The 72,089-nt window shown below is 40.6% G+C and overlaps 1 long non-coding RNA gene and 2 pseudogenes across 1 annotated transcript in view; all 3 read right to left on the bottom strand.

The window, feature by feature from the left end:
• The window catches only part of LOC129059275 (uncharacterized), a 4,451-nt gene extending 3,269 nt beyond the window's left edge, over positions 1–1,182 (bottom strand). The window contains exons 1-2 of the long non-coding RNA XR_008525069.1: positions 989–1,182; positions 1–131 (exon numbers count right to left, since the gene is read on the bottom strand). The exon at positions 1–131 is cut by the window's left edge and continues 31 nt beyond it. This is a non-coding gene — a long non-coding RNA (uncharacterized LOC129059275). The remainder of the gene's footprint in view (positions 132–988) is intronic.
• A 40,418-nt stretch (positions 1,183–41,600) lies between these two features.
• On the bottom strand, positions 41,601–42,217 carry LOC100440193 (large ribosomal subunit protein uL13-like; annotated as a pseudogene).
• A 3,571-nt stretch (positions 42,218–45,788) lies between these two features.
• On the bottom strand, positions 45,789–53,650 carry LOC129059665 (transcription factor NF-E4-like; annotated as a pseudogene).
• Between the last annotated feature and the right edge of the window lie 18,439 nt (positions 53,651–72,089).

The raw sequence follows: 72,089 nt of genomic DNA, 5'->3' as shown, positions 1-72,089 counted from the left end.
CTTCTTGTACATATCATGCCAGAACAGTCCATCAGGAAAACGAAAGCAAAGGAGTTCATCTGCTGGTTCCTTCCCACTTCCTGGCCCTCGCTGATCAAAATCCATCCTTTCCAAGTTGAGTTATCTGCCTTCTATGGGCAAATTTCACTCTTGTTATCTGAGTCTGGAAGTTGTAGAGAAGCCAGAGCCACCTATAAGTTCAGTTTGGATCACATCTGTTCTGGGCTCTGACACAGCAGGTTTGCTGAAGGTAGTGCAAAAGCCCAGTTCTTACCCCAGAGGATCCTGAGACAACCTGCAGCATTTATACATGAGGTCAAGACAGCAACTGCTGGGATACTCCACTGAGCAAGCAGTTGAAGCCCTGGGGCAGGGAGAACCCAGCAAATCTGGGCAAGGTCATAAACTAGACCTGGTACAGGAGAACCTCAATTTCATCTGGAGGTGTGAAGAGTTCCTGGTAATTAAAAAAAGCTGAAAATCAAGAAAACATGGGCTTTTTCTCTTGCTGATAGGTTGATAATTATTATCCGCTTCTTTTCTTGGGTCAGTCTTATAAACCAGGAGGTTCTAATGTCATACTTAGAAATATCTAAGGGGAAAATCCAAAACACTAGCAAACAAAAATAACCTTAGCCTGCAATTCAGGAAAGATTGATTAGGAATCTTATCTAGTACAAAAAAAAAAGGAGTAGAATCATTCATTTGAGAAAACAAATGATGCTGTGCCTTTTTTTTTTTTGGTACTAGACAAGATTCTTAATGTCCAGGGCTTATCTCCATTTGAGAAAAGATATTTGCCATTTTTAAATCCCTCCAGTGATTTTGCCTTTCTCTCTGTTTGGAAAGGCCACATCTTCCACAACACTGTCCCCCAAACAATGCTGGATGGAATAGATCTGGAGAAGCACTCAATTCCCTGGACAGTATTTGACCACATTTATATTGCTGTTGGATGAGTCTCACTGCAGTACTGGCCAGAACTGACCTTTCACAGTTAATCCTTTTGAACAACCCATGGCTCAAGGTGTTAGGATGTCAGCCAACATGAAAGAAATATGATCCTAGAACACAGTGTATTGTTAATTTTTTTTCTCTCTTTAGGTAGGTTTTTCAGAGGAGCCTAGGGATGAGAAAGTTGAATAGGAGAGGAGGAGACAAAGAGAAGGTGAATAAAAGGCATTTTCCATAATTGCTCATTCTGAGGTTGCCATAGTGATCAGCCAACATGACGGCTGCCAATGGCCTGGTCCTGACTAACCAACCCAACAATATTAGAACAGTCCCTGCAGGTGGAGAACAAATGACAAGATGATGTGTTTTGTCTGTCCGGGTAAGGAGCTTGCATGTAAATTCAATAGAGCTACTCACTTTCAGAAACTCTTGCTTGTTCTTTTCTTTAGTAAACAAAACTTTTCCCAGCTGAGGCCTGCCACAGAACACAATCATGCTGAAAAATGTTTCCATACCTGGAGGCGAGGGGCACTTGGAAACCTCATTTACTTGGCATGTGCCTTTCAAAAGTTGACCAGGTTTCCTAATTTTAAGACTGTCTGTTAACTTTAATTGTAATTCACTGTGGAGCTGGCTATAATTAATATCTAAAAGGGGCAAAATTCAATAACTAGAAGGTCAAAATACAATTACATAAGAAATGCGCAAGTTTGATCAGTTTGGAATCGGCCGAAAATTTTTATCCTATTCTTTCATGGCCCTAGATTAGGATATTTCTTAAAGTTTAAAGCAGTATATTTTTTGAGAAGCAATAGGGAGGAAAATGAAATTAATTTCAGATATTTTCTGAAGTGATATGACAAGGTACAGCATGATTTGTTTAAGTCTATAATAAAAACTTGGACAATATATTGTCCTTTTTGTAATTTTCCCCTCAGAATTACACTGCCTTTTTAGTTCCTCTGTGCCCATTCATTTTGAAATATTAAGAACACAGAAGCAGTAAAAATGTACACAGTTTGAAGAAAAAGACTGAAACATCTCACCACAGTTTATCCAGTCACTCCTGACAAAAACTTAAGTCCTAGAAACATCCTGGGTCAAAGACCTAGAGTTTTTCTATAAACCACTAAACCCTTGGAATCACTTCATTCAATTCATTTCTTTTTAATCCTTGGTGCCTGGCCAGTGATGGGCAATCTGAAAGAGAAGAGAAGGTATCCAATTCTGTCATGGACCTCGAGTCAAGCAATACACAGGAGACCGTTGGTGACCCTTCGACAGCACATTGTTCCGCTCTTCCACCTCTACAAAGCAATTCACACTTTCCCAGGACTCACTTTATTACAACCCTCTGACACAGTTGGCTTAAGCATTATTTTCCCCATTTTACAGACAAGAAAACCGAAATTTCAAGGGAATACTTGACTTGCCTAAGGTATACAAGAAGTAAGTGGTATGCTGGGACTTAAATATGTATAAGATAATACATTTCAGAGTGGGACTCCAGCAATAACAGACGCGGATGCTGTTATGAGTCACAGAGGAGGACACAACCACTTAGACAGAGCTGCACACATAAAAACTGGGGAGGTTAATGGCAGCTGTTTATGAATCCTCCTGAGTGAGCTGTCCCCTTTCCTGAAGCTGGAGCTGCTCAGCTGGTGCTCCAAAGTTCTGGCACATCCACTGCCAAAGTGATTCATGAAAATAAGAACAGAAAATTCAAGTACAGTGTGTGTATGTGTAAGTGTGTGTGTGTAAGCATATGTACATATGCATATATACATATACATACACACACATATTCAATGTCTATACATTTTTTCCCTTTCAACCATCTACTTTGTGCCAGATATTATGCTAGGTGCCGGGAGTGCAGTGCTGAGCATTGATACAATAAATAATAAAAGAAATATATATATTAAATTCAGGATAACATACAACTTTTTGTCTCTGACAAAAAAGTTTCAAATTGTAATTTTAAAAAATCAAAATGGACAGTCATATACCACTGACGAGAATATAAAATTGTATAAACTTCTTGAAAAGCATTTTGGTAATCAAAATGCACTGAATGCAAAATGTATATACCTTTAGAGCTAGCAGTTCAACTTTTAGGAATCTATCCTAAAGACATAAGGATGTGCTCAAGGTTTAACTACTAGGAAGTTTATTATAGCATTACTTATGAGAAGACAACTGTGAACCTGAATGTCCAACAATAATAAGAATATGTCTATATATTGGCTTGGTGTGGTGGCTCACACCTGTAATCCCAGCACTTTGGGAGGCCAAGGTGGGTGGATCACGAGGTCAGGAGATCGAGACCATCCTGGCTAACACGGTGAAACCCCGTCTCTACTAAAATTACAAAAAAAGTTAGCTGGGCATGGTGGTGGGCACCTGTAGTCCCAGCTACTCAGGAGGCTGAGGCAGGAGAATGACATGAACCCAGGAGGCAGAGCTTGCAGTAAGCCGAGATCATGCCACTGCACTCCAGCCTGGGTGACAGAGCGAGAGTCTGTCTCAAAAAAAAAAAAAAAAAAAAGGAATATGCCTATATATTATATATATATATGAATAATGAAAATGAGAGTTATTACATCATACATGCTATGTGTTGGCATGTTCTAAGTACTTTACCTGTATTAATGCACTTAATACTTACAGCAATTCTATGCAATAAGGACTATTATTAACTTTACTTTATGCTTGAGTAAACTGCAGCATAGAGAAGTGAAATGATTTGCCCAGAGATACACAGTAAAGAAAAAGACCAAGATCTGATCCAAACAGCCTGCCTCCAAAAGACCACTTCTCCGTCAATATGCTTACTTCTGATGTGTTCCTAACATGGAATTCTATTCAGCCATGAAATATAATGTCAGAAAAGGATCCAGAAGAGCATATTTTAAAGTATTTATTATCATTCTCTTGGCGTGTGAAATTGTGAGTATTCTTCATTTCTCACTTATATTTTCTATCAATTGTTTGACATGTATACAATATTTTTGAAATTATAAATAACATTACATAAAGCAGAAAAGGGGCCAATAAAAGATTTTGTATTGAAAGAACAACAACAACAGTTGGACTGTCGTCTCTGGCTTTCACAGTGACACACCACCTTTGGGTATCCACAAAGCAAGAGTAAGAGGAGCTTCCTCTTACAAAGCTTCAAGCCTCATGTAAAATACCCCAAATGCATATATACTTTTGCCAATGCAGACCACACATTTTGTTACAATGCGCACAATAGCATATGAGTGTCCCAAGTAAAACTGAGAGGATGAATGAAAACACTTAATAGTACCCTATGGAGACAGAGAGAGAGAAGTGTAATTAAAACTTCGGAGATTCACCGGAAGTCCTTATTTTATTATAATGGATACTAAAGCGGTTTGCTATAGGCCATTGTAACTGAGGTTCCAGCCACAGCACACTGAGAACACTACTGTGACGCTTTGCTTGTTCCTGTATTTACTGCTTCATTCAACATTGGGAGTGGTAGCAAATATTAATCTACTTCAAGATGTCCATGTCATATGGGAATATGGGAATAATAGACAATCTCAAGGACACACAGGTGAGAGCTCCTGGCCACAAATACACTCAGTCCTTTCAAGACTAGAACCCTTTTAATATGGCTTATTCACCCAATTATCACTTAACTTTGATGTCAGAAAGCAACCTCATGGATTCTAGCAGGTAGAGGCTCCCAAGACTCTGTCCTTTTTGCCTTTAAAACAGCATATCTAGAATGAGCAAAGCACCAGGGAAATAGAAAAGCAGGCTGCCCCCTCGCAAGAGAAATGTGCAAGTGTGAAAAAAAGCTGTATGTACGTGGAGCACAAATGTAAACAACTGGGATTGCCTAAAGAGCTCACAACATTGGAACCAGTGTTGTCCATTTTGAGTTTTATTTCATGGTCCATGTTATTTTACAATTTAGATGTTGTGAAAAATAAAGTTCAGAGATGATAAGTTGGTTTTTTGTCAAAATAATGGGTACATGCTAATGTATTTAACATATCGGTAAGGTGTAAAAAAGTAGGCAAAGTTTCATTTTTACTACTGTCTCCCCCAACCACTCTCCAGTGAAAAAACAAAACAAAACAAAGCAAAAAACTCAAAGGGGAAAACTGGGTGCATCCTGAAGGAATTGGAGCAGAGCTGGTTTGGGCTAAGTGCTACCTTCTGAACCGAATCCCTGGTGAGACCAGGTCTCATTACACAGAGATGTGCCAGACAGTTCAAAGTGTGGGCCTGACACTCACTGTGTTGCCAATGAAGAGTGCCAGTGCTCTATTGATCTCGAAATTAAAAATGGCCAAGCATGACCCTTCCTTAAACTTCTGTGTTTGTTCTATGCCCAAACTTCTACTTGGAGGATCACAACAATGGTCACTGTGTCAATGCAGAGTTTGACGATTGGCAGGGCAATCAGTGCTCACTGAAGAATCACTCACTGAGTCTTCCAGCTTGTGTTTTGTCTGCACTGGAGCCACCTCCATGAGCAGGTTCTTCTGTTCATAAGTAGATATATGCTGCAGTTTCATTTGGTTCAGTGGAACAGCAAACATGGGAATTTGGTCAATGTTGTGAAACATTCTGATACACAGGCTGTTTTATTATTTTTTGAAGATTCAAAATGTTCAACCAAATCTTGAGAAAACCATTACTGTCCTGAAGTTTATTAAACAAGTGGTGACACCCCTGAATTAACCAACTTAGAGGTTCACGACATCTTTGGATGTTAGGCATACTTAGGCCTTCCTGAATTCTTTGGGTGTTAGACATACTTAGGCCTTCCTGAAACCTTTGGGTGTTAGACATACTTAGGCCCATTTTCCTGGAACATGTGACCTAGACTGTGTCCAATAAGTCCATCAATGTAAGGAGCAAATGGGTGTCCCAAATCAACTTCAGCAAGGAAGGTGAACTTAAGGGACTACCAGAAAGCAACTGGGGCCCCACTTAGTGAAAAAGAGGCAATTAAAGTGACCTTTAAATAAGATGATCCCAAAGCTGGCATGCATATCTTAATACTTCATGGGAGTTACACTCTATCGAAGTGCAAATCAGCCTAGGTAATCACACTGGCAGTATTTCATCTTGTTTTCTATCCATACATGTAACATACTTACCAGTGAAGTGTGAAAGGCTGTAGACCAAGTACAGCATTCTCGTGCTTGATAAAATTGTAACAATTGGTGCTTTGACTATCATAGTACTTTCCCTATAACAGAGATTATAATGAAAGGTAGAGGAACATGAGAGTTACGAGCAGTGACACTCCTTTCCCAGGATGTAGGGTACCTGAATACTTTCAACTGAAGGCATTCACTTAAATGCTATTTTTAAACTACAGGAAAATGAAATGTTTGAGAATAATCTCACTTGGCTGAGGCAGGTGGATCACCTGAGGTCAGGAGTTCGAGACCAGCCTGGCCAATGTGGTGAAACCCTGTCTCTACTGAAAACACAAAAATTAGCTGGGTATGATAGTGGGTTCCTGTAATCCCAGCTACTGGGGAGGCTGAGGCACGAGAATCACTTGAACTCAGGAGGCAGAGGTTGCAGTGAGTCAAGATCACTCCGTTGCACTCCAGTCTGGGTGACAAGAATGAAACTCTGTCTCTCTGTCTCTCTCTCTCTCTCTCTCTCTCTATATATATATGAATTTGGCACCTGTTTGTTTGTAACTGACGTGATCTGATCCACACACTCAGGTACAATTAAGTGCACAAATAGTCATTTGCCCTTTGAGCAGGAAGCCAGTTTCTCCTATTTCTTAATTATTATTATTATTATTATTATTATACTTTAGGTTTTATGGTACATGTGCGCAACGTGCAGGTAAGTTACATATATATACATGTGCCATGCTGGTGCGCTGCACCCACTAATTCGTCATCTAGCATTAGGTATATCTCCCAATGCTATCCCTCCCCCCTCCCCCCACCCCACAACAGTCCTCGAAGTGTGATGTTCCCCTTCCTGTGTCCATGTGTTCTCATTGTTCAATTCCCACCTAGGAGTGAGAATATGCGGTGTTTGGTTTTTTGTTCTTGCGATAGTTTACTGAGAATGATGATTTCCAATTTCATCCATGTCCCTACAAAGGACATGAACTCATCATTTTTTGTGGCTGCATAGTATTCCATGGTGTATATGTGCCACATTTTCTTAATCCAGTCTATCATTGTTGGACATTTGGGTTGGTTCCAAGTCTTTGCTATTGTGAATAATGCTGCAATAAACATCCGTGTGCATGTGTCTTTATAGCAGCATGATTTATAGTCCTTTGGGTATATACCCAGTAATGGGATGGATGGGTCAAATGGAATTTCTAGTTCTAGATCTCTGAGGAATCACCACACTGACTTCCACAAGGGTTGAACTAGTTTACCGTCCCACCAACAGTGTAAAAGTGTTCCTATTTCTCCACATCCTCTCCAGCACCTGTTGTTTCCTGACATTTTAATGATCGCCATTCTAACTGGTTTGAGATGGTATCTCATTGTGGTTTTGATTTGCATTTCTCTGATGGCCAGTGATGGTGAGCATTTTTTCATATGCTTTTTGGCTGCATAAATGTCTTCTTTTGAGAAGTGTCTGTTCATGTCCTTCGCCCACTTTTTGATGGGGTTGTTTGTTTTTTTCTTGTAAATTTGTTGGAGTTCATTGCAGATTCTGGATATTAGCCCTTTGTCAGATGAGTAGGTTGTGAAAATTTTCTCCCATTTTGTAGGTTGCCTGTACACTCTGATGGTAGTTTCTTTTGCTGTGCAGAAGCTCTTTAGTTTAATTAGATCCCATTTGTCAATTTTGGCTTTTGTTGCCATTGCTTTTGGTGTTTTAGACATGAAGTCCTTGCCCATGCCTATGTCCGGAATGGTAATGCCTAGGTTTTCTTCTAGGGTTTTTATGGTTTTAGGTCTAACATTTAAGTCTTTAATCCATCTTGAATTGATTTTTTGTATAAGGTGTAAGGAAGGGATCCAGTTTCAGCTTTCTACATATGGCTAGCAAGTTTTCCCAGCACCATTTATTAAATAGGGAATCCTTTCCCCATTGCTTGTTTTTCTCAGGTTTGTCAAAGATCAGATAGTTGTAGATATGTGGCATTATTTCTGATGGCTCTGTTCTGTTCCATTGATCTATATCTCTGTTTTGGTACCAGTACCATGCTGTTTTGGTTACTGTAGCCTTGTAGTATAGTTTGAAGTCAGGTAGTGTGATTCCTCCAGCTTTGTTCTTTTGTCTTAGGATTGACTTGGCGATGCGGGCTCTTTTTTGGTTCCATATGAACTTTAAAGTAGTTTTTTCCAATTCTGTGAAGAAAGTCATTGGTAGCTTGATGGGGATGACATTGAATCTGTAAATTACCTTGGGAAGGATGGCCATTTTCACGATATTGATTCTTCCTACCCATGAGCATGGAATGTTCTTCCATTTGTTTGTATCCTCTTTTATTTCCTTGAGCAGTGGTTTGTAGTTCTCCTTGAAGAGGTCCTTCACATCCCTTGTAAGTTGGATTCCTAGGTATTTTATTCTCTTTGAAGCAATTGTGAATGGGAGTTCACTCATGATTTGGCTCTCTGTTTGTCTGTTATTGATGTATAAGAATGCTTGTGATTTTTGTACATTGATTTTGTATCCTGAGACTTTGCTGAAGTTGCTTATCAGCTTAAGGAGATTTTGGGCTGAGATGATGGGGTTTTCTAGATATACAATCATGTCATCTGCAAACAGGGACAATTTGACTTCCTCTTTTCCTAATTGAATACCCTTTATTTCCTTCTGCCTAATTGCCCTGGCCAGAACTTCCAACACTATGTTGAATAGGAGTGGTGAGAGAGGGCATCCCTGTCTTGTGCCAGTTTTCAAAGGGAATGCTTCCAGTTTTTATCCATTCAGTATGATATTGGCTGTGGGTTTGTCATAGATAGCTCTTATTATTTTGAGATATGTCCCATCAATACCTAATTTATTGAGAGTTTTTAGCATGAAGGGTTGTTGAATTTTGTCAAAGGCCTTTTCTGCGTCTATTGAGATAATCATGTGGTTTTTGTCTTTGGTTCTGTTTATATGCTGGATTATGTTTATTGTTTTTCGTATGTTGAACCAACCTTGCATCTCAGGGATGAAACCTACTTGATCATGGTGGATAAGCTTTTTGATGTGTTGCTGGATTCAGTTTGCCAGTATTTATTGCAGATTTTTGCATCAATGTTCATCAAAGATATTGGACTAAAATTCTCTTTTTTTGTTGTGTCTCTGCCGGGCTTTGGTATCAGGATGATGCTGGCCTCATAAAATGAGTTAGGGAGGATTCCTTCTTTTTCTATTGATTGGAAAAGTTTCAGAAGGAATGGTACCAGCTCCTCCTTGTACCTCTGGTAGAATTCGGCTGTGAATCCATCTGGTCCTAGAGTTTTTTTGGTTGGTAAGCTATTGATTATTGCCACAATTTCAGCTCCTGTTATTGGTCTATTCAGAGATTCAACTTCTTCCTGGTTTAGTCTTGGGAGGGTGTATGTGTTGAGGAATTTATCCATTTCTTCTAGATTTTCTATTTTTTTTGCGTAGAGGTGTTTCTAATATTCTCTGATGGTAGTTTGTATTTCTGTGGGATTGGTGGTGATATCCCCTTTATCATTTTTTATTGCATCTATTTGATTCTTCTCTCTTTTTTTCTTTATTAATCTTGCTAGCGGTCTATCAATTTTGTTGATCCTTTCAAAAAACCAGCTCCTGGATTCATTAATTTTTTGAAGGGTTTTTTGTGTCTCTATTTCCTTCAGTTCTTCTCTCATCTTAGTTATTTCTTGCCTTCTGCTAGCGTTTGAATGTGTTTGCTCTTGCTTTTCTAGTTCTTTTAATTGTGATGTTAGGGTGTCAATTTTGGATCTTTCCTGCTTTCCCTTGTGGGCATTTAGTGCTATAAATTTCCCTCTACACACTGCTTTGAATGCATCCCAGAGATTCTGGTATGTTGTGTCTTGGTTCTCGTTGGTTTCAAAGAACATCTTTATTTCTGCCTTCATTTCATTATGTACCCAGTAGTCATTCAGGAGCAGGTTGTTCAGTTTCCATGTAGTTGAGCGGTTTTGAGTGAGATTCTTAATCCTGAGTTCTAGCTTGATTGCACTGTGGTCTGAGAGATAGTTTGTTATAATTTCTGTTCTTTTACATTTATTGAGGAGAGCTTTACTTCCAAGTATGTGGTCAATTTTGGAATAGGTGTGGTGTGGTGCTGAGAAAAATGTATATTCTGTTGATTTGGGGTGGAGACTTCTGTAGATGTCTATTAGGTCCACTTGGTGCAGAGCTGAGTTCAATTCCTGGGTAGCCTTGTTGACTTTCTGTCTCGTTGATCTGTCTAATGTTGACAGTGGGGTGTTAAATTTGCCCATTATTATTGGGTGGGAGTCTAAGTCTCTTTGTAGGTCACTCAGGACTTGCTTTGTGAATCTGGGTGCTCCTGTATTGGGTGCATATATATTTAGGATAGTTAGCTCTTCTTGTTGAGTTGATCCCTTTACCATTATGTAATGGCCTTCTTTGTCTCTTTTGATCTTTGTTGGTTGAAAGTCTGTTTTATCCGAGACTAGGATTGCAATCCCTGCCTTTTTTTGTTTTCCATTTGCTTGGTAGATCTTCCTCCATCCTTTTATTTAGAGCCTATGTGTGTCTTTGCACATGAGATGGGTTTCCTGAATATAGCACACTGATGGGTCTTGAGTCTTTATCTAATTTGCCAGTCTGTGTCTTTTAATTGGAGCATTTAGTCCATTTACATTTAAAGTTAATATTGTTATGTGTGAATTTGATCCTGTCATTATGATGTTAGCTGGTTATTTTGCTCATTAGTTGATGCAGTCTCTTCCTAGTCTCGATGGTCTTTACATTTTGGCATGATTTTGCAGAGGTTGGTACCAGTTGTGCCTTTCCATGTTTAGTGCTTCCTTCAGGAGCTCTTTTAGGGCAGGCCTGGTGGTGACAAAATCTCTCAGCATTTGCTTGTCTGTAAAGGATTTTATTTCTCCTTCACTTATGAAGCTTAGTTTGCCTGGATATGAAATTCTGGGTTGAAAATCCTTTTCTTTAAGAATGTTGAATATTGGCCCCCACTCTCTTCTGGCTTTAGGGTTTCTGCCAAGAGATCCGCTGTTAGTCTGATGGGCTTCGCTTTGATGGTAACCCAACCTTTCTCTCTGGCTGCCTTAACATTTTTTCCTTCATTTCAACTTTAGTGAATCTGACAATTATGTGTCTTGGAGTTGCTCTTCTCGAGGAGTATCTTTGTGGCGTTCTCTGTATTTCCTGAATCTGAATGTTGGCCTGCCTTGCTAGATTGGGGAAGTTCTCCTGGATAATATCCTGCAGAGTGTTTTCCAACTTGGTTCCATTCTCCCAGTCACTTTCGGGTACACCAATGAGACGTAGATTTGGTCTTTTCACATAGTCCCACATTTCTTGGAGGCTTTGCTCATTTCTTTTTATTCTTTTTTCTCTAAACTTCCCTTCTCACTTCATTTCATTCATTTCATCTTCTAGGGCTGACACCCTTTCTTCCATTTGATCACGTCGGCTCCTGAGGCTTCTGCATTCTTCATGTAGTCCTCGAGCCTTGGTTTTCAGCTCCGTCAGCTCCTTTAAGCACTTCTCTGTATTGGTTATTCTAGTTATACATTCTTCTAAATTTTTTTCAAAGTTTTCAACTTCTTTGCCTTTGGTTTGAATATCCTCCTGTAGCTCAGAGTAATTTGATCATCTGAAGCCTTCTTCTCTCAGCTCGTCAAAGTCATTCTCTGTCCATCTTTGTTCCATTGCTGGTGAGGAACTGCATTCCTTTGGAGGAGGAGAGGTACTCTGCTTTTTAGAGTTTCCAGTTTTTCTGCTCTGTTTTTTCCCCATCTTTGTGGTTTTATCTACTTTAGGTCTTTGATGATGGTGATGTACAGATGGGTTTTTGGTGTGGATGTCCTTTCTGTTAGTTTTCCTTCTAACAGACAGGATCTTCAGCTGCAGGTCTGTTGGAGTACCTGGCCGGCCCTGTGAGGTGTCAGTCTGCCCCTGCTGGGGGGTGCCTGCCAGTTAGGCTGCTCGGGGGTCACGGGTCAGAGATCCACTTCAGGAGGCAGTCTGCCCGTTCTCAGATCTCCAGCTGCATGCTGGGAGAACTACTGCTCTCCTCAAAGCTGTCAGACAGGGACATTTAAGTCTGCAGAGGTTACTGCTGTCTTTTTGTTTGTCTGTGCCCTGCCCCCAGAGATGGAGCCTACAGAGTCAGGCAGGCCTCCTTGAGCTGTGGTGGGCTCCACCCAGTTCAAGCTTCCAGGCTGCTTTGTTTACCTAAGCGAGCCTGGGCAATGGTGGGCACCCCTCCCCCAGCCTTGCTGCCGACTTGCTGTTTGATCTCAGACTGCTGTGCTAGTAATCAGTGAGACTCCGTGGGCATAGGACCCTCTGAGCCAGGTGTGGGCTATACTCTCTTGGGGCAGCGTTTCCTAAGCCCGTCGGAAAAGCACAGTATTCGGGTGGGAGTGGCCCGATTTTCCAGGTGCCGTCTGTCACCTCTGGAAAGGGAACTCCCTGATGCCTTGCACTTCCCAAGTGAGGTAATGCCTTGCCCCTGCTTCAGCTGGCACACGGTGCACTCACCCACTGACCTGCGCCCACTGTCTGGCACTCCCTGGTGAGATGAACACGGTACCTCAGATGGAAATGCAGAAATCACCCATCTTCTGCGTCGCTCACGCTGGAAGCTGTAGACCAGAGCTGTTCCTATTCGGCCATCTTGGCTCCTCCTCCAGTTTCTCCTATTTCTAAATGCCAGTAGAATAACTGCTATTGGTCATCGCCTCCACGTGCTGTCATTGTGAAGGACTGTTTCTTCATTGATTGCCAGAAGGCTGTCCTTTTGTGGTGATGTCACAAGGAGGAAGTGCTGTGGAGGCCAGTGTCTCTAGAAGTGTCCCAGACTAGCAGGGACATCACTGCAAGAGGACAAGATTTTTCCTATGATCTGCTGAATTATTAATGCCACTCCTTTCCTATTTAAAGGTGCCATAGTTTGGGGGAAGGAATTACATAGTTACCTTAGGTTTAAGGTCACTGTACTACTAATTCACATTGAAGCTGTTCCCCCCACCCCCAATCATACTCACTTAAGTAGAGTAGTTTTTCCAGAAAGGTGAAATTAGCTTTTACTAGTGAATCCTCAGACATATGGTTTAGCCTGAATCACAAGCTAGATGCCTCCCTTCCTCAGGACAATATTATTTTGGAGACCTCATTGTTGTTCTAATTCTTACTAATTCTTATGTTCTTAATCAACTCCAATGGGTCTCCCTAACTTAAAGAATCACATTTGGAGACTAATCCTGGAAACCTCTGGATGCATTGTTGAAATGGATCTACCATTTTCCCCATGATTAACTTCTCATACTAGCTCTCTCACAAGACACAGCAGTTTTGATAAAGTCCCCAACATTCTGTAATAGCTAATTCCAGGGCAATGGGCATCTTCTTGCTTTATATAGCAGTAACCAAGAGGGTCATCCACTCATGTGATCCTCACAAGACAACAAAATAGCAATTTTTCTCATTTAAGACAATACATTTCTCAACAATAAAAAGACAAATAACCCAGTTAAAAATTGGCAAAAGATTTGAATAAACATTTCTCCAAAGAAGACGTACAAATGACCAATGAACACACAAGAAGATGCTCTACATTATTTGTTGTTAGGGAAATTCAAATCAAAACCACCATGAGCTACCTCTCACACCCTAATGTTAAGATAGCTATAGTCAGACTGGGCATGGTGACTCATACCTGTAATCCCAGCACTTTGAGAGGCTGAGGTAGGAGGTCTTGAGTCCAAGAGTACCAGACCAGTCAGGGCAACATAGTGAGACCTTGTCTCTACAAAAAATCAAAAAATTAGCCCGGGATGGTGGTGTGGTCCCAGCTACCCAGGAGGCTGAGGGAGGAGAATTGCTTAAGCCCAGGGGGGCCAAGGCCGTGGTGAGCTGTGATCACACCACTGCACTTCAGCCTGGGTGACAGAATGAGACCTTGTCAAAAAAAAAAAAAAAAGAGAGCTATAATGAAAAAGACAGACAGTACAAGTGTTGATGAAGACGTTAAGAAATTGGAATCTCCATACATTGCTAGTGTTGTAAAATGGTGCAACCAGTTTGAAAAACAGTCTGGCAGTTTCTCAAAAAGTTGAACATAGAGTTACCATATTTAGGGGTGGAGTTGGCAGGACTTCCCAGGCCATTTCAGGGACTTTTGCAAAAGACCCCATGACTCGGAGTTTTGAGTTTTTAACCAATCGAGTTAAGGATTCAAAATTAACCACTCCAAGGGAGGATTGAAAAAAGAACCACTCTCAATGAAAAAAAGAAAGAAAGGGGAGGGAGTAACACAGGGATATAAGCTCTAGCCACCCAAGCCAGCAACAGCAACCCTTCCAGGTCCCATTCCACCATGTGGAAGCTTTGTTCAATAAACTGCGCTGCTGCTCACTCTCCTGGTCTGTGGACTCTTTTTGAGCTGTAACACTCACCATGAAGGCTCGCAGCTTCATTCTTCAAAGTTAGCAAGACCATGAACCCATCAGCAGAAAAAACTCCTGACTCATTGTGAGGGCTCGCCCAGGATTTCCAAAGTGGTGAGTAACGTTGGACCTCTTTTGCTTGCTACTCTGCTCTATTTTTCTTTAGAATCAGGAGCAAACACTAGACACCTATTGGTCATTTAAAAGCGACAAGCATGGCTGCCAGACTAAAGACACGGGTGTAAGTCTTTCTGAGAAAGGGGTCTGTAACAACCCCCAACCCTTCTGAGTTGGGAGCGTTGGTTTGCGCGGAACCAGTTCCCACTTTCTCTGCATTTTCTGGGTTGAACTGAGGGCTGGCCAAGGGTGGAAAACAGTAGACCTGAGCTCCTGGTACTGCTCGGTCAAGATCATGGTGCTGTGTGAAACCTTTGTTAAGCAGCTGCCCAAACTTGCTTCACCCACCCTTCTAGACCCATGCCTCCTGGGTCCAAACATCTGTAGGGAAGACTTTCTTGAGACCATGTCTTCCAAGATTTTCTCTACCCCTCCAAGATTTTCTCTACCCCCAGGATGAAAACCCTCTGGATTAGAAATCTAAAACAATTAGGATGGCAACCTTCAGATCCATGTTCCTGGTGTCTCATGGCTTATTCTTATGTAGATGGGCAACAATACAAATATACAGGATCTGTTCCCCATATTCAGTGCCCGAGACAACACTTAGGACAATAGAGTGTGTGTCAGTGGTTACTGGAAGGCTTAGGACATTTATCCTTCTGTTGTCCCCACCTCACTGGGAACCATTTCACCTATCATCTCTCTTGTTTGGGATCAGCAATCCTAACTATGGAGCTCTTCCACTCAGGGTACCACTCGCACTTATGGGAGTTAAGTAATATAATAGACCATTGACTGGGAAATCAAAAGTCATATTCTTATGATGGAAAGTGGGGACAAAAGGCTAGCACATGAGATGCTATTTCAGCCTTGGCCCAACACCCCATTGCTCCCCACCTTCAAATTGCTATGTCTATGTACAATCTTTAAGGAGTTTATCTTATTGGGGCAGTTTCAAGCTCAGAAATATGCTAACTAGAGCCTCATTAACCACCTAAGAATACACCCAAGACTTAGAACCCATTCACAGGAACAAAAACTGTTTCAGGCACACTGGTAAGAGGCCAATAAACCCAGCAGCCTGGCATCCTTCTTTGTGGCTAAGAAGGGAGAGAAAAGAGTGCTGTTGAAACAGCTAAGTCAGCAAGCACAATTAAATCTGATAAGCAGGGTTCCATGGGTGATTGTGCACCCTGGAAAAAGGACACTAAAACAGTAGGGGATGCCCTAGTACCAGTGTACACTGGGAATGTCTAGGGGTGCAGGCATCCCTATGCTGTCCTTTTAGATGGGAGACATTCCCTCCAAAGCAAAGTCACCCCTAAGGTGAGTAATTGGGACCAATTTGATCCCCAGATATTGAAGAAGTGGCTCATGTTTTTCTGCAGCACTGCCTGGCCACAATATCCTCTTCCAGGAGAACTGACCACCTGAGGGAAGTATAAACTGTAATACCATCCTGAAACTAGAGATCATTTTTGTAAATGAGAAGGCAAGTAGAGCAAGGTGCCATATGTTCAGATCTTCTTCTCCTTAAGAGATAACCCACGATTGTGTAAGACATATAATCTGCACCCCATGGGGAGTCCTCAAAGTCTACTCCCATACCCAGGCCAACCCATGGCTCCTTCTCCTACTAATGCTGAACCCTCTCTGGCCTCTATGGCCTAAAAGGGAAAAAATAAAAGAGCCTCCAAAGAGCCAAGAGACCCCATTGGCCCCTGGCTATGTCCTCTTCAGGCGGTAGGAGGGGAATTTGGCCCAACCTGAGTACATGTTCCCTTTTCCCTCCCTGATGTAAAGAAAATTAAGGCAGACTTAGGAAAGTTCTCAGATGACCCCGATAGATACACAGATGTCCCACAGAGTCTGGGACAATCTTTTGACCTTTCTTGGAGGGATGTCATGTTATTGTTTGATCAGACCCTAAACTCTAATGAGAACAATGCTGCTTTAACAGCAGCCTGAGAGTTTGGGGATACCTGGTACCTCAGTCAAGTAAGTGATAGAATGACATCAGAAGAGACAGAGTGGTTTCCTATGGGCCAGCAAGCAGTCCCTAGTGTGGATTCCCACTGGGACCCTGACTTGGATCATGGGGACTGGAGCTGCAAGTATTTACTGACCTGTATCCTAGAAAGGTTAAAAGGAACTAGGAAAAAGCCCATGAACTATTCAATGATGTCTACTGTAACCCAAGGGAAGCAAGAAAACCCTACTGCCTTCCTCAAAAGGCTGAGGGAGGTTTTGAGAAAGTATACTCCCCTGTCACCAGATTACCTTGAAGGCCAGTTAATTTTAAAGGACAAATTTATTACTCAGTCAGCTGCAGACATTAGGAAAAAGCTCCAAAAGTTAGCCTTGGGCCCTGAGCACAATTTAGAGGCATTATTAAACCTGGCAACCTTGGTGTTCTATAGTAGGGACCAAGAGGAACAAGCCAAAAAGGAAAAGCAGGATAAGAGAAAGGCCACAGCCTTAGTAATGGCCCTCAGCCAAACAAACCTTGGCGGTTCAGAGAGGAGAAAAATTGGAGCAGGCCAATCACCCAGCAGGGCTTGTTATCAGTGTGGTTTACAACATCACTTTAAAAAAGATTGTCCAGAGGGTGGAGCCAAGATGGCTGAATAGGAACAGCTCCAGTCTACAGCTCCCAGCATGAGCAACACAGAAGATGGGTGATTTCTGCATTCCCAACTGAGGAACTGAGTTCATCTCACTGGGGAGTGCCAGACAGTGGGTGCAGGACAGTGGGTGCAGTGCATTGTGTGTGAGCCAAAGCAGGGCAAGGCATCACCTCACCTGGGAAGTGCAAGGTGTCAGGGAATTCCCTTTCCTAGTCAAAGAAAGGGGTGACAGATGGCACCTGGAAAATCGGGTCACTCCCACCCTAGTACTGTGCTTTTCCAACAGGCTTATCAAATGGCACTCCAGGAGATTATATCCCACATCTGGCTTGGAGGTTCCTATGCCCACAGAGCCTTGCTCATTGCTAGCACAGCAGTCTGAGATCAAACTGCAAGGTGGCAGCGAGGCTGGGGGAGGGGTGCCTGCCATTGCTCAGGCTTGAGTAAGTAAACAAAGCGGCCAGGAAGTTCGAACTGGGTGGAGCCCACCACAGCTCAAGGAGGCCTTCCTGCCTCTGTAGGCTCCACCTCTGGGGGCGGGGCACAGACAAACAAAAGACAGCAATAACCTCTGCAGACTTAAATGTCCCTGTCTGACAGCTTTGAAGAGAGTAGTGGTTCTTCCAGCATGCAGCTTGAGATCTGAGAACGGGCAGACTGCCTCCTCAAGTGGGTTCCTGACCCCTGAGTAGCCTAACTGGGAGGCACCCCCCAATAGGGGCAGACTGACACCTCACATGGCAGGGTACTCCTCTGAGACAAAACTTCCAGAGGAACGATCAGGCAGCAGCATTTGCAGTTCACCAATATCTGCTGGTCTGCAGCCACCGCTGCTGATACCAAGGCAAACAGGGTCTGGAGTGGACTTCCAGTAAACTCCAACAGACCTGCAGCTGAGGGTCCTGACTGTTAGAAGCAAAACTAACAAACAGAAAGGACAGCCACACCAAAAACCCATCTGTACGTCACCATCATCAAAGATCAAAGGTAGATAAAACCACAAAGATGGGGAAAAAACAGAGCAGAAAAACTGGAAACTCTAAAAATCAGAGGACCTCTCCTCCTCAAAAGGAACACAGCTCCTCACCAGCAATGGAACAAAGCTGGATGGAGAATGACTTTGACAAGTGGAGAGAGGAAGGCTTCAGAAGATCAAACTACTCTGAGCTAAAGGAGGAAGTTTGAACCAATGGCAAAGAAGTTGAAAACTTTGAAAAAAAGTTAGACGAATGGATAACTAGAATAACCAATGCAGAGAAGTCCTTAAAGGACCTGATGGAGCTGAAAACCATGGCACAAGAACTACGTGACAAATGCAAAAGCCTCAGTAACTGATGTGATCAACTGGAACAAAGGGTATCAGCGAAGGAAGATGAAATGAATGAAATGAAGTGTGAAGAGAAGTTTAGAGAAAAAAGAATAAAAAGAAATGAACAAAGCCTCCAAGAAATATGGTACTATGTGAAAAGACCAAATCTACATCTAATTGGTGTACCTGAAAGTGATGGGGAGAATGGAATCAAGGTGGAAAACACTCTGCAGGATATTATCCAAGAGAACTTCCACAATCTAGCAACGCAGGCCAACATTCAAATTCAGGGAATACAGAGAATGCCACAAGGATACTCCTCAAGAAGAGCAACTCCAAGACACATAATTGTCAGATTCACCAAAGTTGAAATAAAGGAAAAAATGATAAGGGCAACCAGAGAGAAAGGTCGGGTTACCCACAAAGGGAAGCCCATCAGACTAACAGCTGATCTCTTGGCAGAAACTCTACAAGCCAGAAGAGAGTGGGGGCCAATATTCAACATTCTTAAAGAAAAGAATTTTCAACCCAGAATTTCATATCCAGCCAAACTAAGCTTCATAAGTGAAGGAGAAATAAAATCCTTTACAGACAAGCAAATGCTGAGAGATTTTGTCACCACCAGGCCTGCCCTAACAGAGCTCCCAAAGGAAGCACTAAACATGGAAAGGAACAACTGACACCAACCACTGCAAAAACATGACAAATTGTAAACACCATCAAGGCTAGGATGAAACTAGCTTAACTAACAAGCAAAATAACCAGCTAACATCATAATGACAGGATCAAATTCACACATAACAATATTAACCTTAAATGTAAATGGGCTAAATCCTCCAATTAAAAGGCACAGACTGGCAAACTGGATAAAGAGTCAAGACCCATCAGTGTGCTGTATTCAGGAAACCCATCTCATGTGCAGAGACACACATAGGCTCTAAATAAAAGGATGGAGGAAGATCTACCAAGCAAATGGAAAACAAAAAAAGGCAGGGATTGCAATCCTAGTCTCGGATAAAACAGACTTTCAACCAACAAAGATCAAAAGAGACAAAGAAGGCCATTACATAATGGTAAAGGGATCAATTCAACGAGAAGAGCTAACTATCCTAAATATATATGCACCCAATACAGGAGCACCCAGATTCATAAAGCAAGTCCTGAGTGACCTACAAAGAGACTTAGACTCCCACCCAATAATAATGGGCAAATTTAACATCCCACTGTCAACATTAGACAGATCAACAAGACAGAAAGTTAAAAAGGATATCCAGGAATTGAACTCAGCTCTGCACCAAGCAGACCTAATAGACATCTACAGAAGTCTCCATCCCAAATCAACAGAATATACATTTTTTTCAGCACCACACCACACCTATTCCAAAATTGACCACATACTTGGAAGTAAAGCACTCCTCAGCAAATGTAAAAGAACAGAAATTATAACAAACTGTCTCTCAGATCACAGTGCAATCAAACTAGAACTCAGGATTAAGAAACTCACTCAAAACCACTCAACTACATGGAAACTGAACAACCTGCTCCTGAATGACTACTGGGTACATAACGAAATGAAGGCAGAAATAAAGATGTTCTTTGAAACCAATGAGAACCAAGACACAACATATCAGAATCTCTGGGACACATTCAAAGCAATGTCTAGAGGGAAATTTATAGCACTAAATGCCCACAAGAGAAAGCAGGAAAGGTCTAAAATTGACATCCTAACATCACAATTAAAAGAACTAGAGAAGCAAGAGCAAATACATTCAAAAGCTAGCAGAAGGCAAGAAATAACTAAGATGAGAGAAGAACTGAAGGAAATAGAGACACAAAAAACCCTTCAAAAAATCAATGAATCCAGGAGCTGGTTTTTTGAAAAGATCAACAAAATTGACAGACTGCTAGCAAGAATAATAAAGAAGAAAAAAGAGAAGAATCAAGTAGATACAATAACAAATGACAAAGGGGTTATCACCACCAATCCCACAGAAATACAAACTACCGTGAGAGAATACTAAACACCTCTACGCAAATAAAGTAGAAAATCTAGAAAAAATAGATAAATTCCTCAATACATACACTCTTCCAAGACTAAACCAGGAAGAAGTTGAATCTCTGAATAGAACAATAACAGGCTCTGAAATTGAGGCAATAATTAATAGCTTACTAACCAAAAAAAGTCCAGGATGAGATGGATTCACAGCCGAATTCTACCAGAGGTACAAGGAGGAGCTGGAACCATTCCTTCTGAAACTATTCCAATCAATAGAAAAAGAAGGAATCCTCCCTAACTCATTTTATGAGGCCAGCATCATCCTGATACCAAAGCCTGGCAGAGACACAACAAAAAAAGATAATTTTAGTCCAATATCTTTGATGAACATTGATGCAAAAATCTGCATTAAATACTGGCAAACTGAATCCAGCAACACATCAAAAAGCTTATCCACCATGATCAAGTGGGTTTCATCCCTGAGATGCAAGGTTGGTTCAACATACGAAAATCAATAAACATAATCCAGCATATAAACAGAACCAAAGACAAAAACCACATGATTATCTCAATAGATGCAGAAAAGGCCTTTGACAAAATTCAACAACCCTTCATGCTAAAAACTCTCAATAAATTAGATATTGATGGGACATATCTCAAAAATAATAAGAGCTATCTATGACAAACTCACAGCCAATATCATACTGAATGGATAAAAACTGGAAGCATTCCCTTTGAAAACTGGCACAAGACAGGGATGCCCTCTCTCACCACTCCTATTCAACATAGTGTTGGAAGTTCTGGCCAGGGCAATCAGGCAGGAGAAGGAGATAAAGGGTATTCAATTAGGAAAAGAGGAAGTCAAATTGTCCCTGTTTGCAGATGACATGATTGTGTTTCTAGAAAACCCCATCATCTCAGCCCAAAATCTCCTTAAGCTGATAAGCAACTTCAAATCAATTGCAAAAATGACAAGCATTCTTATACACTAATAACAGACAAACAGAGAGCCAAATCATGAGTGAACTCCCATTCACAATTGCTTCAAAGAGAATAAAATACTTAGGAATCCAACTTACAAGGGATGTGAAGGACCTCTTCAAGGAGAACTACAAACCACTGCTCAAGGAAATAAAAGAGGATATAAAGAAATGGAAGAACATTCCATGCTCGTGGGTAGGAAGAATCAATATTGTGAAAATGGCCATACTGCCCAAGGTAATTTATAGATTTAATGCCATCCCCATCAAGCTACCAATGACTTTCTTCACAGAATTGGAAAAAACTACTTTAAAGTTCATATGGAACCAAAAAAGAGCCTCCATCACCAAGTCAATCCTAAGCCAAAAGAACAAAGCTGGAGGCATCACGCTACCTGACTTCAAACTATACTACAAGGCTATGTAACCAAAACGCATGGTACTGGTACCAAAACAGAGATATATACCAATGGAACAGAACAGAGCCCTCAGAAGTAATGCTGCATATCTACAAGTATCTGATCTTTGACAAACCTGAGAAAAACAAGCAATGGGGAAAGGATTCCCTATTTAATAAATGGTGCTGGGAAAACTTGCTAGCCATATGTAGAAAGCTGAAACTGGATCCCTTCCTTACATCTTATACAAAAATTAATTCAAGATGGATTAAAGACTTAAACGTTAGACCTAAAACCATACAAACCCTAGAAGAAAACCTAGGCATTACCATTCCGGACATAGGCATGGTCAAGGACTTCATGTCTAAAACACCAAAAGCAATGGCAACAAAAGCCAAAATTGACAAATGGGTTCTAATTAAACAAAAGAGCTTCTGCACAGCAAAAGAAACCACCATCAGAGTTAACGGCAACCTACAGAATGGGAGAAAATTTTTGCAACCTCCTCATCTAACAAAGGGCTAATATCCAGAACCTATGATGAACCCCAACAAATTTACAAGAAAAAAACAAACAACCCCATCAAAAAGCAGGCAAAGGATATGAACAGACACCTCTCAAAAGAAGACATTTATGCAGCCAAAAAACACATGAAAACATTCTCATCATCACCGGCCATCAGAGAAATGCAAATCAAAACCACAATGGGATACCATCTCACACTAGTTAGAATGGCAATCATTAAAAAGTCAGGAAACAACAGGTGCTGGAGAGGATGTGGAGAAATAGGAACACTTTTACACTGTTGGTGGGACTGTAAACTAGTTCAACCATTGTGGAAGTTGGTGTGGTGATTCCTCAGGGATCTAGAAGTAGAAATACCATTTGACCCAACCATCCCATTACTGGGTATATACCCAAAGGATTATAAATCATGCTGCTACAAAGACACATGCACACGTATGTTTATTGCAGCACTATTCACAATAGCAAAGACTTGGAACCAACCCAAATGTCCAACAATGATAGACTGGATTAAGAAAATGTGGCACATATACACCATGGAATACTATGCAGCCATAAAAAATGATGAGTTCATGTCCTTTGTAGGGACATGGATGAAGCTGGGAACTATCATTCTCAGTAAACTATCACAAGAACAAAAAACCAAACACTGCATGTTCTCACTCATAGATGGGAACTGAACAATGAGAACACATGGACACAGGAAGGGGAACATCACACACTGGGGTCTGTTGTGGGGTGGGGGGAGGTGGGAGGGATAGCATTAGGTGATATACCTAATGCTAAATGATGAGTTAATGGGTGCAGCACACCAACATGGCACATGTATACATATGTAACAAACGTGCACATTGTACATATGTACCCTAAAACTTAAAGTATAATAATAATAAAATAAATAAATAAAAAAGACTGTCCAATGAGAAATAAGACACCCCCTCACCCATGTCCAGTATGTCAAGGTGATCACTGGAAGGCACACTGCCCCAGAGGATGAAGGTTCTCTGGGCCAGAAGCTCCTAACCAGATGATCCAGCAACAGGACTGAAGGTGCCTGGGGTGAGCACCATCTCATGTCATCACCCTCACAGAGACCTGGGTAAGTCTGACCATTGAGGGCCAGGAAATTGACTTTCTCCTGGACACTGGCATGGCCTTCTCGGTTCTACTCTCCTGCCCTGGATGGTTGTTCTCAAGGTCTGTTACCGTCCAAGGGATCCTGAGACAACCTGTAACCAGGTATTTCTCTCACCCCTGTTAGCTGTAACTTGGAAACCTTACTTTTCTTGCATGTCTTTCTCATCATGGTCGAGAATTCCACACCCTTACTGGGGAGGGACACATTAGTCAAAGCCGGAGCTATCATCTGTATGAATACAGGGAACAAAACACCTATCTGTTGTCCCCTACTTGAGGAAGAAATCAACCCTGAGGTTTGGGCATTAGAAGGACAATTCGATGAGCAAAGAATGCCTGTCCAGTCCAAATCAAACTAAAAGACCCCGTCCCTTTCCCTTACCAAAGACAATACCCCCTAAGACCCAAAGCTCAAAAGGGATTACAAGGTATTGTTAAACATTTAAAAGCCCAAGGCCTAGTAAGATGTTGTAACAGCCCCTGTAACATCTCAATCCTAGGGATACAAAAACGAAATGGTCAATGGAGATTAGTGCAGGACCTCGGGCTCATTAATGAGGCCGTAATTCCTTTATACCCAGCTGTACCCAACCCTTATACATTACTCTCTCAAATACCAGAAGAAGCAGAGTGGTTTACAGTCATGGATCTTAAAGATGACTTTCTGTATCCCTCTACACCCTGACTCTCAATTCCTATTTGCCTTTGAGGATCCCTGAGATCAAACATCTCAGCTCACCTGAACAGTCTTGCCCAAAGGATTTAGGGATAGGCCTCACCTGTTTCGCCAAGCATTGGCCCAAGATTTAAGTCACTTCTTGCACCCAAGTATCCTAATTCTTCAATATGTGGATGACTTACTTCTAGCTACCTGTTCAGAGACCCTGTGCCATCAGGCTACCCAAGACCTTTTAAACTTTCTAGCTGATCGAGTTTACAAAGTATCTAAATCAAAGGCCCAACTTTGTTTACAGCAGGTCAAATACTTGGGGCTGGTTTGGGCTAAAGGAACCAGGGCTCTCAGCAAAGAATGTATCCAGCCTATACTGGCTTATCTTTGCCCTAAGACATTAAAACAATTGTGAGCCTTTCTTGGAATAATCAGCTTTTGCCGACTATGTATCCCCAGATGTGGTGAAATGGCCAGACCACTTTACACTCTAATTAAGGAAACCCAAAAAGCTAACACCCATTGATAGAATGGGGACTAGAGGCAGAGGCAGCCTTCTGAACCCTGAAACAGGCCCTAACACAAGCCCCAGTTTTGAGTCTACCTATGGGACAAAATTTCTTTTTATATGTCACAGAAAGAATGGGACTAGCCATTGGGGTCCTTACCCAGACTCGAGGGACTACCATACAGCCAGTAGCATATTTGAGTAAAGAAATTGATGTGGTCACAAAGGGTTGGCCTCATCATCTACAGGTGGTAGCTGTGGTGGCCATTTTAGTATCAGAGGCCATCAAAATAATACAAGGGAGAGACCTCACTGTATGGACTACTCACGATGTAAACAGCAAACTAACTGCTAAAGGAGGTTTGTGGCTGTCAGACAATTGCCTGCTTAGGTACCAGGCCTTATTACTTGAGGGGCCAGTGCTTCAGATGCATACTTGTGCAGCTTTTAACCCAGATACTTTTCTCCCAGAAAATGAAGGACCAATAGAACATGATGGTCAACAGGTCATAGCCCAAACTTATGCTGCCCAGGAGGATCTTCTAGAGGTCCCCTTAACGAACCCTGACCTCAACCTATATACCGATGGAAGTTCATTTGTAGAAAAGGGATTATGAAGGGTAGGATATGCCATAGTGAGTGATAAAGCAGTAATTGAAAGTGAGCCCCTTCCCCCAGTGACCAGCGCCCAGTTAGCAGAACTAGTGGAACTTACCTGAGCTTTAGAGCTAGGAAAGGGAAAAAGAATAAATGTGTATATGGACAGCAAATATGCTTATCTAGTTCTACATGCCCATGCTGCCATATGAAAAGAAAGGGAGTTCCTAACCTCTGGAGGAACACACATTAAATACCATAAAGAAATTATGAAATTATTACAGGCAGTGCAAAAACCCAAGGAAGTGGCAGTCTTACACTGCCAAGGCCATCAAAAAGGAAGCAGAAGGAAATTGCCAGGAAGAAGCTGAGGCCAAAGTCACCACAAGATGGGACATCCCATTAGAAACACCTATGGAGGGACTCTTGGTATGGGATAATCTCCTTCAGGAGATCAGGCCCCAGTATCCCCTGCAGAAACAGAATGGGGACTTTCATGAAGATATAATTTTCTCCCCTTGGGATGGCTAGCTACTGAGAAGGGAAAGGTGCTCATACCAACAGCTAATCAATGGAAAATACTTAAAACCCTTCATCAAACATTCCATGTGGGTATTGAGAATACCCATCAAAAGGCCAAATCTCTGTTCACTGGATGAGACCTCCTTAAAACTATCTGGCAGATAGTCAAGACCTGCAAAGTGTGCCAAAGGAATAACCCCTTGGTCCATCACGAAGCCCCTTAGGGAGAACAAAGGACAGGGCACTACCCTGGAGAGGACTGGCCTTTAGATTTCACTCATATGCCTAAGTCATGGGGAGTTCAATACTTATTAGTCTGTGTTGATACCTTCACAAATTGGGTTGAAGCCTTCCCCTGTAAGATAGAAAAGGCCCAGGAGGTAATCAAAGCCCTGGTTCATGAAATAATTCCTAGGTCTGCACTTCCCCTTAGTTTACCAAGTGATAATGGCCCAGCTTTCAGAGCCAGAGTGACTTGGGGAATTTCCAAGGTGTTAGGGTTACAATATCACCTTCATTGCACCTGGAGACCACAATCCTCAGGGAAAGTTGAGAAGATGAATGAAACACTCAAAAGGCACTTAAGGAAATTAACACAAGAAATTCACCTCCCATGGCCTACCATCTTATCCATAGCATTATTGAGGGTCCGAAATTCTCCCCACAAGATAGGACTCAGTCCTCATGAAATACTATATGGACAGCCTTTTCTCACAAACAGCCTCTTTCTTGATCAAGAAACTACCAATTTAGTCAAGGACATAACTTCTTTGGCTAGGTACCAACAAATCCTTAAGACATTACCTGAGGGATGCCACTGAGAAAAGGGAAAAGAATTGTTCCATCCTGGGGATCTAGTATTAGTCAAGTTCCTCCCCTCTACCTCCCCATCCCTAGATCCATCATGGCAAGGACCGTATTCAGTTATCTTCCCCACTCCAACTGCAGTCAAGGTGGTTGGAGTAGAGTCTTGGTTCCATCACCCCCAAATCAAACCTTGGATGGCCACCTGAAAAACCTGTGGAATCATCAGCTCAGGAATCTAAGAGTCAGCCAGACAAACCTTCTTAAACCTGCAAGCCATTGGAAGACCTATCTTCTTTTGGAAGGAAAAACCACAGGAAAGTAATTAGTGCTCATAAGTTCTACCTCAGTTCTTGTTTTAAAAACAGAATGTACTCTGATGTCCTAACTTTCCTCGCCTTTGCCTAAGTCTTAACCTTTTCCCACTCAACCTTTTCCCCTAAACTTGAGGGAATTATAAACATGTCCTCCCAGTTTTTATTTGAAGCACATCCCAGCCACAGTAACTCATCCTGATGGGTTTGCATGAACCCTAATTCCCCCTTGTGTACAGCAGTTCCAGCCACCCCTCAACATATGGGTGGAAACCTTGGTAGCCTTATACATAGCTAACACTTCTAAAGGCCCAGGATTTTTTCATCCTAGTGATAGGTCCAATTTCCCTGACAGGGCTCAAGCAGTCTTAAAAGCAGCCACTGCCATTCTCTGACAATTCACTATATCAGCCATCCCAATCACAGGTTCTGTGGGTACAGTAACCTCCTTCTCTTCACCTCCACGCCTTTGTATCTTCTGTCAAGTGTTCCCAGGATCACAGGATGTGGGACACGTGGTTAGCTGCAACTATATGCTTGCCTTGGATATAGAGTCCAAATATTCTAATTCCTACAGTACCACTACTGGCACCCCCACGTTTGGTGGAAATAAACAAGAGCTCCTTGGAGATCCCATTTCAGTCACCTATCCCTTATGATTTACAAACCCAAGCCAAATAATTCCCCCAGCAGAGGCCAAAACAACAAGCAATTACTGCTGGGGCGGGCTTCCCTTTGCCCAGGATATTCCCCTCTGGGGACTTTGTCCCTCTCTCACAGGTGAAGGGTTAAAATCCCATTGCTCTCTCTTCCTGTCCCCAGAGCACAAGTTTTTCTTAACGCAGCTAGCCCTTGGTTTGCCTTAGAGGAATCCCATAATACGTCTTTGTCAAATTCTATTCAGCTCCAACTGCTAGGAGTGGCCATTTATCTCAAACCCTCAAATCATGAGAATGAGAAACTAATGCAGACTGACCTCAGCCCTTATCAGATTTTCAGCTACGGGGTGTATAGAATCCTGGCAAGGAGTTTTCTTTGTGTGTGGAAATCCTTCTATGTTTGCTTCCCCACCAACTGGACTGGAACTTGTACTTTAGCCTACATAGTACCTCCTGTGACTTACTCCTTTTCAGAAGAGGCAGTAGCTGTGCCCATTCATGCTAAGCTTCAGCCAAGAGCAATCTCACTACTTCCTCTATTGCCTGGTTTAGGATTTACGACCACCCTACGAACTGGAACCGCTGGACTCACAGTGTCCTTAACACTCTAAAGAACTAAGAGAAAGCCTAGATGAAATCTCTGTCCAACTTACTCAAATCCAGGACCAAATAGACTCATTAGCAGCTGTGGTTCTCCAGAACCAGCGAGCGCTAGATCTCCTCCCTGCTGAAAGGGGAGGAACATTCCTTTTTCTGAATGAAGAGTGTTGTTTTTATGTCCATAAATCAGGCATAGTCAGAGACGGAATTAAACGACTTCAGGATAGAGGCAGCAGACTACATGGTGGGACAACTGAAGCTACCTCATGGTCCTCACAGTGTGTTCTCCCTTGGCTTCTTCCATTTTTAGGTCCCCTCCTTATGATTATTCTAGGAGTAACCTTTGGCCCATGTCTTTTCAATTCCCTCATCTGTTTCATTTCTTCATGAATAGAATCAATGAAACTACAAATGGTACTGCAGATGGAACCTCAGATGAGTTCAACCAGCACCTATTATCAAGGACCCCTAGACCAGCCTGCCAGCCCATACCCAGATGTTGACACCCAAACCACCTCTCATGAGGAAACCTCAGCTGCAGGGCCCCTTCTATGCCCCTATTCAGCAGGAAGCAGTTTGAGCAGTCATTGTCCCACACCCAACAGCAGTTGGGCTCTCCTGTTGAGAGGGGAGACTGAGGGGTAGAGTTGGTGGGACTTCCTGGGCTGGTTGAAAGACTTTTGCAAAAGACCCCTGTGACTCAGCGTTTTGAGTTCTTAACCATTCAAGTGAAGGATTCAAAATTAACCACTCTGAGGAAGGATTGAAAAAAGAACCACTCTCAATGGACAAAAAGAAAGAAAGGGGAGGGGGTAACACAGGGATATAAGCCCTAGGCATCCAAGCCAGCAACAGCAACCCTTCTGGGTCCCCTTCCACCACGTGGAAGCTTTCCCTTCACTTTGTTCAGTAAACTGCACTGCTCCTCACTCTCCTAGTCCGTGGACTCTTTTTGGACTGTTAACACTCACCACAAAAGTCTGCAGCTTCATTCTTCGAAGTTAGCGAGACCACGAACGCATCAGCAGGAAAAACTCCTGACAGAATATGACCCAGCAATTCCATACCTAAGTATATAGCCAAGGGAAATGAATTCATATATCTTCATGAAAACATGTACACAAATGTTCTTAGGTTATTCATAATAGCCACAAAGCAGAAACAATCCAAATGTCCATCAACAAGTGAGTGGATAAATAAAATGTTGTATGTCCATACAACAGAATATTATTCAGCCATAAAAAAGAATGAAATACACTTTGCCTTCAAACAACACGTTTGAACTGTGAAGGTCCACCTGTACACAAATTTTCTTCCACCTCTGCCACTCCTGAGATAACGAGACCAATCCCCCCTCTTCCCCCTGCTCCTCAGAAAATGTGAAGACAGTAAGGATGAAGAACTTTATGATGACCAATTTCCACTTAATGAATAGTAAATACATTTTCTCTTCCTTTTGATTTTTCTTAATAATATCTTCCTTCTTCTAGCTTATTTTATTGTAAGATAAATATACTTTACCAATTGTATTGTGTAATACATTTAACATGCAATATATGTATTTCTATTGTGTATGTTATCAGAAAGGCAGTTGGTCAACAGAAAGCTATTAGTAGTTAAGTTTGGGGAAACCAAAAGTTATACGGGAATTTTTGACAGTGCCAAAGGTCAGTGCCCCTAACTCCTATATTGTTCAAGGGTCAACTGCACTGATTAATGTCACAATCAGATAAGCCTTGAAAACATTTTGCTAAGTGAAAGAAGACAGACACAAAAGGACAAATATATAATTCCATTTATATGAAATGTTCAGAATACACAAATCTGTAGAGACAGAAAGTAGATTAGATGTTTCCAGGGGCTGGGAGCAAAGGAAAAGAGGAGTGACTGCTAATAATCATAGTTTTTTTTTGTTTGTTTTTCAGGGTAGTGGGAGCAGGTGATGAAAATGTTCTGAAATTAGTTAGTGGTGATGGCTATGCAGCTTTGCAAATATACTAAAAACCACTGAATTGTAACAGGATCACTGTAACAGGATGAATCTTATGGTTACATGAATAATATCTCAATTTAAAAATAGATTATGCTGTTTCAAGACATTGAATAGTTTGGTTTTAGCTCGACTAATGAGTTATTGTTAGTGATGTTTCAGAAGTGATGTTACTTCTAGAAAAAGAATATGAGAGAAATATTCTGCATAAGGTAAATTCTTTGGTTTACTGAATGCCCCTTCAATCTGCCCTCTCCACACCATATGGATTTTGCATTATATGTCACTACATTAGAAATGTAACTACTTCCTTTCCGATTGGTCTATCCAAGGGATCCACAAGTAATCCCACTACAACATGAAGACATTTTACTTTAAAAAAAAAAAAAAGCTTACCAAACAGGTAAATCTTTAGGGAGTTTACATTAAATAGTGAAATTCTTGTGATTTAAAATATGATAACATTCACAAAGATTGATTTGCATATACCTTAAGAAACATGTGACCGAAAGGTCACCAGTATATTATAATCAGTATTCTGAAAGGATTTGCAAACTACAGCTCCAGGGCAACATCCGGCCTGCAAAGGCACTTGGTGTGGATTTCAGGATATTTTGTAAGCCAAAAAACTTTATAAAAATTCTGAGTTGATGTCTTCTTTAACAAAATTGAAAGACCTGGCAATACTACCTCTATTTTATTCCAAGAAAACAGTGGGCTGGAGGTAAAAAGTGGCTGCTCCTTTTGGATGGGGCAGTCAGTTTCTACTTTGCCACAGTCCCTGACATTCCCTGTTGATCACACACTTAGCCCATGTCATATGTTTACACCAACTTCCTGATTGTTTAGGCATTTGGGGTTATGACTTCTGAAATTTTGAGGGTATCAGAACTTTTGGTGTTTTTTTATTCCACCTACCCATTTTTCTTTTCTTCTTTCCCTCACTTCCTTCTTTCCTCTGTCTTTTTTTTTTTGTTTCCTTCCTTCTTTCCTGTCTTTCTTCCCCTTCTTTCTGTTTCTCTCTCTTTCTCTTGGTGCATACAAACTTGTGTTTGTCACCTAATTAGCTCAGATTCACAGAACAGTTGGATTTAGGCTCATTAACACATTTATTCTTTTTTTTTTTTTTAATCAGTATAGCCTGACTTGGAGAATGTGGCCATATAAAAACTCTCCAGCACAGCTTTTCATGCAGATCACAGAGATTACTTTCTTTCTCTATTATGTTAAAATACTTAAAAGACTTTTATTATACTGGTAGTTATAAAGGCATCTCCATTTCCTGTCCCACTTTAACTAAATTAATCACAGTAATGACTTTCCCTGTCACATTATTCAAGCAGAAGCACAAAGTAGAGACACTGAGAGCTTGAGTGGCCAACAAGTTTGGGAATGTTGGATAATTTTCATAGGGAAGGATGAGCTGCCCCTTACTAAGACATACATTTTTTCATGTTGTCTGCTTCAGTGAGACAAAGGAAAACACACATAAATGTGAATCTAATATGAGTACATGTTCAGTTCTCCTGGAAGGAGATTCTGGGACTGAGTTTAGTTTGTAGGATATTTACCTAGGACTATGTTGGAATCAACACTTATCCAAAGGACAAGTCAAGCTGTGATGCAGGCCTGAGGAAATTTAAAGCCAGAAAGGTCCTTGAGAGATGTTCCTCATCAGGCCAAGATAGCCACGACTTTATGCTCTTGTATCAAGAAGTTATTAGCTGTCAGCTTCTCCAGGAATGACATGACCTTGGTTGAGGAGACTTTTTGCAAATGAGACAGTCCCTGAAGGGAATGATAGCCCTAGTTGTTTTCTGACAAACCCCAGTAGCGGAGGCAATGGTTCCTTCAATGAAGAGGCATCCAGGTGGTACATTTTAGTCACCACCACAAATGACATAGACCATAGATGTCAGTTTCAAGCAATCAATTGATGAATCCATTTGTAGGTGGTTTATAAATGTATTAGTTCATTCTCATGTTGCTATAAAGAACTGCCCAAGACTAGGTAGTTTATTTTTATTTTTTTTTATTTTTATTATACTTGAAGTTTTAGGGTACATGTGCACAATGTGCAGGTTAGTTACATATGTATACATGTTCCATGCTGGTGTGCTGCACCCATTAACTCATCATTTAGCATTAGGTATATCTCCTAAAGCTATCCCTCCCCGCCCCTCACCCCACAACAGTCCCCAGAGTGTGATGTTCCCCTTCCTGTGTCCATGTGTTCTCATTATTCAATTCCCATCTATGAGTGAGAACATGCGGTGTTTGGTTTTCTGTCCTTGCGATAGTTTACTAAGAATGATGATTTCCAATTTCATCCATGTCCCTACAAAGGACATGAACTCATCATTTTTTATGGCTGCATAGTATTCCATGGTGTCTATGTGCCACATTTTCTTAATCCAGTCTATCATTGGTGGACATTTGGGTTGGTTCCAAGTCTTTGCTATTGTGAAAAGTACCACAATAAACATACGTGTGCATGTGTCTTTATAGCAGCATGATTTATAGTCCTTTGGGTATATACCCAGTAATGGGATGGGTGGGTCAAATGGTATTTCTAGTTCTAGATCCCTGAGGAATCACCACACTGACTTCCACAATGGTTGAACTAGTTTACAGTTCCACCAACAGTGTAAAAGTGTTCCTATTTCTCCACATCCTCTCCAGCACCTGTTGTTTCCTGACTTTTTAATGATTGCCATTCTAACTGGTGTGAGATGGTATCTCATTGTGGTTTTGATTTGCATTTCTCTGATGGCCGGTGATGATGAGCATTTTTTCATGTGTCTTTTGGCAACATAAATGTCTTTTGAGAAGTGTCTGTTCATATCCTTTGCCTACTTTTTGATGGGGTTGTTTGTTTTTTTCTTGTAAATTTGTTTGAGTTCATTGTAGATTCTGGATATTAGCCCTTTGTCAGATGAGTAGGTTGTGAAAATTTTCTCCCATTTTGTAGGTTGCCTGTTCACTCTGATGGTAGTTTCTTTTGCTGTGCAGAAGCTCTTGAGTTTAATTAGATCCCATTTGTCAATTTTGGCTTTTGTTGCCATTGCTTTTGGTGTTTTAGACATGAAGTCCTTGCCCATGCCTATGTCCTGAATGGTAATGCCTAGGTTTTCTAAGACTGGGTAGTTTATAAAAGAAAGAGGTTTAATTGACTTATAGTTCCACATTGCTGGGGAGGCCTCATAAAACTTACAATCATGAAGGCATGTCTTCACAGGGCAGCAGGAGAGAGAATGAGTGCAAGCAGGGGAAATGCTGGATGCTTATAAAACCACCAGATCTCATGAGATTCACTCATTATCACAAAAATACCATGGGGAAACTGCCCCTATGATCCAGTTACCTCCACCTGGTCCTGCCCTTGACATGTGGAGATTATCACGGTGACATTTGGGTGTGAACACAGAGCCAAACCATATCAGTGAATATAGTCGGTATTTAGGTGGAATGGACTTCATTTTATTTTCAATCACTTGATGACTGAATTTTAAGTCTCTTTCTTTGTCTCTTGCTCTTAAGCTGGGAGTAAAATGTGCAAACCAGTACAAACTGGAATGCCAACAACATACATGTCAACTCTTTTGTAAAATCATAATTAGCCAGTCTAGGAATCCTATCACCTAAATACCAATACTCATATTAAGGCTGGTGAGAAAAGCAAAATAAAGCCAATAAAAGCTACTCTGGAGGCTGGGTGCAGTGGCACATGCCTGTAATCCCAGCACTTTGGGAGGCTGAGGTGGGCAGACTTGAGGTCAAGAGTTTGAAACTCGTCTGGCCAACATGGTAGAACCCCATCTCTACTAAAAATAGAAGAATTAGTTGGACCGGGCACAGTGGCTCATGCCTGTAATCCCAACACTTTGGGAGGCTGAGGTGGGTGGATCACTTGAGCCCAGGAGTTCAACACCAGCCTGAGCAACATGGCAAAATCCAGTCTCTACCAAAAATCCAAAAATTAGCCTGGTGTGGTGGCCTGTGCCTGTAATCCTAGCTACTCAGGAGGCTCAGGCAGGAGGATCACTTGAACTTGGAAGACAGAGGTTGCAGTGAGCTGAGATCACGCCACTGCACTCCAGCCTGGATGACAGAGAGAGACCCTGTCTCAAAAAAAAAAAAAAAAATTAGTTGGGCGCAGCTGCAGGTGCCTATAATCCCAGCTACTTGTGAGGCTGAGGCAGGAGAATTGCTTAAACCTGGGAGGCAGAGGTTGTAGTGAGCCAAGATCGCACCACTGCACTCCAGCCAGGGTGACAGAGCCAGACTCCATCTCAACAAACAAACAAACAAACAAAAAGCTACACTGAAAACATTCCTGATCCCCCTCTCAGGAAGCACAAGCTATTCAGGATCTGTCACAAGGGTGATATATCTGCTTTAGGTCTTCAGGAACTGAGCATTTGTGAGTTTGAGTGATAGGATAGGCAACAGCTCCCTTGGATCTGTACTCACTGAAGCACAAAGACTCCATGAGCTGGCTGGGTGATGACTACTTATTTCTTTGATCTCTTTTATCTCTTTCTCCCTCTTCTCATTCTCTGAGATCCTCCCAACAACATGTCCCAGTATTGCTGTTGCATTTGGATAACTCAAACAATAATTCATAAATTCTGATTTATATAATCTCCAGTATATATTTTTTAATTTCCTTAGGGAATCCCAAACAAAATAATGTTTTTCCTTTCTGTGCTTCATTTGAAATAATCTACATAGAAACGTCTTCAATAGTAATCCTTATGTTTCAAAAACTAAGACATTGTTTTGACTTCAAAATAATCTAAATCTTTGCTTCATAATTACACTAGTATCTTTGCAAATGTAGAATCTTTTATTAAGGCTTTTCCTTATTTTATTAACCCTAAATATGTATTCATGAATAAAAATTATGTTACACTTTGAAGTACTATTAAGCTTTCTAAAATTTTATTTCAAGCATATTTTGAACATTAGTATGCTCAAAATATATGTAGTCACTTAAAATAGCCCCCAACACAGATTTATAATCAAATTCAAGACTAACCGAAGCAAAATAAGAACTTGGAATACAAACTTAAATCAGATTATCTTTCTGCAGCAAGTTTGTTCGGAATTATTTTCTTCACTTTACTTTGAGGACTAAGCTCTGATTTTTCTTTGTTTTTTTGTCTTGCTCAAATTCTTATCTAAGGGGTCTGGGGAGTCATGCCCTACAAACCATAAATTCTCATCAGATGGGCTTTATTTGACCCTGTATATCATGACTTACCTTCCAACCTATCTCTGGCATAACAAGAAAGAAAATCAAAATGTTTTACCCCATAATATATTTCCTTACCATACCTTGAATTTGCCCCGCAAAGCCTCTTGTGGGAAAAATCCACATTCTCTAGAGAATCCCATTTCCTCTTTGTTTTCCTTCCTTCCTTTCCAGATCCAGGAGATAATCAACTTAGAGTCAGGTACCCTTTTAAGTCGGATAAGAAATATTTTACAACCTTCTCTCTCTGAAGTCTGCTGTCTGAGAGCTTCCTCGGCACAATAAAACTTATTCCCCACAATCCTTGATCTTAACCTGAATGCTTCCTTTCTATTGATTTCAGGTCTTCAGACAAACTCAACCAATTGTCAACCAGAACATGTTTAAATTTACCTATAGTCTGGAAGCCCCTGCTTTGAGTTGTCCCACCTTTCTGAACCAAACCAATGTATTTCTTAATTGTATTTGATTGATGTCTCATGCCTCCCTAAAATATATAAAACCAAGTTCTACCCCAATCACCTTGGGCACATGTTCTCAGGACCTCCTGAGAGCTGTGTCATAGGCCATGGTCACTCATATTTGGTTCAGAAAATCTCTTAAAATGTCTTACAGAGTTTGACCTTTACATCAACAATAACTTGGTGCCCAAACACTTGGGGCCTCAGAGAAGACCCAGGACTCCAAAAGAGTTGCCCAAACTCAGAGCTAAGGTACCAGCAGGGCCCATTAAAGCCTGTCCAACTTCGAACTTCTCCTCTGGTGGAACTGGTAAGTCCTCTTGAGCCCTGGACCCACCTGGCTGATAGTCTTTGATTTATTCTGAGCTGGTTTTCTCCTAGGAAATTGTTGTTTAAGGCTCATAGTTGAGTTTGGAGATGCATTCTAAAGGGAATTCTCTATTGCTTTTTATCCTAAAATTTATATTGATTTGTTTTTTCTGTGTGCATTTTCATGAGGAATGGAACTGTTGTTTTCATAGATAAATGAGAGACTAAGTTTTTCAGCTCCAAAGAGAAAGGGCATTTGCTCCTCCTGGCTGAAAGGTGCCCCTGAGTGACCAGGGACCTCCTGGGAGGGTCTGGGGGGTTGACCTCCCACGATGTGCAGCAGCCCTGCAGGGAAATCCCCAACAAGACTTAATTTTAAAATGGCTCATCCAGGAAACGCATATAAGGGCTGATCACCCAGCGTTTTGAGCCCTCTCATAGGTCATAGACCTCTGGAGAGACAAACTGAGACATGTAAGAGGGTGGAAACGACTCAGTGGTGACACACTGTGGAGTCCTGTCCACAAGGAGCATGCATCCATCCACCACACAATAACCCTAGGCTACAGCTCAGTTCCTCCTTTTAAGAAAAAAAAAAAAAAGTGGGAAATGATTTAATAAGTAGAAAATAAGGAGAATAACCCACTTTCGGACACTTCGTAGGTTTTATGGCATCTCTACTTGATGAAGTTTATGTAAAATGGAACTAATACAGTCTTTGTGGACATTTACATTAGGGAAAAAAGAGTCCTAGGGTAGACCTGCAAACAATAGAGTACCTAAGTTCTGTTTACTCTTCTGCCTGCTGTAAGTCTCCTGTAACTTTTCTACTGAGATAAAAACCACTGTTCGGATTTAACAGTGTTTTTGCAAGTTGGCAAAGTTGTATTTATGTCATGGCTAAAGTACTGAAGTAATAGCTATGGGAATTTTGTATTTGTGTGTGTATATATTTAAAGGCCGTTATAATAGACTTGTGTAATTTTATGTTCAATTGGCAACTGAATCCGTTTTAATTTCCCTCTAGCACACCAGACTAATTTTGCTATCTGATGTTCACCTGAGTTGCCTTTAATATGCAAATTTAAGGCCATTTAGCTGACAACTGCTTAGGGTTAGATTTTTAAAAATAGGAAAAAAAAGTCTTTATGAACCTATAGGATGTGCTTCTATCGGCATGCCTGATACGTCTACATATTTATGTGTGTGTACACAATATTTTCACTAGTAAAAATATATGAAGAGCTCTAATTAACTGGCTATAAAAAATGCTTAAATCAGATGCTAAAAAAAGAGACTAGTCAAATGCTTTTTCAAGTTCACATGACTTAAGTAAAATCTTTACTAAATAAGTCAGCTTTAAAATTATTGGTAAAATAATATCAGCAATATCTTTAGAATTGTAAGCATTTTGTTTGCATATATTAAGCAAGTAGTTTCATGTTTGTTCCTGCAGAATACTGTATGATTTGCCATAAGGGTTATAAACTATGAAACCCAGCCCAAGACAGAATGATCTTTGCTTGTATATGCTTATGAAATATTGTTGGCTTAAATGAAAAGAGCTAAATATTGAGTTATTGGTATAAATACACTTAAAAGTGGCCATAAGTTTTATTACTTAAGTAAATACATGAAATTCACAGCTATAAAAATGGTTAATAGAAAAATAACTTTGAATATTGGCTATTACAGTTTTTTTGTAAATAATCTAGGTAAACTATTAAATTCATCAGGTAAATGTAATGGAATAAATGCTTGTAAACTAACTTGTCATAATTTAGGATCTAATGTTATTAATTGATATTAAGTATCTGGGCAATTTCCAATTTAAGAATTACAGGAAAACTTTTTTTTAAATGTTCTTATTAAAGGTAAAATACCTTTGTCTAATTCAAAGCTTATTTAAGGGTTATGTATGAAATAAGGCAAAGGAATCAGGAAATAAGAGCTGTAAAGAAAGATATAAAGAGGCATGTTTAGTTAAAAAAAGAGGTGAGAAAGGAAAGTAATTTTATATAAGAAAGAATCTTGTGTGGTGAATTTTTGCCCTAAAATACAATAACTGGATTGTTCAAGAAAGAGATATTTAGGGTAAAACAAAAAGTCTAACTTCTGTGAATGGTCTATGTAAGTCATAATAAGGTTAGTAAAATGAATTTTTAAGGGGTGGTATAATTCAGTTGGCTATAATTAAAAGGAAATCATAATAATCTTTATAGAGATGTGTCTTTAATATTTAAAAAACACACAAATACAAAACTAAATAATTGATTAAAATGAGGTTTTATTACAAATATTGACTTATTTTTAATGCAAGATATTTTTAAATTTTTAAATTCTATAATCTGTTTTTTTAACATTCTTCAGATTGATATCTTAAAAGTGCCAAGCTTTATCTTTTGAAAAGACCTTGAATGATGGCCCTCTCCTCCACCTTTTGTTGGCTCCTGTAACTTTTACTAATTATCTGCAGTAAGGGAGAAAAATTGTTTCTAAAAACAGGCAAATAATGTATCCTTTGAACATGTATTTTATTCTGCATGCCTGTTATCTCTCTATCTTTATATGTGTCATGTAGAGGTGATATTTCACTACAAAACTGCATGAAAAAGTTCTAATCACTTAACTTACAAAAATGTAAATGCTTACCAGATTAGTAAAAGCTAGCTCAGATGCCTTTTTATTTACATAACTTTGGTAATCTTTGGTAAAAATTAATTTGGTAAATTTAACCTCAAAATTGTCCAGTAGTTTAAAAACCTGAAGTCATGTTTAAATACTCGTTTTTTTTTCCCACAGAAATTTGGGTTACGAAAAAGTTAAAATAGTAAAAGCATGAAATCTGCCTTTGTTAGGATTTTATAAACACAAGGATGTCAATTCTCAAAAAATGTGTTACTTTTTGGTTAAGAAACTATTTAAGAGTTGCTTTATAAATGAAGCAAAATTATACAGCTAAAATGAAGAAAATTATACAGATAAAATGAAATAAATGTAAAAAAACAAAAGCCAGGGCATCAAAAGTTAACTCTGAGCCCTGTGGTTACCAAGAAAATAGTTGATATGGGAGAATAGTAAAACCAAGTAACCATTAAAAACCAGAGGGTGTAATGCAAAGGAATTGTTACAGTTTATAGATTGGTGTCGTTCAGTTTCTTTAAAAATGTTGGATTGTAAAAATAACCAGTTTAAGGACAAAATTCTTTATTTTAAATGCTAGAGAATTTAGGAGCTTGCTTGGATTAATGCAGGACCCACAGCTCATTACTGAACGATTACTGAGTATATGTGATCCAAATGCACAGGGTATTATTCCTGAGAAAGCAATCAGCCTAGTGGACCAGATAATGCCATTATAAGGTCTGTTTGCCTTGAGAGGGGGACTGCCCAACTTTCCCTATAAAATACCACGTGAAATACCCCAGATGAAGCAGTTAATATGTTTCATATGCAAGCCATGTGGGACTAGCTTTATGATAACTGAGATATCCTCCCACCAAATATGTTCATTACCCAGGTCATGGTAAATTTGGGGGTTAAGAGTGCCCCTTTTCCATGGGTGCCCCTCCCACAGAATCATAGGTCTGTTTAAGAAGCCTTATCAAGTCTGCTGTCCCTCATAAGTCTTACAGATGCATCTCCCTGATGGGAACCAAAACCCTTTTCGCCAGAAAAGGTAAAATTGTCTAGGGCAAAAAAAGGCTTCCTGGGACCAGAACATAAAAACATAAAGGTTAATAGAATTATAAAATGTAATGTTTAAACACGCTTTATGTAAGGTAGTTGTAACCCCATTTACCTAAATGTCTTATTAAATTGGGTGCTATATCTAACTGGGGGATGTTTTCCCCTTTCTAGTACTATAAAACTGAAGATATGTCAATCTGCTCATGTAAATCCTCCACTGCATAGCCTTTTGTGTAATGCATTTATCGGGGCTGATAGCAAAAACTATGAGTACTTTTAAATAACACCGACTGAGCTAGAGAAGTTCTACTTGAGGAGGCATTTACTGCCTTGCTATGAAATATTAACTGAAGCTACCCCTATACTAATGGAAAAAATGTTTCCCAAAGAGTTCCATGATAAAATAAAAAATGGTTTACATACATCTTGCTACCTAATAAGCAGAGAGCCTTTTTCCTAGGACTAATTGTGAGAAGCTGCTAAACTCTATTTGTCTATCTGTTTGGTTTGTAAATAACATTTCCAATGTAAACAAACATCTTGTCTTAAAAGCTGCTGCCCTGGTTAAAGGAGGGTCAGGAAAATCTTTTTCTTTTAAGTTGTTTGGGTGAAGTATGTTTTTGCAAGCAAATTTACCTTTCTGAGTTCTCCAAAATTTAGATTGTAATTTTATAACAGTACAGTTGTCTGCATGAGTTCAATAATAGTTAAAAAATAATTGTTGTAAGGGAAGAGCATGACACTTAATACTAGATTTCAGCCCTAACATTTTAAGTGCAGATTAAATCATTATTTCTTGGCTACAATTATCCTCTAGAAGGTACCAGATTATAATTTTTCTTTATATTTTTAGTTGGTGCTCTAATGGAATAGGTTTCTTTTTCTGTTCTAACATATGAATTACTCTTATAAGTGTCAAACTATAAATGTTATTTATCTTCCTTGTTTTACTTCCAAGGAAACCAAAATCATGGTATTCTGAAGACCAGAGATATGAATCTCCCCCATTTGGCATCCTCTGGCCCTGGATCTGTTTCACTGCTAATGCTCTGCAGCCAAAACTATACAAGCTGCCTCCCTCTAGGCCCAGGTACTATCGTGGAAGAGGTGGGTGCATAAAATTGTAAAGGCCATTTTGAGGGATAAAATTAGGTCAAGATCAAACCCTCCAAATCCAAAAGGTGGTGAAAAATGCCTAAACAGCTGGTAAAACAAGTTTAGTTGCCTTCTAAATTATTATGTGTCACTTTTGCATCCACCCCAACCGTAAACATTTTCTGCTTACTATAAAATTAAAGGAAAATATTTCCTAACAGGATAAAATACCTTGTAACAAAGCCTCCTGGGTATAATACTCCCAATTATGAGTTGTGGAGATAAATCTATCTATCTATATTTTTATTTTTTCAGAACAATGTTTATGTTGTGTATAGCTAATTGCTATAAGTCTGTGACAGAAATGAAGCTTACAATAGCTCAACACATAAAAGTTAAAAATAAGTCAGTCTTGCAGCTTTGCCTTTTGGTTGTATTGTTGGCTTTATTTATTGAGTTATTTATTTTTTGAGGGATAAACAGTCTTTATTGGGTTCAGAGCAGGAGTCCGTAGGTCTTGAGGACCTCTGTGTATTTGTCAATGTTCTTTTCCACGTTCTTTTCAGCCTGTTTCCGTAGCCTCATGAGCTGTTTCTTTTTCCCATTAGTGGATCTTGGCCTTCTCCTTCCTCTTCTCCTCCAGGGTGGCTGTGACTGTCTGGCACTTCCAGCCAACCTCATGAGCGAGGTGCCCCAGGTAGATAAACTTTCTTGTAAGCTTCAGACGCATGACCTTGAGGGCAGCAGGAACCACCATCGGCTTTTTCTTGTCATAGGGCGGTGGGATGCCGTCAAACACCTTGAGGCAGTCCAGGGAGGCCAGGCCTCCTTGGTCTTGTGAGGCAGCATGCCTCGCAGTCCGCTGGAAGATGCGGCTGGAGGCCAGGAAGTGGTGGGGGCCAGGAAGTGGTAAGTGCTTCGGGAAGGGTTGCTGTTCATCCCTTTGTGGAGGAAGGCCAGGTACTTCAACTTGTTTCTGTAGACATTGCCAGAAATGTTAATGCCCCTGCAGTGTATGACCCACACCTTCTAGCCTGCTTAGCCACCATGGCAGTCAGGAAGCCCAGGAGATGGCTTCGACCATCGAGCTCCAGGACCTGCCCCTCCACCATATTTGGCAGCCACCAGGGAAAGGAGTTCCCTGTTTTTAGATGAAACAGGGAAGGGTGTGGGGCCCCCTCACCCCTGAGGTACCTCTGCCAGATTTCCCTGGAACCCTGTTTGAAAACCACAGATCAAGTTCAATCCTCATTGTCCATATGAGTAAATGGAAGCCAAAAGAATTGAAAGGACCAAGACAACCTTGTGCAGAGGGAGCAGCAGGATTAGGACTTCACTCGCCTAATTCTTGGGGTTCTGCTCTTTCCTGCTTCCTACTCTGCTATGAAGAACAGAGCCAGGGTGTGAAGTTACAGGGGCTGTGCAGGGTCTGGCCCAGGGCTGTAGGGGACCACTTTCCACAAGAAGCCAGTAGCCAGATATGGTGGCTCACACCTGTAATCCCAGCATTTTGGGAGGCCAAAGAAGGTGGAAGGCTTGAGCCCAGGAGTTCCAGACCTGCCTGAACAATGTGGAAAAACCCTGTCCCTACAAAAAATACAAAAACAATTAGCCAAGTGTGGTGGCACACACCTGCAGTCCCAGCCACTTGGGAGGCTGAGGTAGGAGGCTGTAATGGGCCGTGATTGCACCACTGCAATTGGGCAGCATATGAATGAAGTATACTTGCCAATCTTGCCTGGGTACCTGGCCCCAGGCTTGGTGGGTAGGAAAAGTCAGTGGCTGGAGGGAGCCCGTGGGTGACACTGAGTGGCAGATAGAGCAGGACTGGGTAATTTCTTTAACATGGCTGGAAAGGTGAGGACAAGTGAGAATAGGGTGGAGAAGTTGCAAGAGAGGTTTGTAGCCAACATGGAAAGAGTTGTGGAGGCTTTGGAGGTGAGGAAGGCTTTGAGAGTGAGGAAGAATGAAGTGCCTTCCTTGACACCATGGTCCTTGCTTTTGAAGGTTTTGGGCTCAGAAGTCCTCCTTTTCTTCTGAGGAATAGAGAGGAAAGAACAAGGACAGGGACAGAAACTGGCCTTGCATGGGTTGTAGGGCTACTTGTTTGGCTACCTGATCTGCTAGTGCATTTCCAGCCAATATAGTATTGTCTGGGGTTTGGTGGCCCCTGCAATGAATGATGGCAACTTTCTGTGGGTGCCTGGCAACTTCAAGGAGTTTATGACAGGAGTGTTTTTTGCAGTTAGAAAACCCCGTTCTTTCCAGATGGACAAGTGTGAGTGTACTATGTGGAACACATAATGAGAATTTCAATATATGCTGATCTGTTGTTTGGCTGCTAGAGTGAGAGCTCAAGTGAGAGCGATGAGTTCAGCTTTTTGGGAGGTGGTGCCTAGGAGGAGCAGCTTGGCTTCAATAGTGCTGGGGGTGACACTGTAGCATAGCCAGCATGTCGGCATTCTTTATGTAGGAAGGAGCTGCCATCTACAAACCAAGTAAAGGAGGCACCTGGAAGGGATTGGTCTGTTAGGTTTGGAAAAGGTATAAGAAAGGTTTGAACAGTGTTCACACAGAAGCATATAGGGTCTTGGGCAGTTGTAGCTTCAGGTAAGATTATGGCCAGGTTAGATGGGAGCTGATTAGCATGGTGATGTGGGGAGTTTCTATGAATAGAGCATACAGTTGGAGGAGCTGTGGGGCAGAGATGAGACTTAGTACACTGTGGTGAGCTAGCACATGTCTTTGATGTTAAAGGTTGAATAAACAGTTAGGTTGGCATGAAGAGATAGTTTTAGGCTTTCAAGGGTGAGGACAGCAGCTGCTGCCAATGCTTGGAGGCAGGCAGGCCATCCAAGAACTGTAGCATTGAGCTGTTTGGAGAGGTAGACAGCAACCTGGAGGGTGGATCCCTTAGACTGGGTTAGAACACCTAGTGCATCTCCATGCCATTCATCAGTATAAAGGGAGGAAGGTTTGGTGAGGTCTGGGAGAGTGAGGACAGGGGCTGAGGTGAGAGCCTTATGGAGTAGATGAAAAGGTTGGGTAAATAGGCTGTGCAGGGTTTAAAGGCTCCTCAAGAGGGCCTTTAGTGGCTTGGTATAATGGTTTGGCAAGTAGAGTGAAGGAGGGGACCCAGAGCCTAAAATATCCTGCTAGTGCTAGAAAAGAGAGAATTTCTTGCTTAGTCTGCAGAGGCGGGAGGGACTGGAGGAGGGATATGTGGTCAGTTGTGAGCCCTCGGGTTCGTGGGGTAAGTGCTAGGCCTAGATAGGTGACCAAAGGGGTGCATATTTCTGCCTTTTTAAGGGAGACCCAATACCCCCGCTCTGCCATGAAATTTAAAAGAGAGATAGTATGGGTGTTGCAGTCTTTTTGAGAGGGCTACATAGGAGCAGGTCATCAACATACTGAAGGAGAGTGGACGGTTTTAGGGGTAAGGTATGGAGGTCATGAGCAAGGGCCTGTCTGAAAAGGTGGGGGCTGTTTCTAAAACCTTGAGGCACTACGCACCAGGTGAACTGACATGAAAGGTTGGTGTGGGGTTTTCCCACATAAAGGCAAAGAGGTTTTGGGAATCAGCATGTAAAGGAATGTGAAAAAAGTATCCTTTAGGTTTAGAACAGAAAAATGGGTGGTATCGGAGGGAATTGCAGAAAGTAAAGTATATGGGTTAGGAACTACTGGACATACAGGGAGTACAGCTTGGTTAATGATCCTGAGGTCCTGTATTAAAGGATAAGTTCCACAGGGCTTTTTAACAGGTAGAACTGGTGTGTTAAAAGGGGAGTTTGTTGGGTGGAGTAGGTGACTGGTGAGGAGGTAAGAAATGATAGGCTTTAGGCCTACAGGAACTGCTTAGGGGATTGGATACTGCTTCTGTGATAGGAACTGGGTGGGCCCTTTTTCTTTTTTTTTTTTTTTTTGAGATGGAGTCTCACTCTGTTGCCCAGGCTGGAGTGCAGTGGCATGATCTCGGCTCACTGCAAGTTCAGCCTCCCAGATTCACGTCATTCTCCTGCCTCAGTTTCCTGAGTAGCTGGGACTACAGGTGCCTGCCACCATGCCTGGCTAATTTTTTATATTTTTTTAGTAGAGACAGGGTTTCACCGTGTTAGCCAGGATGGTCTTGATCTCCTGACTTCGTAATCTGCCCGCCTTGGCCTCCCAAAGTGCTGGGATTACAGGCTTGAGCCACCGTGCCTGGCCTGGGTGGGCTCTTTAAGGGTAATGCAGATGGGGGTGTAGTGTTCTGCGACTGAGGGTGTGGAAGTATCCCAAACAGTGGGGTTAACTACAGATGGGGGATAAGGAAAGGTTGCATGTTTTAGGGTGGGAGGTTAAAGGAGTAGAAGAAAGCTAGAAGTACCAGAGGGGTCTGGGTGGATGCGTTGGGTACTATGGGGAATGTAGAAGTGGACAGTAGTGTGGAGTTTTGAAAGGTTGTCTTTACCTAGGAGTGGAGTTGGGCATGACAACAGGACTAAAAAAGAGTGAGTGAAGGAAAAAGTGTGCAGGCAGCAGAAAAGTGGAGGGGGGTGCTCGGGGTTTGGAGACTGGTCCATCAATTCCCACAACAGAGACTTGGGAGGACTGGGTGGGTTCTGAAAAATTAGGTAAAGCAGAGTAGGTTGCCCCGGTATTAATTAAAAAAACATATGGGCCTACCTGCCACCAGCAGGATTACCCTTGACTCAAATGAAGAGATGGCAGTTGCTGGGGCTTCCATTCCAGGGCACCGTCAGTCTTCAGCAGCAAGGCTGATGAGATCCGAGTAGGAGGTTTTGGCCCGCTCAGGAAGAGATGGGGGTGGTCCTTGTGGGGGCTGCTCACAGTCTGACTTCCAGTGGGGTTCTCTGCAGAGGGGGCACAGCCTGGTGGGCTTACCTGAGTTTGGGCATTGTCTGGATCAGTGGCCTTCATTGCTGCACTTGAAACAGGCACCAGGTGGGGATGGATTGCTAGGAGGCTTCCGTGTGGAGTTGCGGCCCCATGGGCCTGCAGGGCCCCTGATAACAGAGGCAAGCGTTTGAATGTCTGCCTGTTTTTGCCTTTTACTTTCCTCATCACTATTATTAAAGACTTTGAAGGCTAAATTAAGAAGGTCTCGTTGTCGGGTTTGAGGGCCGTCGTCAAGCTTCTGAAGCTGGCGCTGAATATCAGGGGTGGATTGGGAGATGAACCAAATGTTTAAGATAGTTGTTCCTTCTGGGCTAGCTGGGTCTAGGTTGGTATACTTTCTCATGGCTTCAGTTAAATGAGAGAGAAAAAGGGCTGGGTTTTTGACAGGACCTTGGGTGATTTCTGAAAGTTTTTCATAGTTGACTGCTTTATGGGCACCCTTTCTGAGTCCTGCAAGGAGACACACAATCATGTGGTCTCGATGGTGGCATCCAGGGGCTCCGTCTTGATAATCCCAGTGGGGGTCCTGGTTGGAGACTGGCTCTGCACCAGTAGGCTGGGCAGGAGCTTGATGAAGAATTGTATCAGCATGTGCCTGAACTAGGGTCCAGATACAGTCCAGGTCTTCTGGGGTGAGGGTGGAAGAGAGGATAACATAGAGGTCATGCCAGGTTAGTTCATAAGACTGGGTAAAGTACTGAAACTCTCTAATATAAGAGGTAGAGTCTTCTGGTAATGAACAAAAGTCCTTTGTTAATTTGAGAGCGGTCAGTGAGGGAGAAGGGAACATGAACTCTAACAATACTTTCAGTTTCTGCTACTTCCCAAAGGGAGCACTCTAGCGCAGGCACTGAATAAGGGTGGGGCCTGGGCCAAAGATGGTGCCTGAGTGAGTATGTGTGGGAGAAAAGGAAGAATCTGGACGTGTTTCCTGCTGAGGGTTTGAAGGGGGAAGTGGGGTTGAGTTAACAGGCAGTGGAGCATAGATAGGGGTGTAAGGTGGTGGGATGGGTTTACAAGCCTCAGGAGAGGGCGATGGGGGAGAAGAATGGGTACAGGCAATACTAGAATTGTCCTGAGGCGGGGATGGTGTAGAAAAAAGAAGTGAATACTGCTGGCTGGGAAGATGGCAACTGGGAAGATGGCAGCTGAGAATATGGCAGCTGAGAAGATAAAGAGGAGGTTGGTGGGGGGTTAAAGAAGACGGTTGAGAGGGAGAGGTAGGGGTTGGGAGGGGTGGGCAGCAGTCTGCTGGATGGATGGAGGAAAAGAGGTAGGGTCGGGAGGAGAAAGGTGATCTGGGCAGCGAGAATGGAGGAGAAAGATTTGAACAGGTGAGCAAGAATTGCAGAGGTCAGGTTGTGATCTGAGTGCAAAAAGGCCCGGACCTAAGGAAGTTCTCCCCATTTCTCCAGTTGTCATCAATAATTGCTTAAATCAGTTAAAATTGTAAAGTTGGATGTTCCATTTGTGGGCCATTTGGACCCATTATCCAATTCGTTTTGTGCCCAGACTGAATTGCATAAAAAGACAAGGCGCTTAGGGCAGATATCTTGCTTAAGGCCCAAGGTTTGTAGGTATTTTTATGAGGCAGCCTAGAGGGCTATCCTTTGGAATGGAAGACTGTGAATTTCCCACAATGGAGGGTAGGTTTGGGACAACAGGGAAAAGGAGACCATCTTGGATGGCCTGAGGGAGACAATAAAAGGAGCAATTGTCCTTGCTGCCTTTTTCATTCCCGGAATGGGATCAAATGGCTTAGAGGTGTCTCCCTAAAACCAGATGATCAGTGAGTACCTGGCACATGCCGGCACCTTCTTGGACCAATGCTGGATTTTTCAGACTGGAGAAACCAAAAGAGGCCATGTGGATTTCTTCCTGTTTACTGGGCTCCCAGGGAAACTTACCAGTAGGCGAGATCAGTGACCAATGTGCATGCACAGAGAGGCGACTGGAGGCTGAGGAGCTTCCTTTGTCTGGCTGCTGTGGCCTGCTCTCTGGGGTGGAGGGGTAGGTTCACGGGGTACATGGACTGGAGTCCCTTCTGGGTTTCGGCACCAGACACAAGGCTCTTGTATCGGTTCAAACTCCAAGAGCACGCCAACAAACAACACAAGGCGGTGTGGAGGAACACACTGTTTTAATGAGTGCCTGGGTGCAGGCGGGCTGAGGCCTAAAATAGCGTCACCCCCAAGTGAGGACGGGATAGGGGTTTTATAGTCTCCTGTAAACAGGAAGTGTCTCAGTCTGATGTAACTGTTACGCAGTACCCGGACGGCCTCTCTGTTGGTCTTCATGGAGTCTTCTGGCCAGCTCTCTTCCTGCTTTTGCTATCTTGCTGACACTGCTGGTGCAAGTGGTCTTGCGCCTTGGGACTGGGCCTGAAAAGGGAAGAGTTATTCATTCCCTTAAGCTTTCAGGCCCCGGGGAGAACGTTTCACTAGCTAGAAAGAGCCTGAAGGAAATCTGGTTTCAGCATAAACATGATGATGGATTTCACAGTGCCACAGTATTGTCAGCTTTTTTAAACTTTACTTAAAATAACAATTTTCAGAAGTAATGAATGCCTGTCTACATCCATTCTTATCTAGCCTAGAACAATTAACTGGCTATAAATCTTTTGACTCTTAAGGCCCTCCGCCATAGGGAGTCCTGCCAAGAAAAAAAATGGCACTTTAGAATTATATGACCTTTCATGTGACAAAATCTTTTATCTCCCAAATACCAGTGTATGATGCAATACAAAAGTGGGGGTGGGGAATAGATTTGTCTACTGTTAACAAGTCTATAACAATTTAGACACCAAGGACCAGGAGTTTCTTGCATTTAATTTATACCCTCCTCAGGATGCTATGCCTATGGAGATAAACTGGCCAGAGAAGAGATTAAATTTATTAAATTCTAATTTAATGTTGGTCCCACAATTTCCAAATAAGATTTATTGTAGGGTTCCAATAACCCTTAATAAGGAAGGTAAACAAATTGTGGGTCTGATCAAAGAATATGATGATGCATGCAGGGTTTTCTTCCTGGTGATTGGGTTGTTAATTGCCCTCTGATTCTACCTATAACCTTGGATGCCCAAATCTTCACTATCTTTATGATAGACATTTTCTTGTAAATGTTATGCCAAATACAGCAGAAGAAAAGGCACAATTAAAGACCCAGGTCATGATAGCTCAGAAAATAGATCTGATCCAGGAATTTTTTTTTTTTTTTTTTGGCTAAACCATAAGTCTGACTCCATTTTACCCCTTAAAGAATTGGCTATTACATCAGTCAGGCTGTGTCCTCCCCCCATTTTCAAATCGCTAATACTTAAAACTATTACTGTCAAATCAGAGGACTCCAGGAACAAGACTTCCTAGCACTGTGGGACCCTGCCAGATGGCCAAATCAGACACCTCTAGGAATGAGCCTTCCTAGCGCTGTGGGACCTGCTGCTGTTTGTTGGCCTGCACATGCATTCTATGGAATGCCTTTTAGCCAAGAGTGGGGACTGAGGACTAAGCTCTGATTTTTTATTTTAATCTTGCCCAAATTAGACCCCTATCTAAGGGGTCTGGGGAGTCATGCCCTACAGACTGTAAATTCTTGTCAGATGGGTTTTATTTAACCCTGTACGTGGTGACTTACTTTCCAGTCTGACTCTGGCATAACAAGAAAGAAAATCAAAATGTTTTATCCCAAAATATATTTCCTTGCCATACTTTGAAATTGCCCTGCAAAGTCTCTTGTGGGAAAAACCCACATTCTATAGAGAATCCCATTTTCCTTTTGTTTTCCTTCCTTCCTTTACAGATCAAGGAGATAATCAACTAAGAGCCAGGGACGCTTTTAGGTCAGATAAGAAATATTTTACAACCTGCTCTCTCTGAAGTCTGCTGTCTGAGAGCTTCCTCTGCACAATAAAACTTATTCTCCATAATCCTTGATCTGAACCCGAACACTTCCTTTCTACTGATTTCAGGTCTTCAGATAAACTCAACCAATTGTCAGCCAGAACATGTTTAAATTTACCTATAGCCTGGAAGCCCCACTTTGAGTTGTCCCGCCTTTCTGAACCAAATCAATGTGTTTCTTAGATGTATTTGATTGATGTCTTATGCCTCCCTAAAATATATAAAATCAAGCTGTATGCCAACCAGCTTGGGCACATGTTTGCAAGACCTGAGAGCTGTGTCATGGGCCATGGTCACTCATATTTAGCTAAGAATGAATCTCTTAAAATATCTTACAGAGTTTGACTCTTTTCATTGACAGCTTCAACTGTGGACTTCACGTGTCTGTTTTTAGTCCCAGTGCCTTTGATATTCAAGAAGAATTTGTCCTCAACAGGATAAAGTGTATTTCCTTAAAATATACAGTTGCATCAACTGATTTGTTGTAACAAATAAAAATTTGTATTTTTATTACTTCTGTAGTCCAGACTACTTATAAACTTTCATTAATCAGCAGTTTGTCCTTAGTTCAAATATTTCATAATTTAAAAACCATAAATCGCTTTGGAGTGTACTCTCATCTGTGTGCTTACAACATTTTGAAATATTGATAATGTATACTTGAAGATGGTTTTGATCATTATAAACTTAGTTCCATTCATCTAGTTACAATACATACAGCTATGATAGCCATAAATATATCAATACAAAGAGAATGAAAGGCAATATTGGTTAAATACAGATAAAAATGCCAATGAAAACTTGCATGCCAGGAGGTCATTTGAGGGTGATTTTTACATAAATCTTTGGCTTGGGCTTGTTAGTGGGCTAGGTTGTAATGGAAGCATGTTGCTCAAGTGGCATGGAAAGCTCGCGAGAGAATAGCTTAGGAATGGAGAGGTTAAATGACAAATAGAAATCATTCACCTATTGAGTTTTATCATGTACAAAAGGCAACATTTTAAAATATATGACTTTTATTACATTTGCTAAGTAGGAATAACTTATTTCTCCACTATGTTGCATTACTATATCTGCATCATCCTCTTTTTTTGCATGCAGAGAAATGCTGGGGAAGTAGCAGGAAAGAGGCCCTGGCCTCCATAATCACTGTTCATGGGAGGGAGAAAAGGAGAAAAAGAGGGAAGAGAAATTTCACAGATAACCATAATTTCTCTACCATATCACTGAGAAAATAGTTTATTTCCAGTAACATTGACATAAAAAGAGAATAAACTCATACATTGCTGATAACTTGGAGCTGGCAAGAAAGCTTACACAGGCTTTTTCTAATCATGTAGTAATATCATGTTAGGTGGCAGATCCTTTAATTGCCTTAATAATTTGTGATCCCAGTGGTTAGATATACTTTGTAGATGTGAGATGCATAAAAACATATTTTGTTATCACACAACATTTTGAGTTTGCTTTTTCCATAGAACCTGAATGCTTTTATCTGTCTTCTGTGTCTTAGAGATGAGTAAAAACAAAAAAAAAATCCACTACTTTTATAGTACTTTGTCCTCTGTTCTCTGTTTTACATCCACTTTTTTATAGCTTTTTTTTTTTTAACTCTTCAGAAGAGATTTCAAACTTTTCTTCACAAGAGATTTCAAATTAAGACTGCTATTATTTTTTTGAGGCACTTTCTGAAGACCCCTCTCTCCCCACCAGTTTGTGTTCGGTACACTGTTGGTGCCGTGAGGATTTAATCAAATTAAAATATGTGTTTCCTACCGGGGTCAACCATAGCCTCTGAAGATTCTTTGTGCAAATTTGACAAAGGCACCCCTTCCCTGGCAGTTACAGCTCTGTACAAGGGTATGAAGCCTGGAGAGCAGAGTACAGACTAGATTTCAGACCCTGCTTAGATGTTAGCTGGGTGCTTAACTGGAGGAAAAAAAAAAACAATTTGTAACACCATATGTCTAACATGAGACAAAGGGAAGATCTGATCCAGGTACGCAGGATTCCAGGTGGCAGAGGCTCTCTCACTGTGGCACGAGCCTACCTAGAATAGTCTTAGTGAGTGTCAAGGAAGGGGAGAAGAGACAGAGGGGTAAAGAGCCAGCCATGCTTTGGCCTTCTACCCACAGATCATTGGCAGGACTAGCTACATGGCCTTGCCTAACTCCAAAGGGGCTGAGAAATTCAGGAGAACAAACAGAACATTTTGTGGGCACTATTATCTCTATCAAAGCTACAATCTTTGAGGGATATATTTTTAGATATTTTTATCTCTAGAGTACTTAGCATAGTGCTCTATACACAGAAACCACTCAAAATATTCATTATACTGAATTCTTTAAGTTGTTTGACTCAACCCATTTTGCTTTTTTTTTGCATGCTGTTTGCCTACTTTAAAAGGAAAACTGGTTTTTTGAAAGCCTCTTACTTCTCTATTGGATCTATTGCAGAAAGGTGACACACAAAGCGATGCACGTTGATAAATTTCCCTTTGGGACTGTCTAGAAGCTGTGACAGAAAAGAATAAAGTAGAAAAAGAGAAATAAGACCTCTTACTTACCTCTCTGTATTAGAAACAAATGCTTTAAAATAAAACTGAAAACAAAGATGAGGAAGGAGTAGGAACTGGTTCTCACCATGAGATACTGCTACTCATAAACATAGGAAGACTCTTCTCTTTGACAAAACATCTGTTTGCTGTTGTGTAGACATGTCCTCTCCGATGTGATCTACATTTAAAAGTATGTTATTACATATCGATCTATGACTAAAGGTTACACGTGGAATCTTGTGAAATTTACTGACGGCTTTATCACTGGGTAGAGCTTAAAATATTCGAGTCACTCTCAAGCTAAATCTTTGAAGCTGTGGGAAAGGAGCTGAAGTTGGAAACACACATGTGCTCTATCCACATCAGCAGAGGTATTTTGTGTAAAGTGCAGGAGTACTCACTCATCTAACTGTGAGAGAACTCATCTATGCCCACTCTGGATGGGATTGATATGGAAAGTGGAAGGAAATTAGGGAAGAAACAATATTTGATACCGTTGACAGCCCTTTGCCCCTTGGTCTTTGAGTTTCTTTTTTTTTTTCCTGTGACTTTAGTTCCTTCCTGCTTCTACTCTTCCCTCTCTAACCATTTTATTCCTCTTTTCCTGCCCTGGCTCCTAGACAGTCCTCAAGGAAATGTATCAACAGACATAGCTTTATGTGTCACCTTTCTGCAATAGGTGCAATCTATATTTGCAAGCAATAAATGTAGGACTCCAGTTTCCCAGTGCATAGCATCTAGGAAATTATCAACATAAATTTCAAAAGTTATAGGTCTGGTCTGGCTTTGACATTATCTGTCACTGGGGTTTGGGGGCAAATTATTTAACCTCTCTGAGTTTTGGTTTCCTTTTATATGAAATAAAAATAATAAATGCATCTTGCTTATACTTGCAGAGCTGTTGTGTAAGCAAAGAGTGAAAATGGTGAGAATAGACAATTTAATGTACAACCAGTCCTATAAAAAATACTCTAAATATTACTGAGAAAAAAAATCTGAAGCTATAGCCCTGGCAACTGTTTCTAGCATCAGTTCTGAATTTCCACCTATTTACTCAGTATCTGCCTCCACACTTGAAAGCTATCTTTAAACACCTTAACTTCAACATCTTCAGAAGCAAATTCTATCTCCCCATTTCCCATGTTATTTACCTTCCCCTTGTCACTCTCTCGAGCTTCCTCCATTCGTCCGTGTCATCACTACCCACCCATTTTTTTTTTCACCTGGAAGCCTGTCATCTATAACTCATCTCTCTACTGAACCCTCATACTTGCCTTATCCAATCAGTTTATAAATCTTGTTGGTATTTCCTCTAAAATGCTCCTGAGTCTATACACCATTTCATTCAGATTGCTACCATTCTTCTGTCCTGTTCAGATCCTAACCATTTTTCTTCTTCCTCCAGCCTGTCATCAGCATTTTACCTCTATATCAGTGATGATTCATTATGGGAAGAGATCAGTGGCTGCTCCTGGTACCTTCCCTTTGGCAGTGACTGTGGAGAAAATCTGTATATTAGATAGATCCGATACTTTAGTCTCTTCTGATCTGAACATGTGCCTCAGAGTCTATAGTCATATTATACTTCAGTCAACCAAAAAAAACCTGTTAAATAAAAATACAAAGGTATTTTTAAGCTCCTGGTACAGGAGTTTGGTGCATAATAAGCCTATTCGAGGAGGAAATGGGCTAGTATTTTTCCCTCTAGTGCAACTAACATTTTATCTGAAACCAAGGCGGGGATAGCTGCAAAGCTACAAGACTCTACTGGTGTCAATCGCTTCCATGTTAGTAATTTCAATGCATTACAATGGGGTTTTTGTTTACTTAAGTTCAGGCAATGGTCTCTGCATCCTAGGTCTTAAGCTGTTTTTCACTCATGATGTAAGCCTTGTTTTTCATTCATGATGTAAAAACTTTCTAACCAATTAAAGACAACTTCGGGTCTCACACATGCAAACTGAAGAGCTGTGCTTTCTTCTCCACGTGTTTCACATTAGACTAATTTGTTCATCAGTGAGAAACAAAGTGATAGATTGAGTTCCTGGCAGGGGCTAATCTAGAAATATCAAAGTATTGAAAGATTAATGCAACATCAAGACTCACGAGTCAACAAGATTCCTTTCACTTCAGAAACACTAATATACCACTATGGAAAATCCCCAGTGACATTCCAAGGAGTGGTGTACCTTTGTATTTCCAAAATGCTAGTTTTTCTACTTTCAGTTTGAGTGAATGACTACATAGGCACTGACTTTTTGAGTTTTATCTTACTACTGATGCTCAGCTAAATAGCCATTTCAGGGTTAAATTTGTCTTCTTCTTGAGATTGGTTCTGTTTTCTACCAAATAATATTATAAAAATCAGTTGCAGCTTCAAAACATCTTAGACCATTTATTCATTTACTTTCAATAAAAGCCTTTCCTCTTTATGAGCAATAAAGAGATGATAAAAATTAAAAGTAGAGGATATTTGCATAGCTCTTATCCTGTGCTAGTCATTGTTCTAAGCCCATTACATATGTTAACTTATTTAATTGTCACACTAACTCTACAAAGTAGATATCATTATTATACCCATTTACCTATGAAGAAAGCAAGGCAGCATAGAGAAATAAAAAGGGATGGCTCCCCATCTTGCATCTTATCTTGTTCAAACATGAGAGTCCAAAGTCCCTCACTTTCATGAATGTTAATTTATTTATTCCTGTCTCTATTTAGGAGTTGACACAGCATGCATCATTCATTCAACAAATATTATTTTAGCACAGACTGTGTACCAAACACCAAGTAGACTTACAGAGCAAAGATAAAGGCATGGTCCCTGAGGAAGAAGACCTCCTAGTCTAGCAAGGGAGACACCAACCAAAGGACAATTGTATGTGTGAGACCAGAGCAAAGGATCATGTAAATGAGACTCCCGATCCAGGGATGGAAGCCAGGAAAGAAGGTGGAGTGAGTGAGCCATGTCCTGAAGGTCAAGTATGAGAGGGAATGTGGCTCAGGAAGCAGAACGTGGGGAGTAGGAAGCTGTGAAAAGACATCTGAGTAGGTTGGTGTGGCTGGAGTACAGGCTATGAGAAAAGAAGTTGGGCTTTGGAATTTCCCTGAACTTCACTTTTCTACTAATTTGTCAGGTGACTTAGGACACTTACTCTGACCCTTGGTTTCCTCATCTTTAAATGAGAAATGATAGTTATCCCAAACACTTGTCATGAGGATTAAATGAAATAACGTATGTGTATTAGTTTCCTGTGACTGCTATAAAAATTAACACAAACTCGGTGGCTTCATGCAACAGAAATTTATTCTCTTATAGTTCTGGAGATCAGAAGTCTGAAATCAGTATCATTGGGTTGAAATCAAGGTGTCAGGAGGGCTGCACTCCCTCTAGAGGGTCTGGAGGAGAATCAGTTTCTTGTCTCCTTTAGCTCTTGGTAGCTGCTGGCAGTCCTTGGCTTGTGGCTGCATCACTGCAATCTCTGCTTCCATGGCCACATAATCTTCTCATCTTCTTCAGTGTAACCTCCCTCTGCCTCTCTCTTATGAGGACACCTGTGATTACATCTAGGGCCCACCTAGATAATCTAGGATAATCTCACCCTCTTAAGATCTATCTCCAAGGATCCCTTTTCCATATAAGGCAATATTTAAAGGTTCCAGGGATTAGAACATTTCAGGGTGGTGGGCAGTTATTCTGCCTACTACACCATGTAGAGGATCTATGCATATCTGAGGTCCTCAATACATGCTAATTTGCACCCTGTCTGTATTATACTTGTGCTGGGGCATCAAAGAGCCTTAATCTGAATGGTTAGACTTTATACGTGCTGACCTTTCTTTCTATTCCTAAGAAAGGGTTAGACAGCTTTGGTCTTACAGACAAGCTTGCCAATATAAAAATAAAAAGAACCCAAAGGTGAATAACTTTGTGATAATGCAGGAAATAATTTTTGTTTATTTTGCTAATGCAGTCTAAACCATTAAGATTCCTATGCTGAGGTCACAAAGGTGGTGTATTTCAGAGAGGGCTTCTTTTCCACAATTTATATTCCAGGCATGGCAATGGGCTTTGTGTGTGATTTAGAGTAGTTATCTATTGATCTCGTTTTCTCTAAGTGTTACTCATTCTCCTTTGCCCATCGGCATATGGGAAGAATAATCATTGCAAAGGTCAAGTAGCACTTAGGAGCAATTTAAGAGTCAAAGCATGAGGCTACCAGCTTGGGGATATTGCTCAACCTTATACAGACTCATCAACTCTTACATTTATTTTGACAAAGAGACAAATATTTTTATAACTCACTGACCCTAAGTCAAGAGAGAAAATCTCAAGGATTTGAGATAAAATATTTATTGCCCTGAAAAAGTAAAAATTTAAATTCACTTAGAAAATTACTGTTAATGGGCTCCAGTCTACAGCTCCCAGCAAGATCAATGCAGAAGGCAGGTGATTTCTGCATTCCCAACTGAGGTACCCAACTCATCTCACTGGGACTGGTTAGACAGTGGGTCCAGCCCAGGGAGGGTGATCAAAAGCAGAGTGGGGCATTGCCTCACCTGAGAAGCACAAGGGGTTGGGGAACTGCCTCCCCTAGCCAAGGGAAGCTGTGAGGGACTGTGCCATGAGGAAACAGTGCACTCAGGCCCAGATACTATGATATTCCCATGGTCTTTGCAACCCACAGAGCAGGAGATTCCCTCAGGTGCCTATGCCACCAGGGCCCTGGATTTCAAGCACAAAACCAGGTGGCCATTTGGGCAGACATTGAGCTAGCTGCAGGAGTTTTTTTTCATACCCCAGTGGTGCCTGGAATGCCAATGAGAGAGAACCATTCACTCCCCTGCAAACGGGGCTGAAGCCTGGGAGCCAAGTCATCTAGCTCAGAGGATCCCACCCACATGGAGCCCAGCAAGCTAAGATCCACTGGTTTGAAATTCTTGCTGCTAGCACAGCAGTCTGAAGTTGACGTGGGACACTTGAGCTTGGTGGGGGAAGGGGCATCTGCCATTACTGAGGCTTTAATACACAGTTTTCCCCTTACAGTGTAGACAAAGCCACCAGGAAGTTTCAACTGGGCAGAGCCCAACATGGCTCCACAAAGCTGCTATAGCCAAACTGCCTCTCTAGATTCCTCCTCTCTGGGTAGGGCATCTCTGAAAGACAGGCAGCAGCCTCAGTCAGGGGCATATAGATTAAAACTCTCATCTCTCCGGGAAAGAGCACCTGGGAGAAGGGGTGGCTGTGGGCGCAGCTTCAGCAGACTTAAACGTTACTGCCTGCCAGCTCGGAAGAGAGCAGTGGATCTCCCAGCACAACGCTGAAGCTCTGCTAAGGGAAAGACTGCCTCCACAAGTGGGTCCCTGAACTCCATGCTTCCTGACTGGGAGACACCTCCCAGCAGTGGTCGACAGACACCTGATACAGGAGAGCTCTGGCTGGCATCTGGCGGGTGACCCTTTGGGTCGAAGTTTCCAGAGGAAGAAACAGGCAGCAATTTTGGCTGTTCTGCACCCTCCACTGCAGGGTGTGGAGTGGACCTGTAGCAAACTCCAGCAGACCTGCAGCAGAGGGGCCTGTTAGAAGGAAAACTAACAAACAGAAAGGAATAGCATCGACATCAACAAAAAGGATGTTCACACAGAAACCGCATCTGAAGGTCACCAACATCAAAGACCAAAGGTAGATCAATCCACCAAGATGAGGAAAAACTGAAAATTCCAACTACCGGAAGGCCTCTTCTCCTTGAAAGGACCACAATTCCTTGCCAGCAAGGGAACAAAACTGGACAGAGAATGAGTTTGATGAATTGACAGAAGTAGGCTTCAGAAAATGAGTAATAACAAACTACTCGGAGCTAAAAGAGCATGTTCTATCCCAATGCAAGGAAGCTAACAACTTGAAAAAAAGTTAGAGGAATTGCTAACTAGAATAACCAGTTTAGAGAAGAACATAAGTGACCTGATGGAGCTGAAAAACACAGCACGATAACTTCGTGAAGCATACACAAGTATCAATAGCCAAATTGATCAAGCAGAAAAAAGGATATCAGAGATTGAAGATCAACTTAATGAAATAAAGGGTGAAGACAAGATTAGAGGAAAAAAGAATGAAAAGAACAAACAAACCTTGAAATATGGGACTATGTGAAAAGACCAAACCTATGTTTGATTGGTGTACCTGAAAGTGACAGAAAAATGGAACCAAGTTGGAAAACAATCTTCAGGATATTATCTAGGAGAACTTTCCTACCTCGCAAGACAGGCCATTCAAATTCAGGAAATAAAGAGAACACCACAAAGATACTCTTCAGGAAGAGCAACCCCAAGACAAATACTCGTTGGATTCACCAAGGTTGAAATGAAAGAATAATTGTTAAGGGCAGCCATAGAGAAAGGTCTGGTTACCCACAAAGGGAAGCCCATCAGACTAACAGCAGATCTCTCTGCAGAAACCTTACAAGCTGGAAGAGAGTAGGGGCCAATATTCAACATTCTTAAAGAAAAAATTTTCAACCCAGAATTTCATATCCAGCCAAACTAGGCTTCATAAGCAAAAGAGAAATAAAATCCTTTACAGACAAGCAAATGCTGAGAGATTCTGTCACCACCAAGCACTAAATATGAAAAGGAGAAACTGGTACCAGCCACTGCAAAAACATACCAAACTGTAAAGACCATTCACGCTACGAAGAAACTGCATCAACTAACAGGCAAAATAACAAGCTAGCATCACAATGACAGGATCACATTCACACATAAAAATATTAACCTTAAATGTAAACAGGCTAAATGCCCCAATTAAAAGACACAGACTGGCAAATTGGAAAAAGAATTGAGACCCATCTGTGTGCTGTATTCAGGAGACCCATCTCACATGCAAAGATGCACACAGGCTCAAAATAAAGGGATGGAAGAATATTTACCAAGCAAATGGAAAGCAAAAACAAACAAACAAGAAAAAACAGGGGTTGCAATCCTAGTCTTTGATAAAACAGACTTTAAACCAACAAAAATCAAAAGAGACAAAGAAGGGCATTACATAATGGTAAAAGGATCAATGCAACAAGAAGAGCTAACTATCCTAAATATATATGCACCCAATACAGGAGCACCAAGATTCATAAAGCAAGTCCTTAGAGACCTACAAAGAGACTTAGACTCCCACACAATAATAGTGGGAGACTTTAACACCCCACTGTCAATATTAGGCAGATCAATAAGACAGAAAATTAAAAAAGACATTCAGGACTTGAACTCAGCTCTGGACCAAGTGGACCTAATAGACAGCTACAGAACTCTCCACCCCAAATCAACAGAATACACATTTTTCTCAGCACTACATCACACTTATTCTAAAACTGACCACATAATTGGAAAAAAACACTCCTCAGCAAATGCAGAAGAATAGAAATCATAACAGTCTCTCAGACCACAGTGCAATCATATTAGAACTCAGGATTAAAAAACTCACTAAAAACTGCACAATTACATGGAAACTGAACAACCTGCTCCTGAATGACTACTGGGTAAATAACAAAATTAAGACAGAAATAAATAAGTTATTTGAAACCACTGAGAGCAAAGGTGCAACGTACCAGAATCTCTGGGACACAGCTAAAGCAGTGTTTAGAGAGAAATTTATAGCATAAATGCCCACAGGAGAAAGTGGGAAAGATCTAAAATTAACACTCTAACATCAAAATTAAAAGAACTAGAGAAGCAAGAGCAAACAAATCCAAAAGCTAGCAGAAGATAAGAAATAACTAAGATCAGAAGTTACTAAGATCAGAAATAACTAAGACAAGAAATAACTAACTGAAGGGGATAGAGACATGAAAAGCCCTTCAAAAAATCAATGAATTCAGGAGCTGGATTTTGGAAAAGATTAACAAAATAAATAGACTGTAGCCAGACTAATGAAGAAAAGAGAGAAGAATCAAATAGACACAATAAAAAATGATAAAGGGGATATCACCACTGATTCCACAGAAATGCAAACTACCATCAGAGAATGCTATAAACACCTCTATGCAAATAAACTAGGAAATCTAGAAGAAACGCATAAATCCCTGGACACATACACCCTCCCAAGACTAAACCAGGAGGAAGTTGAATCCCTGAATAGACCAATTAGAGGCTCTGAAATTGAGGCAATAATTAATAGCCTACCAACCAAAAAAAGCCCAGGATCAGATGGATTCATAGCCGAATTCTACCAGAGATACAAAGAGGAGCTGGTACCATTCTTTCTGAAACTACTCCAAACAACAGAAAAAGAGGGACTCCTCCCTAGCTCACTTTATGAGGCCAGCATCATCCTGATACCAAAACCTGGCAGAGACACAATGACAACCAAAAAATTTAAGGCCAATATTACTGATGAACAACGATGTGAAAACCCTCAATAAAATACTGGCAAATCAAATCCAGCAGCACATCAAAAAGCTTAGCCACCACGATCACGTTGGTTTCTTCCCTGGGCTGCAAGGCTGGTTCAACATACTCAAATCAATAAACGTAATCCACCACATAAAGAGAACCAATGACAAAAATCACATGATTATCTCAATAGATGCAGAAAAGGCCTTCGATATAATTCAACACCTCTTCATGCTAAAAACTCTCAATAAACTAGGTATTGATGGAACGTATCTCAAAATAATAAGAGCTATTTATGACAAACCCACAGCCAATATCATACTGAATGGGCCAAAGCTGGAAGCATTCTCTTTGAAAATCAGCACAAGACAAGGATGACCTCTCTCATCACTCCTATTCAACATAGTATTGAAAGTTCTGGCCAGGGCAATCAGGCAAGAGAAAGAAATAAAGGGTATTCAAATAGGAAGAGAGTAAGTCAAAATGTCTCTGTTTGCAGATGACATGATTGTCTATTTAGAAAACCCCATCATCTCAGCTCAAAATCTCCTTAAGCTGATAAGCAACTTCAGTAAAGTGTCAGGATACAAAATCAATATGCAAAAATCACAAGCATTCCTATATGCCAATAATAGACAAACAGCCAAATCATGAGTGAACTCCCATTCACAATTGCTACAAAGAGAATAAAATACCTAGGAATACAACTTACAAGTGATGTGAAGGACCTCTACAAGGAGAACTACAAATCACTGCTCAAGAAAATAAGAGAGGACACAAACAAATGGAAAAACATTCCGTGCTCATGGATAGGAAGAATCAATGTTGTAAAAATGGCCATACTGCCCAAAGTAATTTGTAGATTTAATGCTGTCCCCATCAAGCTACCATTGACTTTTTTCACAGAATTAGAAAAAACTACTTTAAATTTCATATGGAACCAAAACAGAGCCCATATAATCAAGACAATCCTAAGAAAAAAAAACAAAAACAAAGCTTGAGGCATCATGCTACCTGATTTCAAACTACACTATAAGGCTGCAATAACCAAAACAGCATGGTACTGGTACCAAAACAGAGATATAGACCGATGGAACAGAGCAGAGGCCTCAGATGCCACACATCTACAACCATCTCATCTTTGACATACCTGACAAAAACAAGCAATGGGGAAATGATTCCCTATTTAATAAATAATGGTGTTGGGAAAACTGGCTAGCCATATGCAGAAACTGAACCTGGGCCTCTTCCTTACACCTTATAGAAAAATTAACTCAAGGTGGATTAAAGACGTAAACATAAGATCTAAAACCATAAATACCCTAGAAGAAAACCTAGGCAATACCACTCAGGACATAGCCATGGGCAAAGACTTCATGACTAAAACGCCAAAAGCAATGGCAATAAAAGCCAAAATTGACAAATGGGATCTAATTAAACTAAAGAGCTTCTGCACAGCAAAAGAAACTATCATCAGAGTGAATAGGCAACCTACAGAATGGGAGAAAATTTTTGCAATCTATCCATCTGACAAAGGGCTAATATCCAGAATCTACAAATAAACAAATTTACAAGAAAAAAACAAACAACCCCATCAACAAGTGGGTGAAGGATATGATCAGACACTTCTCAAAAGAAGACATTTATGCAGCCAACAAACATGAAAAAAAGCTCATCATCACTGGCCATTAGAGAAATGCAAATTAAAACCACAATGAGATACCATCTCATGACAGAATGGTGATCATTAAAAAGTCAGGAAACAACGGATGCTGGAGAGGATGTGGAGAAATAGGAACGCTTTCATACTGTTTTTGGGAGTGTGAATTAGTTCAACCATTGTGGAAGAAAGTGTGGCGATTCCTCAAGGATCTAGAACCAGAAATACCATTGACCCAGTAATCTCATTACTGGGTGTATACCCAAAGGATTATAAATCACTCTATTATAAAAACACGTGCACATGTATGTTTATTGCAGCACTATTCACAATAGCAAAGACTTGGAACCAACCCAAATGTCCATCAATGATAGACTGGATAAAGGAAATGTGGCACCTATACACCATGGAATACCATGGAATCCTTTGCTGGGACATGGATGAAGCTAGAAACCATTTTTCTCAGCAAACTAACACAGGAACAGAAAACCAAACACCACATGTTGTCACTCATAAGTGGGAGCTGAACAATGAGAACACATGGACACAGGAAGGGGAACATCACACACTGGGGCCTATCAGGGGTGAGGGGCTAGGGGAGAGATAGCATTAGAGAAATACCTAATATAGATGACGGGTTGATGGGTGCAGCAAACCATTATGGTGTGTATATACCTGTGTAACAAACCTGCACATTCTGCACTGGTATCCCAGAACTTAAAGTATAATTAAGAAAAAAAAAGAAAGAAATTGGACAAGGGACCTAATTTCTCACTGCACAAGTGTTCATCCCCTGACTTTATTTAGTCATTTTTCCCCTCAGTGTATGCTATGTTGACTTTGGACTTTATCTGGTAGGCAGGTAACAAGGAGCTATTTAGCACTTTTTTTTTTTTTTTTTTTTTTTTTGAGATGGAGTCTCGCTGTGTTGCCAGGCTGGAGTGCAGTGGCGTGATCTCGGCTCACTACAATCTCCACCTCCTGGGTTCAAGTGATTCCTCTGCCTCAGCCTCCCACACCTGGCTAATTTTTTTATTTTAGTAAAGACGGGGTTTCACCATGTTGGCCCGGATGATCTTGACCTCCTGACCTCGTGATCCGCCCACATCAGTCTCCCAAAGTGCTGGGATTACAGGCATGAGCCAAAGGGAGCAGTGACACAATCGGGTTTATATCAGAGATGGATCTCTTTGGTGGCATCATGAAGGAGGGATTCAAGGAAGTAGAGTTTTTAGGCATGCAAAGCAACTCAATTCTAGATCAACTATTGCTGAAAATTGCATTGCAGCATGGTGGTTAAAGATGTGGGCTCTTTACTTAGATATACATCCATTCAAATTCTACTTCTGCCATTTATGCAGAATATAAACTTGAGCTAGTCACTTGTCTTCTCCAAGTTTCAGTTTCTTATCTACTAAAACAAAGTAATTACAACAGGGTTCTTATGAAGTTTGATTGCAAAGAGATATATGAAGCACTTAGCACAGTGTCTGGCTCATTAACTATAGCAATGATTATTATTATCATATGGAATGGGTTATTCGTTTCCCTTGCCAACTCCATGATTATGCCCTTTCTAAAACCACTGTGCTTCCAACACTGGGAAAGAAGGACACGTGGTTGACCACCCCATCAATCGGCCTCTCTCCCTCTGCAACCCACAACTCTTTAAAAGCAGAAGGAATGGCTACTTATTCCTTCCCCTACTTTATAATCTTATTCTTCTACCTAAAGGCAGCAGCCTTGTGATCTAGCTGTCAGATATGGAGTGGCAGCTTACCCACTTTACAGAAGAAACTTCTGACTGAGTCCAGGATATGTGAAAACAATTCAGAAAAATCCACTTTCTGTCCATAGCTTAATTTTAAATGTATTGTCTTGCTAAAGAAATAATCTCAATCACTTATTCATTCCTGCATTCATTCATCCTCTATTGCCCTGGGTCAAAAATCCTAAGTAAAGGAAGAAATGAAGGATGATCATTTAAAGGAGAAATAAAAATACATTCTTAAAAAAAAGAAAATTACTATTCATGGAATAATGAGCAATTGAGTATCTAAAATGAATAAATGACTAAAGGCATATAGAATGTTGAGGATGTGACCTACTCCTAGTTCCACTGTTTGGCTGACTTGAAATTCTTTTACTTTGGCTACTGGGCCTAACTTCCCATATTTGCACTTTAACAGTCATGTGTCTCCTCAAAACTGTGCCTTCTAATATATTTGTCCACAAATATACATGTTGCACTTTGGTAGTCATTTTTATTGCTGCCGTTTTAATTTTAATCAAATTATGTCAACAAATATATTCTGGCTACCTTCACCGTACTAGAGACAGTAAGGTTGCCTACAAGGAACTTTTAGTCTGTCTTAACCTAAGTATCCCTCTGAAAACAGATGCTGAGGGAAGGGCTTGAGAACAGGTGGTTTATTTGGGCAATGGATTTCAAAGAGCAGGAGTGGGGTATTAGTAACTTAAAACAGGAACTGAAGAAGAGCCAATCCAATAGTCATGATCTAGCTGGTTTCTGCTATGGCAACTGGGGCTCTATCCTCTTGGGTATCCACTGAGAAGATGCAGAATATGTCTTGGAATTTCTGGTTCAAGAGACAGTGAAGAGGAATATGTATTCAGTGGCTCCTGCCCCACCTTGGTCAAGGACCTCTCATACTTCAGGATTGGCCCAGGCATCAGAATGGCTTAGTGGGATCCCCAGTGTTGGCAGCAGAGAGCCCCTGGGCAGGAAGTGAGAGTTAGGAACTGAGGCAAAGTGCTGCCTGTTTACCCCTACATAGGGCTGATTGCTGCACCAGTATCTAGACTGGAAAGATTGACAATGAGTATGTGAGGTTGGGTACAATACCCAGGACCCACATGGAAATCTAAGAGCACAAATATAACCAGTAGTTTATGACAACTTGGGGCACAATATCACAGGCTGTGCAGAAGTTATTGCCCAAGGAGTGACAGAGACAATGATTATATTTGGGAGTTCAGTGTAGAGTGATTCAAGACTGGATATTCAGAAATATTTAACTGGAAAGGGTGAATTCCAACACTGGACTTGAAGGATGGGTATTGTTGCAGACATCACTTGTGTTTGCTGCTCGGAATTCATTTGCCCTTCTTCTGATAACCAAATCAAGATTAGCCCTAAAGAATGACTCTTCCTCTCCTTGCAGCCCACAGGTTTTGTCTTCATCTAGCTTAAGGGTCAAGAACTTATGCAAATTGGGAGTATTGGTGCTGTATTCCATGGCCCTTGGGATCAGCATGTGACCCAGTGAGAGCCATTTTAATAAAATGAGACTTTTGCTGAAATGTCTGGGCAAGAGACTTACTCTTAACTCCTGGATATAAAACAAAGAGGATGTAAAGTATAGACTTGCTGAAGTTATCCTGCTTCTTTGAAGTGTAAGGTTGCCCAAGGAGGTGGAGTCAAGAAATGTAAAGAGGGAAGCTAAGGCCCAGAGGTGTTTGCGTCTCTGCATCAAACAATATCTGAAGCCAGCAGTTCCCTGGACTTTTCAAATATATGAGCCAATAATTTCCTTTTTATGTTTAAGCCAGTTTTGGATGGGTTTTCAGTTGCCTCCGACAGGAAAAACAGCAACAAATCTTGTAACTTAGGTAACTTTTAGGCATTTTTTTGTCTCCTCTATAATTTATTCTATTTTTTCTTATTTTATTTTTAATGTTCTCTGTATTTCTTTCCTTAACTTATTCAATTAAAAATGAATAAAGATGGGGAGAATGACTGTTAACATAAAGAATCAAAATAGAGTAGGATTTGTAAAATCTAACTCAGAAGTTTGTGTGATTGTGGCAGACAAATTTGTGTGCATGTCATATATGTAAGATATCATCTTATAGCTTGATTATATAGATGAAAAATATAGTAAGACTATATATTGTCTTCCCCCAAATGCCTGCACTGACCTCGTTGATTTGTTGTTGACTTTATGTAAAAACTGTGAAGGTTACAATATAGACCTAGGGTCTAAACCAAACTGTACCTGAAGGATCTATAGTTCCAAGCAGGACATGAAATAAGTAAATATGAATTTGTAGAAAAGAAAATTTAGCCTACGTGCTAGGAAAATTTTTTAGACAGTGAGGTATTTACTTTCTTATCATATTTATTGGATTTGCTCAACACATATTACCTCCTAGGCATAGTTGTGCATCACAAATCTAAAAGGTTGAAAGGCCACATCTGGCAGTAAAGCTCATAGTCTATAGTAAACACAACAAGTAAACTATGGAAGCAAATCGCATTTCAAACAAAGCCAAGCAGAGAACCAAAGACCTCAGGAAGGAAACTGATAATGGCAATGCTGATAAATGAGCATTAGGATGCTGAGTGGAGGGCAGCCCATCAACCTCACCTTCACTGTAATTTCAGATTCTGATTATGGGAGAGATGCAGCTACTTTTGTGTTCAAACATTATGTTTTCATCAGAGTTATCTAAACACTGTATAAACCATGGCCTGTTCTACATAATCCTGGCCTTTCGAGTCTGTAACAGACTTTGTTTTTTAATGAGTGATGAGTGATTGGAACCACATGAGCAGCCATTTATGCTGATCACATTTTTAGCCACTGTCTCATGGAAAACATATTGGATGGTCATTATTTCTGCCTGAGGTCATAGCAGAAGCAGGGATATTACATTTATTCATCTACAGAGTGAAAGGCAAATTGGAAGATGGGGCTATTATTATCTTGGATCTACAACCTTTGAACAATCTGGTTTGGAAGTTTAAACTGTTCAAACCAATCTCTAGCCAGTATTTCCTTGCTCATCATAGGTCTTTGCACATACTTAGAGCTCAGTGCATATTTCTCAAGTAAATTAATATCTGAAATTTGATTCTTCTTTCAGTAGTAGAAACTGACGTTGTGTCCAAACTTTGAGTGACACACTTGTGTTAGTTTGTTCTCGCACTGCTATAAAGAAATACCTGAGATTGGGCAATTTATAAAGAAAAGACATTTAATTTGCTCATAGTTTTGCAGGTTATACAGGCTTCTGCTTCTGGGGAGGCCTCAGGAAACATAATCATGATGGAAGGTAAAGGGGAAGCAGGCAGGTCTTTACTGCCAGATGTGGCCAGAGCAGGAGGAAGGGGTGGGGGTGGCACACACTTTTAAACAACCAGATCTCATGATAATTCACTCACTATCACAAGAACAGCACCAAAGAGGAAATTCACCCCCATGATCCCATCACCTCCCACCAGGCCCCCACCTCCAACACTGGGGATTACAATTTGACATGACATTTGGATGAGGCCACAAACTCAAACCATATCAACACTTAACTCTTTTTTTTTAATTAGATGAAAAAGAATCTATTTTAGAGACAATATTTTTATATTTTCTTCTTCAAAGCTCATGTAAAGGCACCCAGCACATCTGTAATTATTCCAAAATGAACCAACAAATGATTTCAAAGGCAGAGTAACATATGTAAAAATAGGAATGGCATACAACATTTGGGATAGAAGTAGAACAAGGTCAGGAAATCAAATAGTATGCCTCCTCCTAACAGAGCAGAGTCATTGCTCTGAACTAATGAGGAGGTCGCTTGGTTAAACAAAAATATTTGGGTTTATTTTAGATTGGTTTAGATTTTCAGAAATACTGTGTTAACATAGGGAATCATTTTGAAGATAATTTGGATATTTAAAATTGCTCAATGAATGACTTTAATCCTTTCTGATGGGGGATTTCACTACATCTGAGACAGGCTTGATTTTGTTAGAACTCCCAAGTTCCATGTTTGGCCACATCAACCTGAGACCATGATTAGAGTTAGAAAAGAGACTCTGTAAAAGATGTCATCTTCCTAATGAACCATAGCTGCAGCTCCCCATGTGTCTCCGGATCACATCTGTTTGCTGACAGAGGTCCAACCAATGTCCTCATTCACTCACACGCAACACAAGTGAGGGTTGCCTGTATGTTCTGACAGTACTTGTTGGCCCCAAACACAAGTTGTAATACTGTCAGCCTTGAAGTCCATATTGTTATGAAAGTGACCTGGCTTCTATCTTCTCTACCCTGTGTATCATCAAAATAACTTTAATCTAAATTCCTACCCCTGAAGCTTTACCTTCCACGGTGGTAGAAAAAACAAATACTGTACTACAATTTGATTTGCATCTGTCATGTAAGACTATTATTTAAGCTGACTGAAATAATAAAGGTTATCTTTCCAACAAATCAAACTAATTTTTTTAGACAGGTTAAAATCTACTGGTTAAAATTAAAAGTATTTCTTTCTCCAGTGTGTCTGAAGGTATATATATCTCCACCCTTTCTTTCCCCCCACCAACCCTTCATACCTGCAAATAGTTAATTTTAATTTTTTTTTAAGAGAGGAGTTTCTGAGGAAAAACGTGAGATATTGCCTCAGATATTCTGAGCATATTTTATAGAGAAAGGATATAAGAGTGTTTGAATGATGACAGATACAGAATCCTATTCTTATCTTCAAATAAATAGTTGTTTAATGTGTTTTCTTTGTGATAACTGAAAATGAGATTATGCCTTTTCATTTTATGACCAGCATAGATATTTTTCTGCCTTGGTAGCTTTTCTAGTTTTAAAAGTTAGCTTTTTAAAAAGACTATCAGTGCATGACTATACAACTTCAGTTTTATTTAAAGTATATTGCTCCAGAGAAGGAGTGAACACACAATGATTAATTTTTGGTGACCAGTTTGAGCCAAGTTTTTCATTTTCACTCATGAGGAAGAGAAGGCTGCAAATTATCACAGAACTATGCATAGCAAATGTAAACAGAAGTCAAATGGCAGTTTGTGACTGCAGCCAGGTACACCTGTCACAAACCAACCTTTGCAAACACGTTTATTTATATGGGGAGTAGGGTAGATGGAAGCATCTTTGTTCAACACAGCGTTTCTAAGACAGAAATGATATGCTTCATACATGGAAAAGTAAATTCAGGGCTTGAATTTTGTTAGATGATTGAATAATTTTACTATTTTTGGTTATATATTGATTTCTCTAAAATTGTGAATTTCTTAAGGCTACATACCATTTCACTCATCACTGGAGTGTGCAGATTACTTAAGGAATTACAATGCGTGCATTCATTCAGTGTATATTTTTTGAGTACCTGTTATGTTCCAGGCACTATGTTAGGTGATGGGAACAGAATAGTGAATGAGAGAGGGGAGGAAGAGAGGCCCCTACCCCAGGTGATGAGGTTGTAATCTGATTCATAAGTTTAGAAGGAAGAATCAAGCATGTACAACTCAACGCCTTCTTCTATTTGGGATCAGGCTACCGGCAGAGAGCATGTTTTGTGATCTATCTTTTGCCATGAGGTAATAGGGGTTTTTATCTAGAAAGAGACACCTGAAGTTGCCTACCTAATGACTGGGTAAGTAAGATTCCTAATTCAGGAATAAATATTAGTATGCCCACTTGGTGTCATGCCTAAGATTTCTTTTTCTCCAATTATTCTCATCACCAGGAAAATTAACACTTTATCTCTCTGACTCCTAAGTCTGTCCCTTATGGTATAGCCTATTGTTCCTAGGCTACAAACCTGCTACTGTACTGCATACAGTATGTTACTTGTACAGCATGTTACTGCACCGAATGCTGCAGGCAATTGTAACAACACAGAAGTATTTGTGCATCTAAACATAGCTAAATATAGAAAAGGTACAGTAAAAATAAGGTAGTAATATTGATTCCTCAAAACACCAAGATCTGCTACTAACTAGCAGGATGACCTATGACAAATTACTTAACCTCTGAGTTTCCTTTTTTGTAAAATAAGGCTAGGAAGTGAGTCCTAAAATCCTGGGCTGCTCAAATATTCTGTGATTTTATGATTGTTTCTAGTAGGAACTTTTTAAAATTTTAAATGATTTAAATTATCTTTCACTATTGAGAGTCTAGAAAATTTTCAGCTCTATAACTTGTTATTGGTTATGCAATGCAAGTATTTAGGATTGTGGTCAAATTTGGGAAAATATTTATCAAGTTTCTTTCACCTACAAACTGTTATATATATATATACCTGTTTTTTGTTGTATTGCCACAGGCTCTGCCTACAAACAGAAATTCTGATAAATTCCATTTTACATACCTTTTCATAAATTATTTGTGATTTTCTACATAAACAATCAGGTCATTTTGGTATAAAGAAAATTATTTCCTTTCTTTCCAACCTGTACTCCTTTGCAGACATCCTTGTCTCATTTCCTATCTTAAAAGAAAGCATTTGTTTTTTCATGATTGAGTATGATTTTACCTAAAGATATTTTGTAGATGTAATTTATCTGCTTGAGGAAGTTTTCTTGTGTTCCTAGTTTGCAGAGAGTCTGTCATTGATGAATATTCGATGTAGTCAAATGTTTTCTCTGCATCTAGGGAGATCAATATATGATTTTTCCTATTAGTGTATGGACATGGTGAATTATGTTGATTGATTTTTTAAAAATTGAACCAACTATATTCCTGGGATGAACCCCACTTTATCATGATGATATAGGAGGATTTGGCTTGCTAATATTTTGTTATAGATTTTCTTGATATACATGAGAGATACTGGTCTGTGGTTTTGGTATCAGAGTAATGCTGGCTTCATAAAATGTGTTGGAAACAGTTCCCACGTCTACGTTCTGAAATATTTTGTGTAAAATTTGTATTGTTTCTTCCTTAAATGTTTAATAAAATTCATCAATAAGAACGTTTTAAAATATAAATTCAATTTATTTAAAAGGTATAAGGCTTTTCAGATTATCATCCTTTCTTGAGAGAGCTTTGGAATTTCGTGACTTCTAGTTAGTTTATCCATTTCATCTAAAGTGTCAAATTTATGTATATGAGGTAGTAGAAATGTAGAAGGTGGGTAATAGTTTTTCATTATTCTTATAAAGTTTGTAGGATCTATACCAATGACTTCTCTTTCATTCCTGAAATTGGTAATTTATAATTTGTGTCTTCTCTGGCTTGAGAGTTTTTTCTTTCTTCCTTTTCAATACAGTCATGCATTGCTTAATGTTGGGGATATGTTCTGAGAAACGTGTTGTTAGGCAATTTCGTCAACTGGGTGAACATCAGAGAGTGTGAATATCACACAGACTTAGATGGTACAGCCTACTATACACCTAGGCTATGTGGAATAGCCTATTGTTTCTAGGCTACAAACCTGTTACTATACTGAATACAGTATATTACTGTACAGCACGTTATGGCACTGAATACTGTAGGCAATTATAACACAGTAGTATTTGTGTGTCTAAACATAGCTAAATGTAGAAAAGGTACAGTAAAAATAAGATATAAAGGATTAAACAGTGATATAGCTGTATAGGGCACTTGCCATGAATGGAGCTTGAAGGACTGGAAGTTGCTCTGGGGGAGTGAGTGAGAGTAGTGAGTGAATGTGATGGCCTGGGACATTACTGTACACTACCATAGATTTTATAAACATTGTACACTTAGGCTACACTAAATTTATTTTTAAAATTTCTTCAATAATTCACTTATTGTAACATTTTGATTTTATAAACTTTTTAATTTTTAAAA

Source organism: Pongo abelii, chromosome 4, assembly GCF_028885655.2.
Source record: "Pongo abelii isolate AG06213 chromosome 4, NHGRI_mPonAbe1-v2.0_pri, whole genome shotgun sequence".
Classification (NCBI taxonomy): Eukaryota; Metazoa; Chordata; class Mammalia; order Primates; family Hominidae; genus Pongo; species Pongo abelii.
This window is presented reverse-complemented; position numbering and strand designations above follow the sequence as displayed.